Source organism: Halichoeres trimaculatus, unplaced genomic scaffold (assembly GCF_033239565.1).
Source record: "Halichoeres trimaculatus isolate MK-OKI-2021-1 unplaced genomic scaffold, fHalTri1.1 fHalTri1_scaffold_15, whole genome shotgun sequence".
Classification (NCBI taxonomy): Eukaryota; Metazoa; Chordata; class Actinopteri; order Labriformes; family Labridae; genus Halichoeres; species Halichoeres trimaculatus.
Window position 1 is genome coordinate 2,100,855 of NW_027437193.1, and position 55,142 is coordinate 2,155,996.

Below are 55,142 nucleotides of genomic sequence, written 5' to 3' on the forward strand. Positions count from 1 at the left end.
TACATCTGATGGTTGATTGGCAGATCTTGATAGTTGAAAGCACTGCAAGCAGGATTCCCCCTTTTATTTTCTTAATGCTAAGCTAAGCTAACGCAAAATTTTAGCCAAATTAAAACTAGAAAAACAAGGATGTTACTACAGCAAAAAATAGTGTTGACTGCCACTGCATACATTTTCTGTGATTGGAACCATATAGTTACTCTTACCAGTTGGTTAGCTTAGCTTAGCTCAGCAGAGGTCAACAGTTAGCATGTCTTCTGATATATAAACAGATGTAATAATATTGTACATTAAAACTGTTGACTGGTCATCAGACCTTTTTGGTCGCCAAAATTACTGCTAACAGGATACCCCCTTCTTTCTTTTTATGCTAGGCTAAGCTAACCCAAACTTTTGCTTGAATACTAAAAGTGGAGGAAATAGTTTGATTTTTCTTAGACACTATTTCTGTGAGTGAATCCACATGTTTTGCCCAAAAGGGCAGGCTACTGGTACCAGTTGGTTAGCCTAGCTTAGCATAAATCAAAAGTTAGCATGTTGTTGTTTTTGTTTCCTGAAATGCATTCAGGTGTAACACTATTGAAAGTTCAAATTACTTAGCTTGTCACTGGACTTCACTTGATAGTTCAAAGCAGTGTGAGCTTTTTTTTTGTCTTGATGCTAAGCTAAGTTAACCCACACTTTAAACCAAATTGAAACTGTTCAACCACCAACCTAAAAAACTAGTTTGTCTTTCTATAAACAAAATTTTCACCAATGTTTACTACACCTTTACCAAAATGTGATGGTTCAGCTACAAGTTGGTTAGCTTAGCTTAGCACAAGTTACCAGTTAGTAAGGTGATATTTTCTGATATGCATTTAGATGTAACAAGATAGTTTGTTAAAATCTGCTGGTTGGTCAGCAGACTTTGTTTGATAGCCGTAAGCACCACGAACAGGACTCCCCTTTTTTCTTTTAATGCTAAGCTAAGCTAACCCAAACTTTTGGCAATTTAAAACAACAAATGTGTGAGTGAACAATCCCAAAGGAACAGTTTGACTTTAAATAAAACACCTTTTCTCTGATTGATACCATACATTTACCCCAAATGTGATGCTACTGCTCAAAGTTTACTAGCTTAGCTTAGCATAAGTCAACAGTCAGCATGGTGTTATTTAAACGTAATATGTTGTACATTTAAATCAGTTAGACTTTGTTTGGTAGCCCCGAGCACTGTGAGCAGGATCCTCCTTTTCCCCTTAATGCTAAGCTAAGCTAACCAAGTATTTTAGCCAAATATAATAACAAAGTGTTGACTTTTCACAGAACACTTTTTCTGTGAGTAAAATCATGTCTTTGCCAGAATGTGATGGTTCGGTTAACAGTTGTATAGCTTAGCTTAGCAAAAATTATCAGTTAGCATTCCTTTATTAGCATTGCTGTTGTTTTCTGATACAAATTTATGTTCAACAATATTGTATGTTTGAATCACTTAGCTAGTCAGTAGACTCTCTGTTTGCTAGCCCAGAACATTTGAGCACAACCCCCATTTGCCTTAATGCTTATGCTAAGCTAACTTAGCCTTTAACTTTGTAAAAGTCTGGTAAAAAAGCCAAAAACAAAAGACGAGTTGCTTTAATTTTTTAATTTCTCTGATGTTACCACCTTCTTTGAAGTTAGCGTCTTTGGATTCCGTTCAATAGAGCACAGCTAGCCTGTTCCCCCTGCCTTGTGCCTAAATGCTAAGCTAGGCTAAACTCACTCAAACATCTCATTGAAAAGTTGGCAGAAGTGTAAACTGAAAATAAAAACCAAAACCTTCAAATGAAAACTCAAACGCTCAGTACCTGCAGGTGGAACACACGTCAGGGTGTCAGCAGCTGTTTCCTTCCTCGCCTGGAGGGGGCGCAGGCGAGTCCGAAGCTGCTCACACTTCTCTGCGACACGGTGAGCTCTGGAAAAATCCTAACTTGAATAAAGAGGAGACAGAAGTTCAGCTCCAGTCCTCTGGGCGCTCGGACAGACGGACAGATTGAAGGGAAGCAGATTTCTCAGCGATGAAGGCGTTGATGCGTACAGAGGCCGGTGCACTTTTCACAGCGTGCACTTTGAGAAGGAAGCATGTTTGCAGGAGGTTACACTGCCCCCTGTTGGCAGATTAAGACTCAGAGGATTCTTCTATCTACAGGAATGCGTCTCACGCACGAGTCGGAGCGATGTTTGACCCTCGGGTGACGGCGAGGCGTGTTCAGGTGGGGATCAAAGGGTTAAACACACGACTCTGTCACCACTCAGACGGCTGTTTACGATACATCATCAGGAGGGGGCGGGGTCTGTGGGTTTCACAGGAAGTCAGGTCAGATCACAGAGTGTGTACCAAAGTGCAAAGAGTCCACACACACACGCACGCACACACGCACACACACGCACAGCCTCAGAGGGATGTTAGCGTGATGATGTATCGCAGAGAGCGTGTCGCTGTTGGCCTCCGAGGCTCGCTCTGAGGTCATGCATGGAGACGACGAAACACGATGGAGACCGAAGCTTGCAGATCCCACCTGAGGCGCTGTGACCCGAGGCGCCGGCGAGGCAGGGCGAGGCGGGGCAGTGCGGGGTCAGGAGCGATCAGGAGTGATCCATGGGCTCGGTGGCGTTGCTCTGCTCCGCGTCCTGACTCTCCATCTCCTCCGGCTCCTCCGCCTTCCCGTCAGGTTTCCCTCCACCCGTGGCGCCCGCTGCAGCAGGAGGGTCCGACGACGTTGCGACCGTCTTTGTCCCGCCTGTCCTCTCCTGGCTGGCCCCGCCTCCGTCTGTGACGCTCTGCTGCTCTCTGAGGTGGCGCTCCATGGAGGCCTGGATGGAGGACACCATCTCCTGCAGCTTCCTCCTCTGCTGCTCCATCAGGCTCGGGTCCAGGCCGCGCCCGTCCTTCATGGTCACGAAGCCCGGCGCCATGCGGACCAGCTCCCTCGTGGTGTCCTCGGGGATATCTGACAGGTCAGGGGGACCTCGTGACACGCTGGCGCTCAGGTCCACGCCGCTGCTGTGCTGGCGCGTGATAGGCCGGTGCTCAGGAGGGGAGGAGCCACCGGCGCTGCCTAAGGAGTGACCTTTACCCTGGAAGGCTGTGACGTTCTGGAGCTGCTCCTTCTTCCTGACTACGCCGCCGCTGCCCAGGCGCAGCACGCCATGGGAGGGGCTTCCCTCTCTGCTGCCCCTGGAGGCGGCCTCGGAGCGCAGCTGCACCACGGCCTCCTTCACCAGATCCTCCACGTCAGGGCCGACGGGGAAGTGACCGGCGGCGTCCACGCAGAGCTCCAGACGCTCCTCTGCGGCGTTGTATACGAACGTCTTCCCCGTCAGGTGGGGCAGCGTGCAGTGCTTCCCGTCCATCAGACCTGAGGGGGCGAGAGGAAATCAGACGCTGAAACAAACACCGAGGGACGATCAGAGGCGTGCAGGTGATAAAAACAAACGTACCCATGTCCTTCTTCACGATGTTGTAGAAGACGCCGCCCTGCTGGAATAAGTGCGGCAGCTTCTTCGCATACGACCAAACGTCCTCACCTGGAAGAGACGGAGGGTCAGAGGATTCATGGATCAGATCTGGAGAAATCTGAAATTCAGCAACAGATTTTCTCTCCTACAAACTCTAATCTGTGTTTTTCTCAGACTCTTTTTCCTCTTTTTAAATTCATTGTTTTGGTTTGTCCTCTGTGTTTACACCAGCCTCTCCTCCTGCTTCCTGCCGCCGCGCACACAGACAGACGGACAGACGGACAGGCGGGCGGCGCCGCGCTCCGGCCGGATGCTGTGGAGGATTATTGAATATGAGCGGCGCTGACAGTAAGTGCAGCGTCAGAGCCTGCAGAGCCCTCGCACTGAGCAAACCTTCCTGAACATCCGCACTCTGACGCTGACTGTGGGGCTGTTTATCTGCTGCGACCTTTGACCCTGTTGGCAGGTGAGACGGGGAGGGTCCAGAGGCCTGAGTCAGCACATAAACACACATCAACACACACACAGAGTCTGATAGGTCTCTGTAAAGTCCACGTGGACTGAGCGCAGGCTGCTGGTCTCAACAACTCTTCAGCTGACGTCTTTAAATCAACGTTTTTATCAGGATGAGTTCAAAAACACATCAGAGGACACCAGAGCAGATTAAAGTCAGGACACGGAGCAGGAAAGACAAACTAAAAGAGGTCAGAATGGCCTAAAAACAATCCTGAAAAAAATAAAATCCTGATCCTGACAGATTTCGACCACTAGAAACTGAAAAAAACACACACACAACAAGCAGGATCCCCTTTTCTTGTAGTGCTAAGCTAAGCTAACGTAAAATTTTAGCCAAATTAAAAGTAAAAAACAAGGATGTTTGTTACTTCAGCAAAAAAATAGTGTTGACTGTCATTGTCAACCTTTTCTGTGATTCGAACCACATAGTTACTCTTACCAGTTGGTTAGCTTAGCTTAGCTTAGCAGAAGTCAATAGTTAGCATGTTGTTACCTTCTGATATACAAACAGACGTAACAATATTGTACATTAAAACTGTTGGTTGGTCTTCAGACCTTTTTTGGGAGCCAAAATTACTGCTAGCTAAGCTTATGCTAAGCTAAGCTAACCCAAACTTTTTGCCAAATTACTGAAAGTGGAGGAAATAGTTTGATTTTTCTTACACACTATTTCAGTAAGTGAAACCACATGTTTTGCCCAACATGTCAGGCTACTGGTACCAGTAGGTTAGCCTAGCTTAGCATAAATTAAAAGTTAGCATTTTGTTGTTTTTGTTCCCTGAAATGCATTTAGGTGTCACACTATTGTATATTAAAGTTACTTAGCTTGTTACCAGACTTCACTTTACAGTCCAAAGCAGTGTGAGCTTATTTTTGTCTCAATGCTAAGCTAAGTTGACCCACATTTAAAACCAAATTGAAACTAAAAAACAAGGATGTTGCTACAGCAAAAAATAGTGTTAACTGTCATTGCACACCCTTTCTGTGACTGGAACCACATAGTTGCTCAAAAGTTGTTCTACTCTTACAAGTTAGTTAGCTTAGCTTAGCAGAAGTCAACAGTTAGCATGTTGTTACCTTCTGATATATATATCAGATGTAACAATATTGTACATTAAAACTGTTGGTTGGTCAACAGACCTTTTTTTGGTAGCCAAAATTACTGCTAGCAGGATCCCCCCTTTTCTTTTCATGCTAAGCTAAGCTAACCCAAACTTTTTGCAAAATTACTGAAAGTGTAGGATATAGTTTGATTTTTCTTAGACACTATTTCTGTGAGTGAAACCACATGTTTTGCCCAAAATGTCAGGCTACTGGTACCAGTAGGTTAGCCTAGCTTAGCATAAATCAAAAGTTAGCATGTTGTTGTTTTTGTCCCCTGATATGCATTTTGGTGTAACACCATTTTATGTTTGAATTGCTTAGCTTGTCATTGGACTTCACTTGATAGTGCAAAGCAGAGTGAGCTTTTTTTGTCTTGATGCTAAGCTAAGTTAACCCACACTTTAAACCAAATTGAAACTGTTCAACAACAATCCTAAAAGTATAGTTTCGCTTTCTGCAGAACACATTTTCTCCAATGTTTACTACATTTTGACCAAAATGTGATGGTTCAGCTACAAGTTGGTTAGCTTAGCTTAGCATAAATTACCAGCTAGTAAGGTGATGTTTTCTGATATGCATTCAGGTGTAACAGTATTGTTTGTTAAAAAAATGCTGGTTGGTTGCAGACTTTGTTTGATAGCTGTAAGCATATGTTTATTAAACAGCTCCCAGGCTTAGCAGCATGTTTAATAAAGTTAAATGAAAACTTAAAAAAATAAACAGCTAAAGTTTTCTTCAGTAAATAAAGTTTTCAAAAATGTAACTGCAATAAAAGTGGACAGAATTTAGTTTGTGCTGCTTTTTGCAGGCATGTAATGCAGCTGAATTAATTTTCTGTTTGGTTTTACATGACTGAGTTTAATTGTTTTGACCTTCTAGGGCTTCCGTAGAGTTTCTTAAGAGGCAGAAAAAACACATTCCTGTGGGTGTTGATTAGAGGAATGATTTTTGTGTATGTGGAAGTTTAAATAAGCTCATAGGCAGTAAGATAGTCACGATGCTAATTGCGTTAGCCTGTTAATGGGATTTTCCATTGACATTAGCATTATCGGTACCGATATGCCTCAAAATGCCAAATATCGGCCATACTGAGACTGTGATTCTCTATCCACCATACATATGTTAAAAAGAAATTTATTTCTTTAGAGCAAGTCCTAAAAAACTTCGTATTTATAATAAAATACCTTTTTTTAAATTGCCCTACTGGCCTTTATTATAAAAGTTTGATTCTGCCAAGTAAATATAAAAAATATGGGGAAAAAATATGGAAACTATTAAAAGAAAATAGTGAAAAAAAAGGATGTGCCATGAAATTAAATTTGGTGATGTTTCCCTTTTTTTAAATGTGTTTTTTTTTGGCAGGAGTGGGCTTCCGTACATTAATAATGAATGAAGTTAGTAAATAAACCGACACAGAGAAGCTCTTTTCATGTTTCGCTGCTCACTCCACACTTTGAAACCTCTTCTAAAATCCAGCAGACAGCTGGACCAACAGGTCAGAGGAAGAAAACAAAGGATGATGAGTTTTTCCTGCGTCAGTCGGAGCGTCTGAGAGATCAGACGGGATCTCTGTGAGCCGGCTGAGCAGGTAGGTCCCAACATCTGAGGCTCAGAGATTACGCTTCAAGCAGGAACGATGAGAGCAGCGAGACAGGAAGAGGACTGATCTGTGTTTGTTTTTGTTGATGTTTTCAGAGGTTTGAGTTTCAGGAGAGAGTGACGTGAAGCAGGAGAGCGCCAGGTTCAATCTGAGACATCCAGTCTGGGTTTAAATTTCTTTTTCATCAGCTTAAAGATGACTTGTTTTAAAGCAGGGATTCACTCTGAGAGAAATGATCTCAAGGTGAAGTTTGTTAAACCTCCTCTCTAACATTTTAGATTTCTAATGGCGTCTCAGCGTCTGAACTTTGAGCCTGAAAGTTTCTCTGATCAGTAAAATAATCTAAGGATCGATGAGTCAGACGATCGTCAGCTGCAGGTGAAAAGTTTCACACAGAAAGTTTAAAGGGAGGAGCGTGTGGGGTGGGCGTTACTTTTCTTACCCATCAAGGTGGCGAGGAGACAGAGCGAGGACATCTCAAGGTCGATGCTGTCCTGGAGCTCCCGGCTGCTCATCCTGCCGGCGTCCTCGCTCTTCACAGCGTGCAGCGCCGAGTGCGAGCTGGACGCCCGCGGGATGGAGGAGGAGGAGGAGGATGAGGAGGAGGAAGGGCTCTTTTGGTCCTCAGGTCCCCGCAGGATCTCCACCGTCACCCTGTCCCCGTGCTGCAGCGCCACGGGCTCATTCTCCTCGCCGTCCTTGGGAGGGGACAGCTCTTTGGGCGGGAAGCCGTAGCGGATGCACTGCTGCGGCGGCGGCACGCCGAACTGGTTGGCGATGCTCTTCTGCAGCTCGGAGAAGGTGGTGTGAGCCTGCAGGGTCAGCATGGCCTGCCTGCCGTCGCTGGTGGTCACACGGATCTTCTTCTCCTTACTGGACGAGGAGGGGGAGGAGGATTTGGTGGGCGTGGCCGGAGCGGAGGAGGAGGAGGTTTCCGGAGAGCCGCCGGGGGACGACGGGCGAGCGTGCGGCTTCTGCTCCTGCTTCAGTTTGTCCGTGCGTCTCTTCTGGGAGACGAAGGCCTGCTCGCTGATGCTCTGCTGGATGCTGCGCTCCGCCCGGCTCATCGTCAGCTCCTCTTTGTGGAGCGTCTTCGCCTTCTGACCCGTCAGGATGATCTTCGTCGGCGGCTGGGGGTCCACCGCCTGAGGGGTGTCTGCGGCGTCAGTGAGGCGCTGGGCGTGCGCCCCGTCGATGGACACGGGATTGTACTCGTCCGGGTTCTTCTTGGCGGTGTGGTGCAGGATGGTGTTGACCACTTTCTGCACCAGGATCTCGCTGCCGAACTCCCCGGGGAAGTGTTTGGTGACCAGCTTCATGGCCACGTCGTACACGTTGCTGTTCAGAGCCGGGTCGGTCTCGTACTGGAACCAGTACACGGTCTCCCTCACCACCCGGCCCCCCCACTCCAGCGTGATGGGGAAGGCCTCAGGGAGGTTGTCGTACTCCTTCCCCTCCCAGTAGTGCTTAAAGCCACACCCACACTTCCCGCCCTGGGAGCGGGTGTTGGTTCTGTCCCCGTCCAGGTAGACCACGGACCCGTTTCCCCGGATGTGGCGCACCGAGGTGCCGTGGCACCAGTTGCAGGTGTTGAGGGAGCTCAGTTTGTAGTCTGGGAGCAGGACGTCCCTCTGCGGGTCGTAGGAGCAGACCACGTTGTTCAGGGGGAAGCTGTAGTTCTTGTCCGGCCTCAGCTGGCCGTGGGTGGACTTCGCCAGGTTGTAGAGCTTCCCGCCCGGAACCAGCCACTCAGGAGGGACGTGGAGCTCGGAGAGCGCTCCGCAGATCAGGCAGCGGTGCAGCCGGTTCTCCATCACCGACTTCTTCGCCGCCTCCGTCACCTCCTCGGGCTGGATGCCGATCACGCCGGTCCTCCTGTAAACGTACTGATGCACGTCCGCCACCAGCGACGGGTGGATGCTGTGCTTCTCCATGAACACCTCCTCCATGGCGTTGACCAGCCGCATCAGGTACTTGTCCTGCAGGCTGCGGTCCCCGCCGATCACGCAGCTCCCGTCGGACTCCAGCTTGATGTACTTCCTGATGAGCTCCTGAGGGATCCCCCAGGCCTTGGGCAGCAGGCGGGCCGGCAGCTTGGGCAGGACGCTGTTCTTGATCCCCACCAGAGGGATGTAGTGGTTCCTGCTGGAGCTGCTCCAGGCGATGCAGATGGGTTTGTTGAGCTTCCCGTCCTTCCCCCTGCACTGCTCCTCGGCCACCAGCCCGGGCAGGAAGGTGGCCGAGTAGTCCCCGGAGCTGCGCATCCCGCTCAGAGAGTCCAGCAGGATGATGGGTCTGTGGAGGACGTTGGCCAACCCGAAGATGTGGATGTTGCGCAGCCCGAGCGGGACGCCTTCAGGGGGGATGAAGAGGGGGTCGCACTCGTTGATGATGTCCTCCCACTCGGCTGCGTCGATGAAATCCTGAAAGAGGGCCTTGTAGCGGTCCAGGTTCTGCTTGAAGTTCTGTTTGAGGTTTTCTCTCAGGGCGTGCCAGAACAGTTCTCTCCCCACCAGGGCTCTGGACACAGCGTGGACCAGGCAGTGGCCGTCCCCGTCCACATGCACCGGGATGAGACATTCCCTGCTGCTGTTGGCCTTCTTCACCTCCTCCAGGGTGTCATGGAGGTAGATGAGACTCCCGGACCGGTCCTTACCGTAGCCCATGGTGGAGACGTGGTCCGGCTCGATGAGGAAGGCTCTGTCCCCGAGCAGGGAGCAGTCAAAGATCTCCCCCTGGTTCATGTCCCTCAGCAGCTTGGCTTTGCCGGTCTGTTTGTCCATGCCGTAGCGGGTGAGCACCGGGGACAGGAGCTTGCAGTGGTAGTTGGACAGCCCCATGACTTTCACCAGCTCCGTGCCTTTCTTCGGGGCCCCGGTGACGCCGAGCAGGGCGTTCCTGAGCAGGTTATGGAGCACCACATCAGGGTCGGTGACTTCCTCCACGTTCAGCAGGCTCTTCTGCTCGTGCCGCTGCCCACACTCCGTGCACTCGATGCTGATGGAGCCGTACGCTGGGAAGAAGAGCCTCGCCTGACATTTCGGGTCCGGGCAGGTTCCAGACAGAATACGCTTGTCTTTCTTCTTGGAGCTCTGGAGCAGCGACATTTCGGGCGGGAGGAGCGGGCGGTGTGAGCCAGCTTCACTGGATCATGATAAGGTCAGTCCGCTGAGGCTGTCACAAGAGCTCGGACTCGGAAAAACACAATTATTTACAGAATAACACCAGAAAAACACGGAAGCGGCTGTTTTTTTCTTTAGCAACTGACCGTTGCCAAACGTAATGACGTCATGACGTATGAGCATGGTACTTGTAGTTCCGTTGTGACGTTTCTTGTCCTTAATCGCAAACAAAAAGAAAAATAATCAACCTATCCGTTTTAATTCTTAATTAATACACTATTTTAATCTTTTGTTTGATTTAAAAATATAAAAAATCTGCCGAATGATTAAAAACAAAAAAGATGACACAAATTAAGCCACATTTCCCACAATGCAACACGACGCAATGAAGGGGATAGTAACTCTTTCCAGTGATCCGGTCTGTTTGGCTCGGCTCAGCAAAAGGATCCGGATCTTTCAGCGGCCGGATCTATTTTTGTAACTTTCATAACCACGTTTTATTTCATGAATCAGTTTAATTGAGCGTTTCTAGTAAATTAATGTTTGTTAACAAATTTGAATCTACAAATTCCTTTAATACTCTAATTTTAATTCCGTTTTTTTATTTAACCAAACACATGACAGTCAGATACGTGGATGCTTAAATGAATTTACTAACTAAATTAATGAGTTATGTATGGAAGATCTTTGCCACAACGTATGAAGAAATGGGAAATAATGTTATATTGTGAAAAAAATACTTATTTATTTATTTATTTAATTATTTATTTTATTCTATTTTCAGGACAAGAATGCATGCATTGACTTTTTTCAATAGGGCAAGTTTCCTGTTTTTGTTTTTTTTTTTCATTTTAATTTTTTTGTTTTCTTTTTTTTTAACTATTGCATTTTTATATATAAAAAAAAACATTCATTTTATTTATTTATTTTTGGTTTTATTTTGTTTTTTCCTATTTTATTTTGGACGATTTTCCCATATTTTTGGCACACCTTTTTTCTTATTATTTCTTTTTACCTTGCGGAACCATTTATTTAATTGTCGCTATTGGGGAAGACAGTATTTTTTTCAATCTGATGAGTATTCTTTCTTTTTTTTTACTTTTATGGTTGTTTCCTTACTTTGTTTTACCTCGCCATTTTGATTATTCATAATTATCAACTATTTTTCTGTTGGGGGCAGGCCAGATTTTTTTCCCTTTATTTTAAGTGGGGGCAAATTTCCCTTTCTTTTTTATTTTTCGTTTTACCTGGAAGAAAAGAAATATGATGTTTCCTCAATTAATTTTAGTGCACGTTTCCCTTTTAACAAACAAACAAATAAATAAAAACAAAAAATCATGCACATCAATGTTCTGAGACACAATTCATACTGATGATAAAGAGTGTTTTTTTTTTTAACCAAAAAACTAATGAGAGATTATTTTACATCCCTGTACAGAGACATTCAGCTCATGTGTATGACATATTTCATGCGTGTGTTAAATATTATCCATAAATTCTTAGTTTTAAGCAGGAAGGAGCGCTCGCTGGACTCAGACACAGGTTTGAGGTGCTCCTCTGGATAGGCAAGAAAAAAAATGAATCAAGGCCCTTTCTTTATAAGAGTTAATATGTCTTTATTTTAACAGCAGAGTCGTGTTAACATTAAAAACACACTTTTACTGTTTTTGCATCAAGCTTTCATCAACTTTGACTAAATAATCTTCCCCCAGGTTGAAGCAAACTCCCCAAAGGACTCATCCATCATGTAAGGAAGCATCGAGGCAGAAAATACTTTCAGTTCCTATAACTGACCACCAGGTGACAGTCTTTCCCTTAGAGTGTAACAGCCACTCTGACAGCAAACAGGTGAAAGAGCCACGTTATCAGAGCTCTCTGAATAATGTGAGGCAGAGTGAACAAAGGAAAGAAAACCTCAACTTCTGGGCTCAAAGGCTGAAGGTGACGTAGATCTGCTGCTTGTTCTGATTCACACCTGTGTTTTTCTCCATCACTGAGGCAGAGTTGCAGCTGTGGCAGAGGTTTATTGTCACGCTGCGGTCTTATCTGTGTGCAGCAGCAGCAGCAGCAGCAGGGGCTGATGGGAGCTGTGAGGAGCTGGTAGAAAGCACGTGTCCTGCTCTGATCTCTCAGCTCGTCCTTGTTTGTCCTCAGCAGCGTCAGAGCGTCACTTCTCCTCAGGTTGACCAGAGGAAACAGCGCGCCACAAAATGCTTCTCCTCCCAGCTGCTGCCCTGTGCTGTCTGTGTTCAGGTGAGTCTTTCAATCAGCCAATCAGGAGCCAACAAAGTCCACCTTTACCAAACACTGTCTCACTCACCTTCACCTGTCTGTCTCTGTGTCTGCAGCTCTGCTTACCACGGCAGAAGATCTGATTCAGGAGGATTTAACACTGACCAGGAGAGTCGGAGACAACGTCTCCTTCAGCTGTGGACAAACTCATGGATGTTATGTTGATGGTGCGCTGCTCTGGTACCAGAAGAAAGACACAGAAACATTCAGAGCGATTCTTGCTATAGCCATCTCTGATGGCACAGTGCATAAAGTCTTCAATCACCCTCAGGAAGATGATTTCTCAGCTGTGATGAAACAAAACAGCTGTGAGTTACAGATCCAGAGAGTTGAACTCTCTCATTCAGCCACCTACTACTGCTCCTGTGTGAAAGTTGATTCCCACAGTGAGAAATGCTGAGAGCAGCCTGAACAAAAACCAACAGATGAACAGATGTCACTCAGAGAGCAGAAACCACAGACAGAGTCACAAACATGATGAACTGAGAGACTCATTTCTCTACTGCTGACAGCAACACTTAATTCTATTCTATTCTATTCTATTCTATTCTATTCTATTCTATTCTATTCTATTCTGTTATATTAATATTTTTTTGGTTTATTTAATTATTCATTTATTTTTTCATTCATCTTCTTCTGCTTATTCTGTTCATGTTGTTGAGTGTCAAGAGCCTATCGCAGCTGTCTTTGGGTACACCCAAGACTGGTGTCCAGTCAGTGACAGGGCTGACACACAGAAACAGACAACCATTCACTGCATTATTAAAAACAGACACGACTCTTTAGCTACCAGAAATTTGTTGACAAAGACTATGATGTAAAATATTCGTCAATGAACCATTTTATTGATCCAAAACCTAACTAAAAACTGAGTAAAAAACAGACACACTGTCAAAGACTGAAAAAACACACATTTGAGACCACTCAACAAATCAAAGGCAAGATGAAAATGCTGGTGGGGTGGTGGTGGCACTGGGTCAATATCAAAATGCAGCTGTTAACTGCGTCTATAGAAGTAAATCGTGTTTTTCAGCGGGAGGCGGGGTCTGGTGGAGCTTGTCAATCAAATTTCTGCTCATAAACTACTGTGGGTGAGAGCGGTGCGCTCTTTGGATGAGAGCTCAGCATGGATATGAGGAGAAGATGTGAGATGACAGAGACACAGAGAGACGCTGTAAGTCAGAAAAGTTCAGGTAGCTCACGCTCCAACTGAGGATGTGTCGCAGTAGTTCAGAGAGAAAGAGCGGAGCCATAGTGAGAAAAGACGACTTAGGGCGTATTCAGACCTGGACTGTTTGGTCCACTTTAAACGGACCAGGGTTCGTTTCCCACCCTGGTGCGGACTTTTCATGCAGGTGTGAATAGACACAAACGAACCCTGGTGCTGACCAAACAACCGGACCCAGACCCACTTTTTGAGGTGGTCTCAGTCCGCTTCCAAACGAACTCTGGAGAGGTTCGTGGTTCTCCGGTGCAGGTCTGAATACAAACCGAGGTCCATCTGAACTAACTACAGGATACATGCTCCTTTTGGGCCTATAGAGCCACCGTAACCTAACTGTCTTTGGTTCATACCTGATCCTCCGTCTTCTGTTTAGCCACGCTGTTGCTAGCATGTTGTGGGTCAGGACACGCAGAGCATAGCGCCTCCTTGCTGCGATCATTGGTCTTCCTGTTCCTAAATTGTAAACGGTGTTGTTAAGCTGCTTTGAAGGAGCTGCTCTTGAAACTGAAAATGATTTAGCAGCTCTAATAAGAGCACAAACACATGTTAACCTCCATTTCCAGGTCTGTACTCTGTGTGCCGCCCTTTGTCAGTGCTGTCCAATGAGAGCACTGATCCTCACACACCTGGATGTGTTTACAGAATATAGTCCACTTGATAAAAGTACAATCTGAATACGAACCGCACCAAACGATAAAAAATAAAGTCCGCTTTTGGTCCGGACCAAACAAGTGGACCAAAGGACTTTTCTGGTCTGAATACAGCCTTAGAGCATGGAGGGGATCAAAGGATGGAGCGCCTGAGACAAACACAATTTAAAAAGTACCTTTTGTCTTTTTTAAATCAAAAACAGGAAGAGAGACATAAAAGAAGAGGGTGCATTCCTTTTAGGTAGTTTTGGTGTGTACATAGTCAGAGAAAACAGTTTCATTCGGGACTTGAAAGATCATTCAGGATGCTCTGAAAATGGCAATGCATTGTGACAGCTGTGTGCAAGTGTTTTTCTCCAGTGGCTGCGGTCTTTTGTGTAACAGGGGCAGAACTCCCCCGCACGCGATGCTGAGAGCTGGGAATTGTAAACAGCAAATACCCCCCCCCCCCAGCTCTGTCTCTGATTGGTTTAGACCAGGATATGATCTCACCATGAGTGTGAGTTTGGTCACAGGAGAGCACAGAGAGATGATGGGCTTGTGAAAGATTGTTTGCTTCCTAACAGCATCTATAAGTGTTTGTGGCATTCTTAAAGTTTTAGCCGTATACGAGAGCCATGTGCGATATAATTTACATCTAAAACGTCTGAAAAAGAAAGATGATAATTCAGAAGGAAGGCGGCTTTTATTTTTGCGTGGCAGTGCGCTGCAATCCTTTACATGAAGCGTTGACCCTGCAACAAATTGTGTTCTGAGAGCACTTTTTTGTTGTTTTTAAAGATTAAACATGAAGGACTGAATTGAATTCAGGAGAAACATGATGGAGGCTCCAAAGTCACGACCACAGCATCTGTAACAGGTTGCAACATTTTTATTTTCACATAATTACATGCCCACCACTAAAATAATCAAACTATTTTGAAGTGATTGGGTGGCCCAATTGCAATACCTTTGCGGCCCACAAGGGGGCCATGGCCCACAGGTTGAGAATCACTGGTCTACGGTACAAACACAAAAATATGGACTGTAAGAAGAGCAAGGCTGGAGCTCTAGAGAATATATCAAAATAACAGCATCAAAGTCTACGCCACCACATGAACCAAACTTCTTGGTGTCAAGAGGTAAACAGACACAACTCTGTAGTGGAGATCACTGCGTTAATAAAAACAGACACAACTCTGTAGTGGAGATCACTGCATTAATAAAAACAGACATGACTCTGTAGTGGAGATCACTGCATTAATAAAAACAGACATGACTCTGTAGTGGAGATCACTGCATTAATAAAAACAGACATGACTCTGTAGTGGAGATCACTGCATTAATAAAAACAGACATGACTCTGTAGTGGAGATCACTGCATTAACAAAAACAGACATGACTCTGTAGTGGAAGGCACCACATGGTCTCTAAATGACTTGATAAACATTGTCTGTTGGGATAAGTGAATTAGTGTTTTCTTTATTGAATAATGAATTTGAAGAATTTGCAGTGTTTCTTCACATCACTTCACTTCCCATTTTTCTCTCTCCCACTCTCTCTCCTCTATCTGTCTCTCTCTAACCCCAACACAGTCGAGACAGATGTCTGTCTAACATGAGTCTGGTTCTGTCCGAGGTTTCTGCCCGTTAAAGGGAAGTTTTTCCTTGCCATTGTAACTTGCTAAATGCTGCTAAGTCCTGTACTCATGGTGGATTAAGATAAGATAAGACTCCTTATCTTGTCTTGATGTTGGGTTTCTGCTAATAAAATTTTATTAACATTTACGGGTCTAGACCTGTTAATGTTTTTGTAAAGTGTCTTGAAATAACATTTGTTTTGATTTGGCGCTTAACAAATAAAGATTTATTGATTGATTGATTCTTTCTCACAGATTGTCTAACATTAGCGTTGTGTTGTAATTGTAATGCTAACTCATTCCAGTAGATGGCAGTAATTTACCTAAACCTGCCACCACATTGTCTAACAGCGTTAGCTCCATGCATTGTGGGAAACAGTATGTCAGGTAGACTTGTCTGTTACTGAGACATTTTCCTGGATCAGTCAGACATCCAGGGATTTTTAGTTTACTGCAGAGTTTGCAAGTTTTCACATACTGACTACTACAGACTGAATTTTGGCCGAACTAGTAGGAACTGCTTGTTTGGAAAAAAGCCAATGACTGTTGTGATCCTCAGAGTCCATGGCACAGGGAGCTGAACAAAGTTGTGTCTTGTCAACAGATGAACGGTTAACAGAGTGAAATGTTTGATGAAGTGAGCTCAGCTCTGAAAAAGAGGAGAAAAGAAGAGACAGACCTGTTGATGTCAACTTTAGAGAAACACTTCATGGAGCTGAAATCTGATCCTGGTTCATCCTCGGACTCATTCAGCAGCTCACAGGTTTTTGTACCACTCTTTCTCACTGTGGGAGACTGGAAAGGGATTCTACATCTTTGGCTCTGGGACTAAACTGTTTGTAGGAGGTAAGAAATCAAATTTTGCTCTTCTTTATTTATTTTTAGATTTTTATTTTATTTTATTTATTTATTTTAACTTTTTTTTAATTCTTTTGTAATCAACTTTATAGTGAAAGACATTACAGAGTCTGAGGGCAAAAATATATGTAAATTGATCAATCAATCAATCAATCTATAAATAAAACAATAAATCAATCAGTGTTTATTTATAGAGCCCTTTACAGAACCCAAAAGGGCCCAAAGTGCTTTACAGTAGTGTCAGAGGATAAATAAGAACATTATAGATAAAAGCAACATAAAACAATATTGTAGAAACGATAAATATGAACGGAAAGATACATAAAAATGCAAGGGAAGGTGTGCATAAGGGTGCATAAAAGCCATTTGGAAGAGGTAAAACAAGTTAAAAATTAATATGAGCACAATACCTAAAAGCCTTAGTCAGGGTTAAAAGCCATTCTAGAAAAGTGAGTTTTCAGTTTAGATTTAAAAAGACCAAAGTGGTGGTGCGGATGTGCGTACAAAAGAACCCAGCAGAAGTCCATGGATGGATCCATTGGGGATAAGAATGGAGAAAGCACTTATTGTCCATAACCCCATGCTCATCAATGTCCATCATAGAATATACATACGTGAGAAGAAAGGAAAAACAAATGATAACAACAGTAACAGAAAACAAAACAAAACAACAAACAGGTCAGAGCCACAAGGAAAAAAAAGTGTCCATTTATTCAACTGTTTTTCAAGGTAGATCATTACCTTAGTCAGAGTCTCCATAACAGAGTCTTTCACACTATGAATGCGGGCAACTGAATTCTCTAAGAAAGCTATTTCTCAATAAACAAGGAGCCAAGCACAAATAGCTAAACAATAAAGGGGTTTCTTGTGAGTAGCCACTAGCTTTTTTGCTGCTGCCAACAGTGTACATCTTCTGGACACTGTCGGACCAGTATCAGAGTAACAATGACCCAAAGATTAATGAAAAAAAAAAAATGTAACAAAGTCTAAAATATAATAACGTGTCAAAAAACATTAACAAAGGTGCTGAGCCCAAAATGTCATTTAAGGAATTTGATTAAACCCAGAATTAAATGAAATGCTTTATTTGAAAATGTAAAAGACTTTATATATATATATATATATATATATATATATATATATATATATATATATATATATATATATATATATATATATATATTCCCCTTATATATAAGGGAATCTTCAGACAAACAGAAAATCAGAACAAGGCAAACTAAAATTTTAAAAACAGTTAAAGAATTAAATAATTAAATTAAATAATAAAATAATTTCATTAATGATAGTATTTATAATTAATGAATCTAAATAACTGCATCTAAATCGCATATCTGCTAAAGATCCCCAAATAAATAAGTTGAATTCCAGGAAGTTACAAAATTGTAGTGCATGACAAATCAAATGAACACATGAAGAAGAGAAGATTTATGAATTCACAAATTTTTCAATTCAATTGCAACCATTTACTGTATCTTAGAAGTCAATTATGTTTTTCAGTGGCAGAAGTCGGGGTCTGGTGGAGTTATATATATATATATATTAATTAATTAATTAATTAATTTATATTTGTGTGTGAGTGTGTGTGTGTGTATAGCTGCACACAATTGGACAGAAAAACTTTAAGAAAAATCCTGAAATAAGTTTAACTGATTGATCTGTTATTGTTGATTTTGTTGAAGGAGTTCAATCTCTGACAGGTTGTTTTTTTTCTGTGTGAGTAATTAATGTGAATCAGTTCTTTGAAGCTAAACATAATTGTTGAAAGTGTAGAAAGAATGTAAAGAAAGAAAGCCAGCTAATAATATCTGCTAACAGTGTTTGATCTGCAGCTGGAGCCAGTTGATGTGACTTTCTCCTGGACTGAAGAGAAGTTTAGTGATCAGAGTCCCGTTTCCCTCCTCAGATGAGCCCGTGGTGAAGCCCGTGGTGAGCGTGTACCCGGCAGCACCCAGAGCCCAGCTGGAGGGGAAGAGCTCCCTGCTGTGTGTGGCCTCAGACATGTTTCCTCCTCTGGTCCAAATCTCCTGGAAAAGACGCAAGGAGGACGGTGGTCTGGAGCTGCTGCCCCCTGCTGAGGGAGAGCAGCTGGAGCTCAGAGAGTCTGGACGCACCGTCTCCATCCTGAGCCTCCTTCAGAGAGAGACCAGCTCAGAGAAATACCTCTGCTCTGTGCAGCACGAGGGAGGCAGAGTGGAGGCTCCAACACAACAAGGTGAAGAAGGCTTGGTGTCTGATTCAGCTTCATGAGATTAGAGCAGATTACAGATTAGATCAGAGATGAAGGAGCAGCTCTTTATGACTCCTTGTCTTTAACAGAAGTTCCAGCTGCTGCAGCCTCCTGTCCTCCAGAGAGGGAGCCCATTGAGCGCACAGCTCTGCAGCAGAGCCAGCGTAAGAAGCAGACAAAGAGCAACTTTATGAATCCACAGGGAGACACGAGGACAACGCATTCCTCTGAGACACAACATGAAGATGAAGAAACACAGCAGATATCAACACAGTCAATCAAATATGAGACTTTAACACCAAACAGATTAGCAAAGGAAATGGAAGCAGCAGAGGACCATCACACGTCCACTCTGCAGAGTTTAGCTCTGAAATTCAACTGAAAACTTTATTTCAAACATGTAAAAAAAAATTACAATTACTGTGACATGTTTCAAAAACAAAAACATCAACCATCAGCCTAGAGTCAATGAACACTTCTATAACATCTCAGCTATAATATATTCAAAGCTGCTTATTCACAAATATACACAAAATATTATTTATACATAATACTTGACTTCTATACATAAACATCTGTATTCACAAAGCTGCTTACAACAAATATCCACATATTACCCCTTCATTTCTTTGGGTATATTTTTCTATAAATACTGTTGCTTTTCAACAAATATACAAATAATACAACCCCAAAGTATATTTCATTTCTTAACATATATATTTTACTTCTTAGGATTTATATTTCTGTACATATAGCTGCTTATGAACAAATATTCACATAAAAAGACCCCATAAACAATACTAATTTATATACATATATTTCTATTTGTATAGCTGATGATGTAAAAATATACACATATTATCCATATATGAAACTTGATTTTTTTTACATATATATTTCTATAAATATAGTTGTCTATACAAAAATGAAAATATAACATAAGCATTTGTATATGAATAGTTGTTTCTTCACATATATGTTTCATACATAAGGACACTTCTTTACAAATATTCACATATAACCCCTTTATATAATACTATACTATAACAGTTATTTTCACATTATATGATATATTATTACACTATATATTTATAATTTTAGAGTTGATTAAATACAAATATACGCATATTATTACCCAACATGTTTAATACTTGATTTCTGTGTGTGTGTGTGTGTGTGTGTGTGTGTGTGTGTGTGTGTGTGTGTGTGTGTGTGTGTGTGTCAGTCTCCTTCCAGTCTCAGTGCAGGGTGAAGCTGCTCTCTGTGCTGTACTCCCTGCTGATAGTGAAGAGTCTGGTGTACTGCTGTGGACTCTCTCTGCTGAGGATCCTCACAAACTAGCCACCGTCCATCAGCTGCACATGTGCTGACTGACTGTCTTCTGCTGGCCTCTTCTCACCATCAAATCTCATCAGCTCACCTCTGTCAAGCTTGTTGTACTGTGTGAATACATATGTTTTTTATTTTATTTTTTACAGTGTAACTTTCTGAATCAGCTGAAATATTCTCAGAGTTTGTCTTTGATTCACATCTTTGTTTTGATGGATTTCATTTTGGCTTCACAGCAAATAAAATCACACTCAGCTTTATTCAACGTGTGTTTTTGTTTTTGAAGTCTGGTCCAAGTCCCTGGATCTCCTTCAGCTCAGCATCTTGTGGATCCTAAAAAGCTGCGTGCTCTTTGTGTTCAGACTTGGAGCTGACAGTCAGAGAGAAGACAAACAGGTAGTGAGAGTGAGAGCAGTGTGTGAGTGTGTGAAGCAGCAGCAGATATGAATCTGTCCTCGGTGGTTATTAGGACTCCTAAAAAGCTGTTGACAGCAGATCAACACTTCCTTCCTGCAGCACAGAGAGCATCTGTGTGGCTTTCTGCTCCAACCGTTAGCTCAGCCTTTTCTCAGCATCAACACAATGACAGTTACAAGCATCCACTCTGGTTAAAGCATCATTCCAGGAAATCCAGTCTGATTTCAGTGCTCAGAATTCAGCGTCTCACCTTTGACCTGTGTTTGTTGTGCAGAGAGAGACAGAGCTGAAACTGGGCCTGAACTCAGAGCTGAGGAGCTGAAATCAAACAGACTTCTTGTAGTCTGCTCAGACCCCCTTTAAAAGCTCTCACTGATTCTTAGAGGAATCTTCTTTCTACAATCTTACACTCCACTTTCATCCTCCAACTATTGTCTGATGCTCATGTCCTCACATTTCTTCCTTTAGTTTCCCTTTTCTAACGATGACAGAAAGCAAACACAGGCATTATTTCCCCAGTGTTTAGACTTTATTCAGACTGATCAAACCTCTGTGTCATCATTTCTTTCAAACAGCTGGAGCTTTAAAGCAGCTGACTGTGCTGTGTGTTGATGTGGATCAACAACAGTATCATCAGCGTAGAGCTTTACTTTCACACTCACACACTTATTAAAAGGAGCCAGCTTTGAAGCTGCTGCTAAAAACTCACCAGCTGACATTTAGAAAACAGCAACATCTCCATCTTTGCTTCACTCTGAATTTATTTATGCACATAAACACAAGAACAGTTTTCACAACATGGAGGTGAAGTTTATTCACAGCTACTGATAATCAGGCTTTATTTTTTAAATTCATCATCAGTTTGATTTTGATTCTTTTTCACTCTTTTTTTTAAATTTCAGTTTAGCTTTAGTGTCAGTTTGTAACTGTTTTAGTTTTATAGAATTTTTATAACATATTATATCATCTTCACATAATGACATTTTTTCTGTAATACATAATTAATGAATAAAGTATTTTTTTTATAACTTGTCTAAATGCTACACAAATAAAATAATGATAATGGTGATGATTATATAGAGTTTTAGAAAAAAATATAAAATCTAAATTTGATAAAACTATTATTTCAAGTTTTAATACTTCACAAGTAAAATGTGTTTATCCCTTGACTTTTTTTTCCAGTTATGTTTATTTTACAAAATTCAATGAAATTACATGTGGTAAACACATGTACATTTAAATTTTTATTTATCTATAGAGTTTTAGAATATATCATTATAATCTTCATATAATATATTTTTTCAATGATACATACTAAATAATATAACACACATGTATAACTTGTCTAAAGTCTTACAAAATATGAATACGAATTGAAACTATTATTATTATTATTATTATTATTATTATTATTATTATTATTATTATTATTATCATTAGTAGTAGTAGTAGTAGTAGTAGTAGTAGTAGTAGTAGTAGTAAAAGTAGTAGTATTTTCTTTGTGTCGGGAGTGAGAGCCAGTAGAGAGATGAAGATGAATGTGTGATAAAAAGGAAAAACATTTAAAAACATCTTTAAATCCATAAGGAGCTGTAGAGGGTACAGGTCAGTGTGTAATCTGGATTATTCAGAGTTCTTACAGAATGAAACATGTAAACTGACTCAGTTTAAAAAAAAAAATCATTTTCTATCATTTCTTTTGATTTTACTCACTTTTGTAAAAACACTAAACACATTCAATAACTTGTTTTTTTCAGGAAGCCTGGATTTTGATATTTCAGCTCTAATAAAATGTTTTGAATAACCCAGTCTTAGTTATTTGGGTAGTTCTCTTTAACCACTATAACTTTGCTCATGACCAGAGTCGAACTGCTCAGAGCTGAAAACAAACTTTGTGCAAAAAGATGAATTTTGAAAAAAGCTGAAAAATCTTTCTTTCATTTTATTTGTTTATTTGACAGGGAGGATACATATCACATTGCCACAATGGGAAAATGTGAACATAAATAAGACGTCTAGCTTCAGCTAATTTGCAGTCCTTGTCCCTGGTCAGGATTCTGATCAATTATTGTGAAGCCAAAAAAGAAAGAACGATGTTCATAAAACACACACACTGGAAATTCTTTATTCAGAAAACACTGCAAAATAAACAATAAAAAACATCTGTATTCACACAATGCAACAAGCTTGACAGAGGTGAGCTGATGAGGTTTGATGGTGAGAAGAGGCCAGCAGAAGACAGTCAGTCAGCACATGTGCAGCTGATGGACGGTGGCTAGTTTGTGAGGATCCTCAGCAGAGAGAGTCCACAGCAGTACACCAGACTCTTCACTATCAGCAGGGAGTACAGCACAGAGAGCAGCTTCACCCTGCACTGAGACTGGAAGGAGACTGACACACACACACACACACACACACACACACACACACACACACACACACACAGTAGTATAAGTTAAAATTCATTTGCTGTGAAATGGTTTTACTGTGGTTAAAAATTCAACTCTCTAAATTCCGAAAATTCCAAAAATTCAAAGGTAAATTTTTTTTTCACTTTGAAAAATTTTAAATGACTCAAAGTTGTTTTTTAAACCATGAACTCATTCCAAATTGGTTAATTGGTTGTTGATGTGTTGTTTTAGTTTACTGTGTTTCAATAATCCAGCGGTGCCACTTTGTAAATACAGAGGCTCTAAAACTGAACCCTGTGGTACACCACAGCTCATACTGGGAGTTGAAGAAGAGTGATGACCTGTAGCAGCTGAGTGGGTTTGTTCTAAAGGGTAATAGATGCTGATCTTACAGTCGGTCTGCTGCAGAGCTGGCAGAGCTGGCAGGCCTGTGGGTTCCGTCTTTGGAGGTCTGGGGGGTGGAGGAGCCGGAGCCTCTGTGGGCTCCATCTCTGGAGGACCACTGGTTGACTTAGCTGGTGTAAGAGACAAGGTTTTTACTTCACCTTGCTCAGTTCCTCCCTCGTGTTTCACAGAGCAGACGTATTTCTTTAAGCTCTCTTCTCTCTGTCCGAGCTTCAGAACAGACGCGGTGCATCCAGACTTTCTGTGCATCTCACTGTCAGCAGGGGGCAGCAGCTCCAGACCACCGTCCTCCTTGCGTCTTTTCCAGGAGATCTGGACCAGAAGAGGAAACATGTCTGAGGCCACACACAGCAGGGAGCTCTTCCCCTCCAGCTGGGCTCTGGGTGCTGCCGGGTACACGCTCACCACGGGCTTCACCACGGGCTCATCTGAGGAGGGAAACGGGACTCTGATCACTAAACTTCTCTTCAGTCCAGGAGAAAGTCACATCAACTGGCTCCAGCTGCAGATCAAACACTGTTAGCAGATATTATTAGCTGGCTTTCTTTCTTTACATTCTTTCTACACTTTCAACAATTATGTTTGGCTTCAAAGAACTGATTCACATCAATTACTCACACAGAAAAAAACAACCTGTTAGAGATTGAACTCCTTCAACAAAATCAACAAAAACAGATCAATCAGTTCAACTTGTAAAAGGATTTTGTCAAAACTTTTTCCATCTTTCTGTGTGTGTGTGTGTGTGTGTGTGTGTGTGTGTGTGTATCTTGATTTGAAATGCACTACATGTTGTAACTTTCCAGAGTTCAACCTATTTATTTGGGGACCTTGTACAAGCCCATAACGTAATAACGATCCATAATGTAATAAATTTAGCCTTTTTAAAATGTAATAGGACCATGACGTAATAACTGACCAATAACACAATCAAAATCCTGAACCTATAATGTAATAACTTTCGCTGGATTTTGTCAATAATTAGATTCATAATTATTTAAAAAATCATATTATAACATATTATGTATATTAATATAATTATAACTTTTGACCAATAACACAATAACTTATTACGTTTTTGGCCGGTCATTATGTTATGGGCCTGATGCAAAAAAAAAAAAAAAAAAAAAAAAAAAACATTGAAAATTTCATAATTGAGCCGATAACATAATAACCAGCCAAGAGTGTAATACGTTTGCCCTTTTTGACAATGTTATAGGCTGACCGTAACAGTGTATAGCATATCAGTTAGTGCCTCAAAAAAAGTACTAATTTTTGTCATGAAAAATGCAGTCTTAATTAAAACTCTGTCTCAATTGTTACTTAAATTTACTTTATTTGTTGTGGCTTGTGTTCTTCCAAATAAAATTAAGCAATAAATAACAAAATTGAGTTCTGGTCTCAACAGCTTTAGATCCTGAACTTAACATTAGAACAATGGAATTGAACATATTTAACCCGAGCACAAAAATAATGAGGATTACTGTTCCCTTTACTTACATTTAAACATAAAAAAACAATGTCTAATTCAAATTACTTTCTATATTGAAAAAATACATCAACTTGTTTTGGCAAATATCTCTTAAAGACCACTGCTGCGTCCAGCAGCTCTTTACAGTAAAAAGAGGGAGAGTTGTAACTATATGTTTTTTCATAATTATGAATCTAATTATGAATTTAATTATTGACAAAATCCAGCGAAAGTTTTTACATTAAAGGTTCAGGATTTTGATAACGTTATTGGTCAGGTATTACGTTATGGGCCTATTACATTTTAAAAAGGCTAAATTTATTACATTATTGGTCATTTTTACATCATGGGCTTCTACAGACCTTAAGCAGATATGAGTTTAAAATGCAATCATTTAGATTAATAATTTCAATTCCTGTAATAAATTATTTATTTATTTATTTATTTTTAATCGCCAACGGCAGAAGTATTAATGATTTTAACTGGTTTAATGGATTTTAATTGATTTATAAATTATAAATGAGCAGGGGATAAAACATTAAGATTTTTACCTTCTTTTCTTCTTGCAACATTGCTTTTCTTTTGTTCTTTGTTTGCGAAATTGCAGTTTTCTTCGTTCTGATTTTCTATTTGTCTGAAGATTTGTTTTTATTTTTTTTTTTTTATTATTTTTTTTTTTTTACATTTTCAAAATAAACCATTTGATTTCATCCTGGGTTTTATTAAAATTTCTTAAATTGCATTTTTGGCTCAACACTTTTTATAATTTTTGACAAGTTCTTACATTTTAGACTTCATTACGTTTTTTGGTTTGTTTGAATAAAAAATCATTTGATTGAGTTTTGTTTGACTTGATTTCATTCAGAGATGATGTAGAGCCAACAGCTGCTTTAGCAAACAGAATCAGAATTGATGTTATATGGAATTAATTCAGATGCAAAGAAATGAGAGTGTGTAAAGATTTCAATAGTCTAACCATGTCCATCTTTCTGTGTATCACATAGATAAATATACAGTAGATATGAATTCTAACGAGTCTTTTCATTGTACACTTGGGATGATTGGAGCATAAATCCTGCTTTTTTAATCCTATGTTCTCTGGTTTTAAAGGAAGAAGAGATTATTCTAACTCACTGACAGTAAAGTCTATTTGTAGAGGAAAGTTGATTTCTAACATTTGAATGATCAGATCTTTTCTAACAGATCAAATCAAAAAGAAATCAAGTTCAGATGTGCAGAGAGCTTTAAACTTCTTCCATGAATGATGAACGTTAGATATTACAAAAGCTGTGCGTCTGAAAGAATGATCCAAATCAAAAACAGGAAGATATGAGACACATGAATGAGCAGAAATTCATTTCACTAAATAAAGAGCAGAATTTGATTTCTTACCTCCAACAAACAGTTTAGTCCCAGAGCCAAAGATGAAGTGGTGCCATCCAGTCCCCCACAGTGAGAAAGAGTGTTACAAAAACCTGTGAGCTGCTGAATGAGTCCGAGGATGAACCAGGATCAGATTTCAGCTCCATGAAGTGTTTCTCTAAAGTTGACATCAACAGGTCTGTCTCTTCTTTTCTCCTCTTTTTCAGAGCTGAGCTCACTTCATCAAACATTTCACTCTGTTAACAGTTCATCTGTTGACAAGACACAACTTTGTTCAGCTCCCCGTGCCATGGACTCTGAGGATCACAACAGACAATGTTTATCAAGTCATTTAGAGCCCATGTGGTGCCTTCCACTACAGAGTCATGTCTGTTTTTAATCTGTGATGGACTCTGAGCTGATTTTGGAGCTGTAGATCTGTAAATCTGCAGCATGTGAATTTAAATGTAAATAATGTTTCTAAATAACCAGAATGTGTCTGTTATGCATCTGAGCTAGTGGACCACAAAAGCAGGAGACAAAAAGCAAAGCAAAGTATCAGTTAAGTATTCTTTAATAAATCCAGGAATGAAAAAACAAGATGGAGCCAAAAAGGGCAGCAAGAGGCAGACTGGCGGGCAGGAAACAAAATGGTCGAAGGTGCAGCAGGAAAAGCACTGCAAAGAACAAAGGCAAAAAAGGTAATTAGCACTGCAACCAAAGCTCAAAACAAAAGACTAGAAAAGTCCTGGGACTTAAAAACCTGCAGAAAATCACAAACAGTTATTGACGAAGCACTACCGAATGAAACTGAATTATCTGTCAGTGTAGTGAAGTCTTGACCTGGGGCCTCATTTATAAAACTTGTTTACGCACAAAGCGTGGCCTGAAAGTGGCGTAAGCCACTTTTCATGCAAAGCTTGTGGTTTATAAAAAAAAACTTGGCGGGAAAATGTGCGCACCGGAACGTCAATTTTGACCCTTGCGTACGAAGATTTTGGAGACAGGGTAAGTGGCGGGGCACATGTTTAGGTAGTGACTTGGAGCCCGATTCATCTCATATATTCACTGTCATCATATATCAGACTTATAGACCTGGGTAATCAAAAACACCAAGTCTGCAGTCTTTAAGTATGTTCCTTAAGTTAGCCATACTGTGTGCACAATGTGCATGTATCATACTTTCATGTTCAAATGATATCGAGTGGTGGAAAGTGCTGATTAATTAGTATTAGAACAAGGTGTTAAGCATTTGATGTAGTTACTGAATAAGCATATAAATAGTGCCGTGACACTCGTGCGTAATGTGCCACAATGGATGCGCTGGCACTGCTGGAAGATCACACAAATGGTAGGATCAGGATGGAGAGAGTCTTAAGGGACCTCAAAGATTTCCTGGCCCATCATGATGACTGGCTAATAAGCCGATTCAGATTCCCTCAAGCAGTGCTCTTGGATCTATGTGCTGAACTGGGCCCAAGGTTAGAAAGATCCACCCGCCGGAACCGCGCCATCTCGATGCCTATTCAGCTGCTGATCACTCTGGGGTTTCTGGCAAACCGGCTCCTTTCAGCGGGGAACTAGCTGACAGGTATGTGTTTGATATTATTAAAAATATATAATCGGCCTCCTCAAAAGTCGGTGGAGGTGTTTGGATGCTCGGGGGGCAGACTGCTCTATCACTCTAAGAAAGTTTGTAAAATTATTAGAGCTTGTGGAGTTCTGCACAACGTGGCACTGAGAAATGGCATTCCCCTCCCACCTGGCCTCCCTCCCCCACACCATGAGGACCCTGAACCACAACCACCTCCCTGACATGAGGAGTGTCAACAAGGAGCAAGGCTTCAGGTGTCATGCGGCATTTGCAATAAGACGGCAAGTAAGTTTCATTTTTTTAACAAGATCTTTAATAGAGCTGGCAATGTCAGACATGGCATCACCCATGTTGTTCATTACTGTGCGAATCATTTGGAGCTCGTCTCGGACTTCATTGACCGCCCTGACTGTGTCCCTTTGTGTTTTCAGGACCGGACAGGACACGGCCACTTCCAGATGCACCGTGCGCTTGGGACGCACTGGAGCTGGGGACAGCCAGGCCTTCACCCAGGCCTTTACCCAGGCCTTCAGCCATTCTGCACGCCGTACCCGCCTTGCCTGTCATGCCCACTGAGCCCTCTATGCCTGCCGTGCCCGGAACCTCCTCCTCGCCCACCGGTTCCAACTGTAATGTGGCTGAGGAGGACACAACACATGAGTTACCTTTTCACAAGTTCTTTTTGACATCCGCCACGGATCGCTCTGTGGCACTCACTTAATTCACAGCGGAGACAACGTGCTGCCACTCACTTAACTTTCTTTTATTAGTGATCCCACTACTGTGACCAACAAATAAAATAAATTTTCTTGCCTCCACCTCATCCACAAGTACCTCTATTTCTGTCACCAAGAAGTTCCTCTTCCTCGTCTTTTCTGCCATGGTTAAGCGTAAAATGCCATTGATCGGCAGTTCTATTTATATGCAAATCCATTCATAAGTTCATGTGCATTGGCCATTGATGGTAAAATGTGGGTGTGTAGAGGGCTGTGAGTGAGATCAACTCACCTGCGCAATCTTCCACGTAGACTGTGATTTATAAAGGGTAAAGTGCTTGCAGGTGTGCGTAAGCAAGGTGTTATAAATCTGATTATTTTTTTGCGTACACCATTTCCAGCTTTTGTGCACAAGTACAATTTTAGTGAGAATTCTACGCACTCTTTTATAAATGAGGCCCCAGAGCTTTGTAGAGAAGGTTGATTATGGTGATGAGAGACAGGTGTGTCTCAGCTGCTGCCTCAGATGGAAGAGAGGGAAAAACCTGCTGGCCACACCTCCTGCTGCAGAACACTGGGGAGTGGGGGGGAGGGGAGGAAAAGGAGAGAATCAAGACAGGAAGAAACAACCAAAATCCAAGACCATAACAGTGTCAGAATGTACACCCAAGAATTCCTTGCTGCACTCATGATCACGAAAATATCATGTCCTGACTGTATCTGGACTTGTATTTTATTGAAAGAGAACTAATAAAATAAATAAATAACAACAGGAAGTAAAAAGACAAACAGCAGCCTGTGCAGGACCCTCTCAGTGATCTCTAAATGGTCCAAAACCTTGAGAATGAAGAGGTGGAGTGTATTTAGAGTTTTCCTGATCTCAGTCTCAGTCTGAGCTCTGAGGCTTTAGTCCACCTCACTGACTGTTTCCATCTCCAGACATACTGACACAATCTAGATACAGTCAAATGAAGGGGCTTAGAAACCATGGGGAGAGATGTATTACTGATAAATGTCAGTTGGTGAAAACAATGATACTAATAAATAAAACAAATCAGAAATTATGAAAAATGACTTCCTATACACGTTATTAGTCTACTTCACTGTAAAATCTAAATTCAAAGTTATTTCAAACCAACTGACCCAAAAATAGACAAGTTTAAAAGATTGTTTCCAGATTATCAAGTTTAGAAGTGAAATATTTCAAATACACTTTGTGATGATGTTTCACAATAAATGAATTAATTCATCAGTTCACTGTCAGAACTTGTAGGAAGGTGAACTTTTTTATTCTTGTCATGCATTTGTGGTTTCACCACTTGACATTTTAATGGGACTGGTCCTTTAATTTGTTAAAATGGTAGAAATGTCAGATAAAATACTCTGACACCAACAGAAATACAAACTACACATTTAAACAAACATCACACATGTTGTTTGAACAAGTTTAAAGCTGATTTTTGAAACCAGCCTTTATTTGTCCCTGTCCCCATGTTCATTTACCAACAATAAAAACACTCGTCCTCATTCTGATAAATGATGTTAACCATGAGGACTCAGCTCAAACCTGAAGAGGAGGACCTGGACTGGAGGTTTGGAGACTCCACTACAACACTGGTCCAAATATTACTGTTCAGGAGATTTCTCTGTGTCTCTGTTTATAATAGAATAGAATGAAGTGTTGCTGTCAGCAGTAGAGAAATGAGTCTCTCAGTTCATCATGTTTGTGACTCTGTCTGTGGTTTCTGCTCTCTGAGTGACATCTGTTCATCTGTTGGTTTTTGTTCAGGCTGCTCTCAGCATTTCTCATTGTGGGGACTCCATCTACCACAAGCACAGTAGTAGGTGGCTGAATGAGAGAGTTTAACCCTCTGGATCTGTAACTCACAGCCGTTCCCTTTATTCACAGCTGAGAAATCATCTTTCTGAGGGTGACCGTATCTCCTGAATATGTTACAAGCAGAAGTTTTTATAGAAAGTATCACTTTGAATGTTTCTGTGTCTTTCTTCTGGTACCAGTATACATAGTCATAACTACATCTGTTAGTTTGTCCACAGCTGAAGGAGACGTTGTCTCCGACTCTCCTGGTCAGTGTTAAATCCTCCTGAATCAGATCTTCTGCCGTGGTAAGCAGAGCTGCAGACACAGAGACAGACAGGTGAAGGTGAGTGAGACAGTGTATGGTAAAGGTGGACTTTGTTGGCTCCTGATTGGCTGATTGAAAGACTCACCTGAACACAGACAGCACAGGGCAGCAGCTGGGAGGAGAAGCATTTTGTGGCGCGTTGTTTCCTCTGGTCAACCTGAGGAGAAGTGACGCTCTGACGCTGCTGAGGACAAACAAGGACGAGCTGAGAGATCAGAGCAGGACACGTGCTTTCTACCAGCTCCTCACAGCTCCCATCAGCCCCTGCTGCTGCTGCTGCTGTGGTGAAATATGAAGCTTTTCCTGTGCACTGAAGCTGCCGTGTGGTTTTCAGGGTTTGAGGTTTTAAAGAAGACGAGTCAGAAAACAGACAGCATAGAGTGAGAGAAAAAGGGTTCTGATCTGTGTTTGTCTTCATTTAGAAATAATCTTCAAACTTTTCCTGACACCAAGGAAAAACAAAGAGCAGACTGTTTGAGAAAAACTGAATATTTATTCATCTTTAGGAGAAAGCTGGCTCAACTATTTCACCAAACAGAGCTGAAAAGAAATACACTCTGAAAAAAGGAGGACGTCCCCACAAAGGAGGGAAACAGGGACACAGTCCCCATCAGGGGAGCGCGTCCACAGATCAGGGTCCCTGTAAGGCCGCTAAACAAACACATGAACACACACACAGGGACTGAGCGCCAGGGGACAGAGGAGGGGGGTACACAGGGGGGGATCTCCTCAAAGGACTAAGTCTTCTCTTTGGATCACCACTGAAAAACACATGGACTGAGAAGAACCAGGACCAGAGAGGGACTGTGGCGCCCCCTAGAGCTGATAAATAACAACCATGTTCCTGTTTGACAGTTTCCTTCTCTGATAGTTGAGTTTTCCCCTAATCAGGGCCATGGTCTGTAGACCTGTCTGAGGGGGACCATGGTCTGTCTACTTCTCTAAGATTTCATTTTTATCTTTTTAAAAGTTATTATTATTTCTGTAGCAGCAGTGGAGGAGGAATGTGAGAGCGGTAAACAGTGGTGCTGATGCAGCGTGTTGTTTCAGACACTAGAGGGCAGCAGTGTAGAGGTTTTATTCTTCCTCCTCTCCTGAAGCATGAAGTGCTCCAAAGTTTCCTGGTGAAGGTCTGTGTTGACCCTGGACTTCAGAAAACCCAGTGGACCAGCAGCAGCAGATGACGTTCTCCAAACCCTCAGTGTTTGGCTCTAATGACGTAGATCTGCTGCTTGTTCTGATTCACACCTGTGTTTTTCTCCATCTCTGAGGCAGAGTTGCAGCTGTGGCAGAGGTTTATTGTCACGCTGCGGTCTTATCTGTGTGCAGCAGCAGCAGCAGCAGGGGCTGATGGGAGCTGTGAGGAGCTGGTAGAAAGCACGTGTCCTGCTCTGATCTCTCAGCTCGTCCTTGTTTGTCCTCAGCAGCGTCAGAGCGTCACTTCTCCTCAGGTTGACCAGAGGAAACAGCGCGCCACAAAATGCTTCTCCTCCCAGCTGCTGCCCTGTGCTGTCTGTGTTCAGGTGAGTCTTTCAATCAGCCAATCAGGAACCAACAAAGTCCACCTTTACCAAACACTGTCTCACTCACCTTCACCTGTCTGTCTCTGTGTCTGCAGCTCTGCTTACCACGGCAGAAGATCTGATTCAGGAGGATTTAACACTGACCAGGAGAGTCGGAGACAACGTCTCCTTCAGCTGTCGACAAACTGATGGATGTGGTAGCTATGTTTTCTGGTACCAGAAGAAAGACACAGAAACATTCAGAGTGATTCTTAATATAAAAAGGTCTGATGGTGTTGTTCATAAAAACTACTACAAACATCCTCAGAAAGATGATTTCTCAGCTGTAAAAAAACAGAACACTTATGAGTTACAGATCCAGAGAGTTAAACTCTCTCATTCAGCCACCTACTACTGCTCCTGTTTTAATGATCACCACATTGAGAAATGCTGAGAGCAGCCTGAACAAAAACCAACAGATGAACAGATGTCACTCAGAGAGCAGAAACCACAGACAGAGTCACAAACATGATGAACTGAGAGACTCATTTCTCTACTGCTGACAGCAACACTTCATTCTATTCTATTATAAACAGAGACACAGAGAAATCTCCTGAACAGTGATATTCAGAGCAGTGTTGAAGTGGAGTCACCAAACCTCCAGTCCAGGTCCTCCTCTTCAGGTCTGAGCTGAGTCCTCATGGTTAACATCATTTATCAGAATGTGGATGAGTGTTTTTGTTGTTGGTAAATGAACATGGGGACAGGGACAATTAAAGACTGGTTTCAAAAATCAGCTTTAAACTTTTTCAGACAACATGTGTGATGTTGGTGACAGGGTACTGTCTTTCTGTATTTCTACCATTTGCAGCAGTGCTTTTCATGCTTTACACAGAGGGACAGACGTCAAACTGTTGCTGAATCAATCAATAATGGCGTGGTCTCACACTGATCAATAACAAAACAGCAGTTTGTTACTGTATGAAAATGATGAGATTATTTATTTCAAAGGTTTTCTTTAACTGTCCTGAGTGGGCCAGTCAGAGTCATGCAGTCAGCTGACCAGGAGCCTTTCAGTGGGACAAACGGGCAAGGGGACCATTCCTAATGTGGAGCCCTGGGCCCTGTTCTAGGAAGCAGGATCACTCCTCAGCGAGGCGAGTCTCCATGGCAACATACGCTGAACGGCTAACCTGCTCCGGAGCAGGTTCCAGATTGAACTCGCGGACTATAAAAACCCCGCCCACTGACCAATGAGCCCTGACGAAAAAATGGCTTCTCCGTTCTTAGAGGATCCCATGGACAGAGCTCGCATTGTCCGAGGAGCACTCAGGAGCGCGAGAGTTTTCAGGGACCGCGCCGACCCACTCTCTTTTTGGGGTGACCACCTTTATGAAAGTTACCGGTTTTCCAGGGAGGGGTTGGTAGTACATCTGCCAGCTTTTAGAGCCGTACATGGCTCGCGACACTTGTAGAAGTTGTGCATTAACGGCCCCGCAGAGTGTGTGTATCGCCCTTCGCTTTTATGCATTGGGTACATATCTAGGCTATATACTGTTGGTGATGCTGAGAACCTTAGCAAAGCTACGACGTGTGGCTCATGTGGGCTACATATCACACAAACAATGTAAACACAATAGGAATGAACAAATGAATAAATTTATCTAAGAAATAAATTAGGTATGTTGCATGTTACAGTAAAAGTGCATGGTGAACAGTGCTATTTCAGGATGATAATGGCACAGTGATGACGGTGCTGCTTTTAACGTTAATTACATGTTTCACCTCGTCATATTTCCTCATGATCACCTCCTGCTCCTCTTGTATGAAGTATGCGGTCCTTCTCTCTCCGGCCTGCTCTGACGCTCCAGACTGCTCCATGTTCGCGATTGGTCAGATGCAGCGGGCTCCGCCTTATTACGTGCATGCGCTCATTGCCTTGCTGGATCCACTTATGAGGTTGATAACCAGTGTCGTAAAACCGTGTAGCGAGATCACCGGCTACCGCGCTCAGGTCAGCGAGGTAGCTCCAAGGCTATCTCGCTAGGCTGAACTTGCTTCATAGAACAGGGCTGAGGTCTCACAATGAAGCAAAAAGCACAAAAATGGAGGCTGGTGCTGCGATGGCTAAAGACATTATTTGCAGTGAGTTAGGTAAAAAGTGATGACAGATCTGGATGAAGTTTTGGATGAAGTTAGCGGACACCATGAGCTGTCTGTGCAGTTGTTGTCTATTGTCCGGTCTCTCTCTGATTGGCTGTTGCTGTCCTCAGTGAGAATGAATGAATGGCATAATCATCCCTATAAATATGACACATGTTTAAAAATGATCGGGGCTGCTCCAACGAGTCTGTGTGATGATTGTGGGGCTTACGATCGATCTGTCACCCACTCACACTAGAAGATAGCCAGGCTTAAAGAATTCTTCGGTTCACATTCTGCTCATTTAGACACATTGTTTACATTTAAACTTATATGTGTCAGGATTTGATAATCAGTGGTTGTGAGTTGGACCTAAGAGCTGTCAGAGACAGAGAGCAGTTTACGGGTTTATATTGCACAAGATGTATGCTGATCCAAAGTCCAGACATCCAAAATCCACAGGGGAGTGAAACAGAGAGAGCTTGCAGTGTGGAAGAGGCAGAGCAGCAGGGCAGGAGCTCGAAGGAGGCACTGGAGGGGACGCAGAGACATGCAGGGTAAATCACAGGTAAAATCACCAAGATTCATCTCAAAAAGCTCAAAAGATACTAAGTTGTAGGTCGAAGTACCACAGGGTCTACGGGAATTCACTGACACTGATCTCTTCCTAACCCAGAGTATAAAAGCACCACCTGATGAGCTGATGAACCACAGGTGTGCCAGTGAGCCAGAGACAGCAGCAGGTAGGGGAGGGGGGGAGCAGCAAGGCCCCGCCCACGAGCCAGAGGGAGGGAGAGAGACGCTCCACATGCTGCAGATCTACTGCTCCAAAATAACAGGAACAACCAACCAGAGAATAAACACAAAGGCTAGGTTAATGCTAACATGCTAACTAGCTGATCAGAGTCCATCACGGATTAAGACCAGACATGCCTCTGTAGTGGAGATCACTGCATTAATAAAAACAGACATGACTCTGTAGTGGAAGGCACCACATGGGCTCTAAATGACTTGATAAACATTGTCTGTTGTGATCCTCAGAGTCCATGGCACGGGGAGCTGAACAAAGTTGTGTCTTGTCAACAGATGGACGGTTAACAGAGTGAAATGTTTGATGAAGTGAGCTCAGCTCTGAAAAAGAGGAGAAAAGAAGAGACAGACCTGTTGATGTCAACTTTAGAAAAACACTTCATGGAGCTGAAATCTGATCCTGGTTCATCCTCGGACTCATTCAGCAGCTCACAGGTTTTTGTAACACTCTTTCTCACTGTGGGTACATCATCTTTGGCTCTGGGACTAAACTGTTTGTAGGAGGTAAGAAATTCAATTCTGCTCTTTATTTAGTGAAATGAATTTCTGCTCCTTCATGTGTCTCATATCTTCCTGTTTTTGATTTGGATCATTCTTTCAGACGCACAGCTTTTGTAATATCTAACGTTCATCATTCATGGAAGAAGTTTAAAGCTCTCTGCACATCTGAACTTGATTTCTTTTTGATTTGATCTGTTAGAAAAGATCTGATCATTCAAATGTTAGAAATCAACTTTCCTCTACAAATAGACTTTACTGTCAGTGAGTTAGAATAATCTCTTCTTCCTTTAAAACCAGAGAACATAGGATTAAAAAAGCAGGATTTATGCTCCAATCATCCCAAATGTAGAATGAAAAGACTCATTAGTATTCATATTTACTGTATATTTATCTATGTGATACGCAGAAAGATGGACATGGCTAGACTATTGAAATCTTTACACACTCTCCTTTCTTTGCATTTGAATTCATTCCATATAATTTAATCCTGACTCTGTTTGATAAAGCAGCTGTTGGCTCTACATCATCTCTAAATGAAATCAAGTCATATAAAACTTAATCAGATGATTTGTTGTTCTTGTCTGGCTCAAACAGAGTTTGAACTTTAGATGATAAGGCGGTCTCGATTTACATTTTTCATTTACAGATTGAACTCTTCTTTAATAAGAGCTTGTTAGAGCCTGAAATGTAGCACTGGCCTTAAAATGTAATAAAATAGTTGTAATAAAGCCTGAAATGTCCTTTAAACTTGTCGATAATGTAACAAAAGTGCTGAGCCCGAAATGTATTAAAATAAAATGAAATGAACCCAAAATGAAATAGTTTATTATGAAAATCGGTATAAATAATAAAAAAGGATCTAGACACAAACAGAAAATAAGAATATAAAAAACTTTGCATTTAAGCCACCAATCCAAAACAAAAAAGAAAAAAAAGAAAGAAAACAGACATAAAAGACAGTTGAATCACCAACTTTTTGTCCATTTCAAAACAGGAGCGGTGACGTATATGAAAAATGTTTTTGTTCCATTCATAATTCATTACCTAAAATCCAGTCAACCAGTAAACCCATAAGTGTGTGTGTTTGTTTGTGTGTGTGTGTGTGTGTGTGTGTGTGTGTGTGTGTATATATATATATATATATATATATATATATATATATATATATATATATATATATATATATATATATATATATATTAGACATACGTATTCTTCACAAACTGAGTTAATTTATTTGACTGTGGTACTGGCCAATTATTCAAAAGAAAGATGTATATTGTGCATCCCTTATAAAACTGTCAAATTAGTGAGCGAATGAAATGGACTTATAAAGTATTAAATTAACTAAATGGTCAAACTAATTTAAAAAATGGATGTGTTACAAATATTATTAAAATCTTGATTAATCAAGTAAAAAATAAGAAATAAAAAGGAGCATGTTTCGGTAAAAAGTGTAATGTCTGTAAAGATAAAACAAAAAGTGGTTTTAGTTCATTTTGAAAAAAAGGAATATTTATTGTAGTTAAATTTGAAAAATTAAATAAAATAAATTGTAATAATAGTTTAAATTAAAAACAAATTATTGTTCTGTGTCAGGAAGTAGAGTAAAGTAGAAAGTCTGTGGTTATTAAAAGGCAGTAAACTGACACTGAATGAAAACACAGTAATGATGATGGATATAAAAACTGAGTAATACTACTATAAAGATATTTGTAACCTACATCAACCCTTTTACAGTGTAGTTATTAATCTTAATCACACTCTTGTCCATATGCCTGCAAATATGTATCATAAACCTAGATAAATAATGAAACGCCCAACAAATATACGCAATGCATAAATTTACAGATTCATACAATAGGATAGAAAAACTTTCAGAAAAATCCTGAAACAAGTTGAACCTATCCGTTATTGTTGATGATTTTGTTGAAGGAGTTCAATCTCTGACAGGTTGTTTTTTTCTGTGTGAGTAATTGATGTGAATCAGTTCTTTGAAGCTAGACATAATTGTTGAAAGTGTATAAAGAATGTAAAGAAAGAAAGCCAGCTAATAATATCTGCTAACAGTGTTTGATCTGCAGCTGGAGACAGTTGATGTGACTTTCTCCTGGACTGAAGAGAAGTTTAGTGATCAGAGTCCCGTTTCCCTCCTCAGATGAGCCCGTGGTGAAGCCCGTGGTGAGCGTGTACCCGGCAGCACCCAGAGCCCAGCTGGAGGGGAAGAGCTCCCTGCTGTGTGTGGCCTCAGACATGTTTCCTCCTCTGGTCCAGATCTCCTGGAAAAGACGCAAGGAGGATGGTGGTCTGGAGCTGCTGCCCCCTGCTGAGGGAGAGCAGCTGGAGCTCAGAGAGTCTGGACGCACCGTCTCCATCCTGAGCCTCCTTCAGAGAGAGACCAGCTCAGAGAAATACCTCTGCTCTGTGCAGCACGAGGGAGGCAGAGCGGAGGCTCCAACACAACAAGGTGAAGAAGGCTTGGTGTCTGATTCAGCTTCATGAGATTAGAGCAGATTACAGATGAGATCAGAGATGAAGGAGCAGCTCTTTATGACTCCTTGTCTTTAACAGAAGTTCCAGCTGCTGCAGCCTCCTGTCCTCCAGAGAGGGAGCCCATTGAGCGCACAGCTCTGCAGCAGAGCCAGCGTAAGAAGCAGACAAAGAGCAACTTTATGAATCCACAGGGAGACACGAGGACAACGCATTCCTCTGAGACACAACATGAAGATGAAGAAACACAGCAGATATGAACACAGTCAATCAAATATGAGACTTTAACACCAAACAGATTAGCAAAGGAAATGGAAGCAGCAGAGGACCATCACATGTCCACTCTGCAGAGTTTAGCTCTGAAGTTCAACTGAAAACTTTATTTCAAACATGTAAAAAAATTACAATTACTGTAACATGTTTCAAAAACAAAAACAACACTCACCAGCCTAGAGTCAATGAACACTTCTATAACATCTTAGCTATAATATATTAAAACCTGCTGATTCACAAAAATACACAAAATATTATTTATACATAATACTTGACTTCTATACATAAACATCTGTATTCACGAAGCTGCTTACAACAAATATACACATATTACCCCTTCATTTCTTTAGGTATATTTGTCTATAAATACTGTTGCTTTTCAACAAATATACAAATAATATAACCCCAATGTATATTTCATTTCTTTACATATATATTTTATTTTTAGCGTTTATATTTCTGTACATAAAGCTGCTTATGAACAAATATTCACACAAAATGACCCCATAAACAATACTAATTTACATAAACATATATTTCTATTTGTATAGCTGATGATGTAAAAATATACACATATTATCCATGAAACTTGATTTTTTTACATATATATTTCTATAAATATAGTTGTCTATACAAAAATGAAAATATAACATAAGCATTTGTATATGAATAGTTGTTTCTTCACATATATGTTTCATACATAAAGACACTTCTTTACAAATATTCACATATAACCCCTTTATATAATACTACACTATAACAGTTATTTTCACATTATATGATATATTATTACACCATATATTTATAATTTTAGAGTTGATTAAATACAAATATACACATATTATTACCCAACATGTTTAATACTTGATTTCTGTGTGTGTGTGTGTGTGTGTGTGTGTGTGTGTGTGTGTGTGTGTGTGTGTGTGTGTGTGTGTGTGTGTGTGTGTCAGTCTCCTTCCAGTCTCAGTGCAGGGTGAAGCTGCTCTCTGTGCTGTACTCCCTGCTGATAGTGAAGAGTCTGGTGTACTGCTGTGGACTCTCTCTGCTGAGGATCCTCACAAACTAGCCACCGTCCATCAGCTGCACATGTGCTGACTGACTGTCTTCTGCTGGCCTCTTCTCACCATCAAATCTCATCAGCTCACCTCTGTCAAGCTTGTTTGTATTGTGTGAATACAGATGTTTTTTATTTCACGTTTTTTTTTACAGTGTAACTTTCTGAATCAGCTGAAATATTTTCAGAGTTTGTCTTTGATTCACATCTTTGTTTTGATGCATTTCATTTTGGCTTCACAGCAAATAAAACCACACTCAGCTTTATTTAAGGTGTGTTTTTGTTTTTGAAGTCTGGTCCAAGTCCCTGGATCTCCTTCAGCTCAGCATCTTGTGGATCCTAAAAAGCTGCGTGCTCTTTGTGTTCAGACTTGGAGCTGACAGTCAGAGAGAAGACAAACAGGTAGTGAGAGTGAGAGCAGTGTGTGAGTGTGTGAAGCAGCAGCAGATATGAATCTGTCCTCGGTGGTTATTAGGACTCCTAAAAAGCTGTTGACAGCAGATCAACACTTCCTTCCTGCAGCACAGAGAGCATCTGTGTGGCTTTCTGCTCCAACCGTTAGCTCAGCCTTTTCTCAGCATCAACACAATGACAGTTACAAGCATCCACTCTGGTTAAAGCATCATTCCAGGAAATCCAGTCTGATTTCAGTGCTCAGAATTCAGCGTCTCACCTTTGACCTGTGTTTGTTGTGCAGAGAGAGAAAGAGCTGAAACTGGGCCTGAACTCAGAGCTGAGGAGCTGAAATCAAACAGACTTCTTGTAGTCTGCTCAGACCCCCTTTAAAAGCTCTCACTGATTCTTAGAGGAATCTTCTTTCTACAATTTCTCACTCCACTTTCATCCTCCAACTATTGTCTGATGCTCATGTCCTCACATTTCTTCCTTTAGTTTCCCTTTTCTAATGCTGACAGAAAGCAAACACACACATTATTTCCCCAGTGTTTAGACTTTATTCAGACTGATCAAACCTCTGTGTCATCATTTCTTTCAAACAGCTGGAGCTTTAAAGCAGCTGACTGTGCTGTGTGTTGATGTGGATCAACAACAGTATCATCAGCGTAGAGCTTTACTTTCACACTCACACACTTATTAAAAGGAGCCAGCTTTGAAGCTGCTGCTAAAAACTCACCAGCTGACATTTAGAAAACAGCAACATCTCCATCTTTGCTCCTCTCTGAATTTATTTATACACATAAACACAAGAACAGTTTTCACAACATGGAGGTGAAGTTTATTCACAGCTACTGATAATCAGGCTTTATTTTTTAAATTCATCATCAGTTTGATTTTCATTCATTTTTCACTTTTTTTAAAATTTCATTTTAGCTTCAGTGTCAGTTTGTAACTGATTTAGTTTTGTAGAATTTTTATATTATATTATATCATCTACACATAATGATATTAATTCTTTAATACATAATTAATGAATAAAGTGTTTTTTTATAACTTGTCTAAATGCTACACAAATAAAATGATGATGTGATGATTATATAGAGTTTTATATATATATATATATATATATATATATATATATATATATATATATATATATATATATATATATATATATATATATATATATATATATATATTTATATAAACAAAATTTAATACAACTATTATTATTCATGTTTACATACTTCACAAATAAAACGTGTTGCTGACTTAACTTTTTTTTTTTCCAGTTACGTGTATTATACAAAATTCATTGAAATTACATGTGGTAAACAAAGTTACATCTAAAGTTTTATTTATTTGTAGAGTTTTAGAATATACCATTATAATCTTCATATAATGTGTTTTTTAATAATACATACAAAATTATATACCATACATGTATAACTTGTCTAAAGTCTTACAAAAATAAATAAGAATTGAAAGTATTATTATTATTAGTAGTAGTAGTAGTAGTTGTACTTGAAGTAGTAGTATTTTGTTTGTTTCCGAGGTACGAGCCAGAGAGTGATGAAGATGAATGTGTGATAAAAAGTGAAAACATCATATCTTTAAAAACATCTTTGAATCCATAAGGAGCTGTAGAGGGTACAGGTCAGTGTGTAATCTGGATTATTCAGAGCTCTTACAGAATGAAACATGTAAACTGACTCAGAGTAAAAGTAAAAACATTTTCTATCATTTCTTTTGATTTTACTCACTTTTGTAAGAACACTAAACAATTTCAGAAACTTGTTTTTCTCATGAAGCCTGGTTTTTGATATTTCAGCTGTGATCAAACGTTTTGATAAATCCAGTCGTAGTTATTTGGATAGTTCTCTTTAACCACTATAACTTTGCTCATGACCAGAGTCAAACTGCTCAGAGCTGAAAACAAACTTTGTCCAAAAAAAGATGAATTAAAAAAAAAAAGCTGAAAAAGTTTTGATCATTTATTGAAAAGCCAGAATCAGATCAATAAAAAGCAAGATTTTAATAAAACACACACTGGAAATTCAGAGCTTTCAGAAAATTACACTGTAAAAATAAAATAATAAAAACATCTGTATTCACACAGTACAACAAGCTTGACAGAGGTGAGCTGATGAGGTTTGATGGTGAGAAGAGGCCAGCAGAAGACAGTCAGTCAGCACATGTGCAGCTGATGGACGGTGGCTAGTTTGTGAGGATCCTCAGCAGAGAGAGTCCACAGCAGTACACCAGACTCTTCACTATCAGCAGGGAGTACAGCACAGAGAGCAGCTTCACCCTGCACTGAGACTGGAAGGAGACTGACACACACACACACACACACACACACACACACACACAGTAGTATAAGTTAAAATTTATTTGCTGTGAAATGGTTTTACCGTGGTTAAAAATTCAACTCTCTAAATTCCGAAAATTCCAAAAATTCAAAGGTAAATTTTTTTTTCACTTTGAAAAATTTAAAATGACTCAAAGTTGTTTTTTAAACCATGAACTCATTCAAAATTGGTTAATTGGTTGTTGAAGTTTTATTTTAGTTTACTGTGTTTCAATAATCCAGCGGTGCCACTTTGTAAATACAGAGGCTCTAAAACTGAACCCTGTGGTACACCACAGCTCATACTGGGAGTTGAAGAAGAGTGATGACCTGTAGCAGCTGAGTGGGTTTGTTCTAAAGGGTAATAGATGCTGATCTTACAGTCGGTCTGCTGCAGAGCTGGCAGGCCTGTGGGCTCTGTCTCTGGAGGTCTAGGGATTGGAGGAGCTGGAGCCTTTGTGGGCTCCATCTCTGGAGGACCACTGGTTGACTTAGCTGGTGTTAGAAACAGGGTGTTTATTTCTTCTTGCTCAGTTCCTCCTTCGTGTTTCACAGAGCAGACGTATTTTTTTGAGCTTTCTTCTCTCTGTTGGAGCTTCAGAACAGACACGGTGCATCCAGACTTTCTGAACATCTCACTGTCGGCAGGGGGCAGCAGCTCCAGACGGCCGTTAGTCTGTCGTCTTTTCCAGGAGATCTGGACCAGAGGAGGAAACATGTCTGAGGCCACACACAGCAGGGAGCTCTTCCCCTCCAGCTGGGCTCTGGGTGCTGCCGGGTACACGCTCACCACGGGCTTCACCACGGGCTCATCTGAGGAGGGAAACGGGACTCTGATCACTAAACTTCTCTTCAGTCCAGGAGAAAGTCACATCAACTGGCTCCAGCTGCAGATCAAACACTGTTAGCAGATATTATTAGCTGGCTTTCTTTCTTTACATTCTTTCTACACTTTCAACAATTATGTTTAGCTTCAAAGAACTGATTCACATCAATTACTCACACAGAAAAAAACAACCTGTCAGAGATTGAACTCCTTCAACAAAATCAACAATAACAGATCAATCAGTTCAACTCATTTCAGGATTTTGTTGAAACTCTTTCCTTCCCACTGTGCGTATCTGTAAATTTGTGCGTTGAGTACGGTGTCAAATATTTACTTTGATTAAGGATATATATTTGCTGACATATATTAATGTAGACAAGGGTTTATATATTTATATATATATACGTGTGTGTGTGTGTGTGTGTGTGTGTGTGTGTGTGTGTGTGTGTGTGTGTATCTTGATTCGAAATGCACTACATGTTGTAACTTGCCAGAGTTCAACTTATTTATTTGGGGACCTTGTACAAGCCCATAACGTAATAATGATCCATAATGTAATAAATTTAGCCTTTTTAAAATGTAATTGGCATGACGTAATAACAGACCAATAACGTAATCAAAGTCCTGAACCTATAACGTAATAACTTTCGCTGGATTTCGTCAATAACTAGATTCATAATTATTGAAAAAAATATATTATAACATATTATGTATATAAATATAATTATAACTTTTGACCAATAACGCAATAACTTATTGCGTTTTTGGCCAGTCATTACGTTATGGGCCTGATGCAAAAAAAAAAGAATTGCAAATTTTATAATTGAGCCGATAACATAATAACCAGCCAAGAGTGTAATACGTTTGCCCTTTTTGACAATGTTATAGGCTGACCGTAACAGTGTATAGCATATCAGTTAGTGCCTCAAAAAAAGTATTAATTTTTGTCATGAAAAATGCAGTCTTAATTAAAACTCTGTCTCAATTGTTACTTAAATTTACTTTATTTGTTGTGGCTTGTGTTCTTCCAAATAAAATTAAGCAATAAATAACAAAATTGAGTTCTGGTCTCAACAGCTTTAGATCCTGAACTTAACATTAGAACAATGGAATTGAACATATTTAACCTCAGCACAAAAATAATGAGGATTACTGTTCCCTTTACTTACATTTAAACATAAAAAAAAAAGTCTAATTCAAATTACTTTCTATATTGAAAAATACATCAACTTGTCTTTGGCAAACATCTCTTTAAGACCACTGCTGCGTCCAGCTGCTCTTTACAGTAAAAAGAGGGAGAGTTATAACCATATGTTTTTTCATAATTATGAATCTAATTATTGATAAAATCCAGGGAAAGTTATTATGTTATAGGTTCAGGATTTCTATAACGTTATTGGTCAGTTATTACGTTATGGGCCTATTACATTTTAAAAAGGCTAAATTTATTACATTATGGGTCGTTTTTTACATTATGGGCTTCTACAGACCTTAAGCAGATATGAGATTAAAATGCAATCTTTTAGATTAAAAATTTCAAATCCTGTAATAAATTAAATTATTTTTTTTTAATCGCCAACAGCAGAAGTATAAATGATTTTAACTGGTTTAATGGATTTTAATTGATTTGTAAATTATGAACAGGGAGGGGATAACACATTAAGATTTTTACCTTCTTTTCTTCTTTCAACGCTGCTTTCCTTTTGTTCTTTGTTTGCAAAATTGCAGTTTTCTTTGTTCTGATTTTCTATTTGTCTGAAGATTCCTTTTTAAATATTTTTTTTTTACATTTTCAAAATAAACCATTTGATTTCATCCTGGGTTTTATTAAAATTTCTTAAATTACATTTTTGGCTCAACACTTTTTAAATTTTTTGACAAGTTCTTACATTTTAGAATTTATTAAGTTTTTTTGTTTGTTTGTTTTATTATTATTATTACACTTTGGGTCATTGCTACGTTTCAGGCTCTAAAAAGCTCTTATTAAAGGGAAATCAAATTCCCCTTAAATAATGATAAATGTAGGTAAAGACAGCCTTAAGTTCAAACTCTGAGCCACACAAGAATAAAAATCATCTGATTGAGTTTATTTGACTTGATTTCATTTAGAGATGATATAGAGCCAACAGCTGCTTTATCAAACAGAATCAGGATTGAATTATATGGAATGAATTCAAATGTAAATTGGGATGGGATGATTGGAGCATAAATCCTGCTTTTTTAATCCTATGTTCTCTGGTTTTAAAGGAAGAAGAGATTATTCTAACTCACTGACAGTAAAGTCTATTTGTAGAGGAAAGTTGATTTCTAATGATGAACGTTAGATATTACAAAAGCTGTGTGTCTGAAAGACTGATCCAAATCAAAAACAGGAAGATATGAGACACATGAAGGAGCAGAAATTCATTTCACTAAATAAAGAGAAGAATTTGATTTCTTACCTCCAACAAACAGTTTAGTCCCAGAGCCAAAGATGATGTACCCACAGTGAGAAAGAGTGGTACAAAAACCTGTGAGCTGCTGAATGAGTCCGAGGATGAACCAGGATCAGATTTCAGCTCCATGAAGTGTTTCTCTAAAGTTGACATCAACAGGTCTGTCTCTTCTTTTCTCCTCTTTTTCAGAGCTGAGCTCACTTCATCAAACATTTCACTCTGTTAACCGTTCATCTGTTGACAAGACACAACTTTGTTCAGCTCCCCGTGCCATGGACTCTGAGGATCACAACAGTCATTGGCTGTTTGCAAAACAAGCAGTTCCTCCTATTTTGGCCAAAATTCAGTCCGTAGTAGTCAGTATGTGAAAACTTGCAAATTCTGCAGTAAACTAAAAATCCCTAGATGTCTGACTGATCCAGGAAAATTTCTCAGTATGCAACAGACAAATCTACCTGACATACTGTTTCCCACAATACACAGCGCTAACGCTGTAAGTCAATTTTGTGGTAGGTTTTGGTGAATTACCACCATCTACTGGAATGAGTTGGCATTATAATTACAACACAACATTAACGTTAGACAATCTGTGAGATAGAAGTGAAGTGATGTGAAGAAATACTGTAAATCTTGTCACTTCCAGTCGTAAAAGAGGAGTTTACTTCTTCAAATTCATTAGCCAATAATAAAAACACTAATTCACCCATCCCAACAGACAATGTTTATCAAGTCATTTAGAGCCCATGTGGTGCCTTCCACTACAGAGTCATGTCTGTTTTTATTAATGCAGTGATCTCCACTACAGAGTCATGTCTGTTTATATTAATGCAGTGATCTCCACTATAGAGTCATGTCTGTTTTTATTAATGCAGTGATCTCCACTACAGAGTCATGTCTGTTTATATTAATGCAGTGATCTCCACTACAGAGTCTCAGTGGGGGACTCTGTAGGGGCTGTTTAAATGACAACGGGTTTAGGCTATTACACAGGTATTATACCCGTATAAAGGCTTTAAGCGAGGTGTATGTTTGTTTTGGAATGAAATGGAAATCGATCAAATCAAATTTTATTTTATCGGTTCAACTTTTTTTTTTTTTTTCAATTTATTTATTTTGAATTTGCAATAGTACAGAACTTCTCAATTACGCACAAGTTGTTGGCACAACACAATGAATGAATATTTAAGGAAGTCAAATGCTATTGAAACAAAGGAAAAAACAAAAGAAGTGAATGACCTTTGAAAAGTAGTGAGCAGAAGTATAGCGTGTTAACTCTCACATCTTTATATATATAAACAAATATATGTTCATATACATACACACATACACATGCATTCATGCATACATACATACATAGTTACATAAAAACACATGCACATTCACCTTTATTCACCCACATATACATATATACATATACACATTCAAGTTGTCTTCTCTGCCTCTTGTTGGCATGCATTATTATTTAAATATTAATAACAATCATTAATGATCATTATCCACTGTACCCTCCATGTTATGACTCCTCAGAGTCAGTTGTAATTGAACCCAAAAGCAGAATGAAGCAGAGAAGCAGTTTTGAGGTTATTTATTGAACACAGTTGAGGGAAGCTATCCAGGATCCAGGGGGATGAGAGTGTTCGGTGAGAGTCCAAGAAGGTGAGTGAATCCCAGAGGTGACAGTGTCCGGTGGTGCTGGTGAGAGCTGGTGTGAGCGTGGCAGTGTGGTTGAGACCGGGCAGCTTGTAGGAGGCTCGTGGAGGCACTGGAGGAAAAACAAGGAGAATAAAGGTAAGTTCTTGACAACTTTCAAAAGCTCCAACTAGAAATCTCAAATACTTAAGTACACAGCCGATGTACCGCGCGTAGTGCTGGAATACTCTGGCCGCGAACTCCTCACTCCACAGAGCTTAAGAGCAGTCCCACTGATGAGTGTGATGAGTGTCAGGTGCGCAGGTGAATCAGCCACAGGTGCAGGAGAGAGAGAGGGAAAGCAGAGCACTGCCTCTGCTCTGCAGGGGAGACTGGAGGAAGCTCCAACAAAGCACAGAGATCACCACACTCCAAGTAACATATTTTAGTACTGTTTTTGAACTGGTTGATATTTGGTTTGCTTGAGTTTCTCACAGGGATTGTTCCAAAACTTCACACCAGACACTTTTTAAGGTTGTTAGTAACATTTTTTCTGGACACAATGTCTTGAGGTAAGGTATTTATCAGTACAGTTACTGACTTCTACTGTTTGAAACGTGTCAACAAGCAAATGTTAATGGTTCGTACCATAGTTTAATAGCTGGCTATATAAAGCGTTGCTGAGACGTGTCTGTAATATGTAACGTTAGTGAATCCTGGTCATGTCCAATCAGAGCTAACGTAACCTCACTCTTCATTTTATTGATAGAGTCTCAAGTTTGAACAGATCACTGAAGAATAACTGCTGACTGTGGGTTGGAGTCAACATTAGCACAAACAGTTTAGGATATAATATAATAGAATAGAATAGAATGAAGTGTTGCTGTCAGCAGTAGAGAAATGAGTCTCTCAGTTCATCATGTTTGTGACTCTGTCTGTGGTTTCTGCTCTCTGAGTGACATCTGTTCATCTGTTGGTTTTTGTTCAGGCTGCTCTCAGCTTTTCTCACTGTGGGGATCCTTTCCAACAGGAGCAGTAGTAGGTGGCTGAATGAGAGAGTTTAACTCTCTGGATCTGTAACTCACATCCGTTCCCTTTATTCACAGCTGAGAAATCATCTTTCTGAGGATGACCGTAGCCTTTACCAATATTACCATTGGACTTGTCGATATAAAGAATCATTTTAAATGTTTCCTTTTCTTTCTTCTGGTACCAGAATACATAGTCAAGACTACATCCATGAGTTTGTCCACAGCTGAAGGAGACTTTGTCTCCGACTCTCCTGGTCAGTGTTAAATCCTCCTGAATCAGATCTTCTGCCATGGTAAGCAAAGCTGCAGACACAGAGACAGACAGGTGAAGGTGAGTGAGACAGTGTTTGGTAAAGGTGGACTTTGTTGGCTCCTGATTGGCTGATTGAAAGACTCACCTGAACACAGACAGCACAGGGCAGCAGCTGGGAGGAGAAGCATTTTGTGGCGCCCTGTTTCCTCTGGTCAACCTGAGGAGAAGTGACGCTCTGACGCTGCTGAGGACAAACAAGGACGAGCTGAGAGATCAGAGCAGGACACGTGCTTTCTACCAGCTCCTCACAGCTCCCATCAGCCCCTGCTGCTGCTGCTGCTGCTGCTGCTGCTGCTGCTGCTGCTGCTGCTGCTGCTGCGGTGAAATATGAAGCTTTTCCTGTGCACTGAAGCTGCCGTGTGGTTTTCAGGTTTGAGGTTTTAAAGAAGACAAGTCAGAAAAAAGACAGCATAGAGTGAGAGAAAAAGGTTTCTGATCTGTGTTTGTCTTCATTTAGAAATAATCTTCAAACTTTTCCTGACACCAAGGAAAAACAAAGAGCAGACTGTTTGAGAAAAACTGAATATTTATTCATCTTTAGGAGAAAGCTGGCTCAACTATTTCACCAAACGGAGCTGAAAAGAAAAACACTCTGAAAAAAGGAGGACGTCCCCACAAAGGAGGGAAACAGGGACACAGTCCCCATCAGGGGAGCGCGTCCACAGATCAAGGTCCCTGTAAGGCCGCTAAACAAACACATAGACACACGGACATACACACACACACACACACACACACACACACACACACACACACACGCACACACACACACACACACACACACACACACACACACACACGAGAAACCTGTACTGTGTCAGAGGGCTACCCCAACATTAACGTGAACTTAAATCTGCTCAATGAGACGTCCAAAGTGCCGGATGTTGCCCACAGGTCGTGTTTTGCTCATGTCTGCTGTAAAAGGCTGTTAATCCTTCATTATTAAAGTAACACACTGGAATCAGACACAGAAGGGATTGCGTATGGCTTTTACACCTTCAATGACCTCGGTGCTTTGCATCCTGGGAAAAGCAGTAGTGACAATAAAAGTAGAGTTAAAAAGAAGTTCTGCTCTGCATTTTTAAAGACAAACACACCTTGGTCCTCAAGACAGTGGGGAGCAAGTGCTCATGGGAAACAGAGTCTTTTTCACCAACTCTCAAGGTGGTTTCTTCTCAGCTCCTTTGATCCAGTACATTTCTCAGCCTATCAATCAGTTTACTGTGATGTTCTGTTTCTAATGCAGCGGTTAGGACCAGAAGGACCAGAAGGACCAGGACAGAGCTGTCACCAGCATCTCTGACCAAAGGAGGTCACTGCATACTTTAAGAAGAGCTGTTTCAGAGCTAAGGAGGGATCAAAAACCAGACTGGAACTCTTTCAATAACTGGTTCTCTGTTAAATGTGCTATTAACTGATCAAAAACAACTTTTTCTAGGAGCTTAGCCAAAAAACGGGAGTTTAGAAACAGGTCTGTAATTTGACTTTTTGATCACACTCAGACACCTTGTTACCTTGGAGGAGTGAGGGTCCATGAGTGTTTAACATCAATCAATCTTTATTTGTATAGCACCAAATCAAAACAAACATTATTTCATGACACTCTCCAAAAACATGAACAGGTCTAGACTTGTTAATGCTAATAAAATTTTATTAACGAAATCCCAACATCAAGACAAGATAAGGAATTTGATCTCATCTGAACCCACCATGAGTACAGGACTTTGCAGCAGGCCGTCCACATCACTGATCCCCAGGAACCTTTGAGACAAACTCAGATCCTCCCAGAGAGGTGTATGGTCAGTAACTATAACAGGACAATAAGACTAGAAGTTAGACTGACAGATAGAGAGGGAAACAGGAGCCCTGTGTCAGTTCCCCCCAGCAGTCTAAACCTATAGCAGCATGACTAAGAGCTGGTTCAGACCTGATCCAGCTCTAACTGTAAGCTTTATCAAAAAGGAAACTTGTAAGTCTGCTCTTAAAGGTTGAGACCGTGTCTGCTCCCCGGACCTCAACCGGTAAATTATTCCAAAGAAGAGGAGCCTGATTACTAAAGGCTCAACCTCCCAGACTACTTTAAGAGACCCTAGGTACAACGAGCAGACCTGCATGTTGAGAACGCAAAGACCTAGACGGATTATACGGAACGATTAAGTCTTTAAGATATGATGGCCCGATGCCATTAAGCGCTTTGTAAGTCAGAAGAAGAATTTTAAACTCTATCCTAGATTTTATAGGTAACCAGTGTGGAGACGCTAACACTGGAGAGATGTGCTCTCTCCTCCCAGTCCAAGTCAGTACCCGAGCTGCAGCATTCTGAAAATAGAATAGAATAGAATAGAATAGAATAGAATAGAATAGAATAGAATAGAATAGAAAGAAGTGTTGCTGTCAGCTGTAGAGAAATGAGTCTCTCAGTTCATCATGTTTGTGACTCAATCTGTGGTTTCTGCTCTCTGAGTGACATCTGTTCATCTGTTGGTTTTTGTTCAGGCTGCTCTCAGCATTTCTCAATGTGGGAACCAGATTTCCAACAGGAGCAGTAGTAGGTGGCTGAATGAGAGAGTTTAACTCTCTGGATCGTCAACTCAGAAGTGTTCTGGTTTTTTACACCTGAGAAATCATCTTTCTGAGGATGACTGTAGCTGTTTTTATCAACAACACCATCAGACCTTTTTATATCAAGAATTACTCTGAATGTTTCTGTGTCTTTCTTCTGGTACCAGAAAACATAGGTACCACATCCATCAGTTTGTCCACAGGTGAAGGAGACTTTGTCTCCGACTCTCCTGGTCAGTGTTAAATCCTCCTGAATCAGATCTTCTGCCGTGGTAAGCAGAGCTGCAGACACAGAGACAGACAGGTGAAGGTGAGTGAGACAGTGCTTGGTAAAGGTGGACTTTGTTGGCTCCTGATTGGCTGATTGAAAGACTCACCTGAACACAGACAGCACAGGGCAGCAGCTGGGAGGAGAAGCATTTTGTGGCGCGCTGTTTCCTCTGGTCAACCTGAGGAGAAGTGACGCTCTGACGCTGCTGAGGACAAACAAGGACGAGCTGAGAGATCAGAGCAGGACACGTGCTTTCTACCAGCTCCTCACAGCTCCCATCAGCCCCTGCTGCTGCTGCTGCTGCTGCTGCACACAGATAAGACCGCAGCGTGACAATAAACCTCTGCCACAGCTGCAACTCTGCCTCAGTGATGGAGAAAAACACAGGTGTGAATCAGAACAAGCAGCAGATCTACGTCATTAGAGCCAAACACTGAGGGTTTGGAGAACGTCATCTGCTGCTGCTGGTCCACTGGGTTTTCTGAAGTCCAGGGTCAACGCAGACCTTCACCAGGAAACTTTGGAGCACTTCATGCTTCAGGAGAGGAGGAAGAATAAAACCTCTACACTGCTGCCCTCTAGTGTCTGAAACAACACACTGCATCAGCACCACTGTTTACAGCTCTCACATTCCTCCTCCACTGCTGCCACAGAAATAACAATAATAATAAAAAAGATAAAAATGAAACTTTAGAGAAGTAGACAGACCATGGTCAGACAGGTCTCCAGACCAAGGCCCTGATTAGGGGAAACCTCAACTAACAGAGAAGGAAACTGTTTAACAGGAACATGGTTGTTGTTTATTAGCTCTAGGGGGCGCCACAGTCCTTCTCTGGTCCTGGTTCTTCTCAGTCCATGAATTTGTCAGTAGTGATCCAAAGAGAAGACTTAGTCCTTTAAGGAGATCCTCCCTGTGTACCCCCCTCCTCTGTCCCCTGGCGCTCAGTCCCTGTGTGTGTGTTCATGTGTTTGTTTAGCAGCCTTACAGGGACCCTGATCTGTGGACGCGCTCCCCTGATGGGGACTGTGTCCCTGTTTCCCTCCTTTGTGGGGACGTCCTCCTTTTTTCAGAGTGTTTTTCTTTTCAGCTCTGTTTGGTGAAATAGTTGAGCCAGCTTTCTCCTAAAAATGAATAAATATTCAGTTTTTCTCAAACAGTTTGCTCTTTGTTTTTCCTTGGTGTCAGGACAAGTTTGAAGATTATTTCTAAATGAAGACAAACATAGATCAGAACCCTTTTTCTCTCACTCTATGCTGTCTGTTTTCTGACTCATCTTCTTTAAAACCTCAAACCATGACAACCACACAGCAGCTTCAGTGCACAGGAAAAGCTTTATATTTCACCACAGCAGCAGCAGCAGCAGGGGCTGATGGGAGCTGTGAGGAGCTGGTAGAAAGCACGTGTCCTGCTCTGATCTCTCAGCTCGTCCTTGTTTGTCCTCAGCAGCGTCAGAGCGTCACTTCTCCTCAGGTTGACCAGAGGAAACAGCGCGCCACAAAATGCTTCTCCTCCCAGCTGCTGCCCTGTGCTGTCTGTGTTCAGGTGAGTCTTTCAATCAGCCAATCAGGAGCCAACAAAGTCCACCTTTACCAAACACTGTCTCACTCACCTTCACCTGTCTGTCTCTGTGTCTGCAGCTCTGCTTACCACGGCAGAAGATCTGATTCAGGAGGATTTAACACTGACCAGGAGAGTCGGAGACAACGTCTCCTTCAGCTGTGGACAAACTCGTGGATGTGCTGGTGGCTGGGTATTCTGGTACCAGAAGAAAGACACAGAAACATTCAGAGTGATTCTTCATTTTGACACGTCTGATAGTGACATAGGTAGAGGCTACGGTCATCCTCAGAAAGATGATTTCTCAGCTGTGAATAAAGGAAACGGCTGTGAGTTACAGATCCAGAGAGTTAAACTCTCTCATTCAGCCACCTACTACTGCTCCTGTTATAAAAATTCCCACAGTGAGAAAAGCTGAGAGCAGCCTGAACAAAAACCAACAGATGAACAGATGTCACTCAGAGAGTAGAAACCACAGACAGAGTCACAAACATGATGAACTGAGAGACTCATTTCTTTACTGCTGACAGCAACACTTCATTCTATTCTATTCTATTCTATTCTATTCTATTATAAACAGAGACACAGAGAAATCTCCTGAACAGTGATATTCAGAGCAGTGTTGTAGTGGAGTCTCCAAACCTCCAGTCCAGGTCCTCCTCTTCAGGTCTGAGCTGAGTCCTCATGGTTAACATCATTTATCAGAATGAGGACCAGTGTTTTTGTTGTTGGTAAATGAACATGGGGACAGAGACAAATAAAGGTTGGTTTCAAAAATCAGCTTTAAACTTGTTCAAACAACAAGATGTTTGTTTAAATGTGTAGTTTGTATTTCTGTTGGTGTTAGAGTATTTTATATGACATTTCTACCATTTTAACCAATTAAAGGAGCAGTCCTGTTAAACTGTCAAATGGTGTCAGATGCAGTATAAACAGCCAAAGCGTTTGTTTTATTTGAACTGTAAATGTATCTGAAGCGTCCAGCTCAAACAGGTAAACACAGGCTGTTGGCAGGTCAGGAAGATCTGGGAGGACAAAGACTTCTTCTACTGCTGTGAAACTCAGACGCTCTAATGAGCTGCAGTATTCTCATCCTCCAGACACAACACCTACAGTGGGACCCATAGAGCAGACTGCAGTCTGGTCTGTGTGACTTGTTCAAAACAGAGAGTAAAGGAGACTCTCTACATCACGTTATCAGGCGCTAAACACCAGGAGCTGTCAGGCTGTCCAAACCGGAGATGCAGAGCCTCCGTCAGCGCGTAGTGCTGTCAGGCACAGAGATTTTTCCTCATCAGCATTCATCATGTATGAACTTAGTGATGTTTTCCCATAAAAGTATCTGTTCACACGGAGCCTCATGCAGTGAACAGAAGTCACAGATGAGCATTTACCCCCCAGTGTTTCATTTCACCACATGACATCAATAAACACAATAAAACCATGTGTCGACTGTTAAAATTTGCGCCCATTTATTTTCCTCAGTCGACGAGTCGATTATGACGACTAATCGTGGCAGCCCTGAGGCCTATATCACAAAGCGCGGTCAACTTATCAGTGGTAACTCACATCTATCCAGGATTGAGTAACCGTAACAATGGCAATCAGGATGATCGATAGCACGACACAAGTTATCAACACAGTAACTCAACCCAGGATTGACTCATCAAGATCCGTGAACGCGCACATAAAAGAGGAGGGCTCAGAGGCAGCTGACCAATCACAATCATGAGCGACTAAGAAAGCTCCGTACTTCACCGCTGAAGAGCAGCGGCTGATAATGCAGTAATACAAGGAGGAGAGAAGCAATAACTGGGTAAGGGGGAACACGGTAGCAGCGGCCAACTGCAGGCAAAATGCATGGCAACGCATAGCGGACTGTGTAAATGCCTGAGTTACTCATCAGTGGCTCAGTATGATAGTGATCACACTTCTAAATCTCATAAAATAATAAATGCTACTGTGCAAATGACTTGCGTGTTTTCCAATCATCATGTCATTCTCCCAGATGTAATCCTTCTGGAGTCAGAAGAACATGGAGCAGATACAAAACAAGAACATCATCATGTCTGATAAGTCTGTTTCAAGCAGTGGCGATTGCTCTAAGACTGCAAGGGAAGCTCAGCTCCCCCTAAAATGTTCCTAAAAAAGTGTTGATATGTTCTGCTGTGTGTACATTTCATTGACAAAATCTGAGCTAGAATTCCTTCATCTTTAGTTCAGAATCAGCTCCTATCACAGGTAACTGGCTCCACCTCCTTCTCATTCATCCTGGGGACGCTGTGAATTAATCCTGAAGTTGCGTGAGGGCAGCAGCCACTTGATGCACAACACAGGAGGCCGTAAACTTGCTCAGCCGCTCCTCATCCCTGACAGAGTACATATAGCTGCCCGTGGCAAAGAATCGCAGGGAGATGCACAATGTCTGTGGGACAGT

At 41.1% G+C, this 55,142-nt stretch overlaps 3 protein-coding genes and 3 pseudogenes across 3 annotated transcripts; 3 read left to right on the forward strand and 3 right to left on the reverse strand.

Moving 5' to 3' along the window:
• Positions 1-260: 260 nt before the first annotated feature.
• vcpip1 (valosin containing protein (p97)/p47 complex interacting protein 1) lies at positions 261-9,981 on the reverse strand. Its single transcript, XM_074689029.1, has 3 exons — positions 7,143-9,981; positions 3,463-3,549; positions 261-3,380 (listed from the first exon to the last, which is right to left on the reverse strand). The coding sequence occupies exons 1-3, from the start codon at positions 9,805-9,807 to the stop codon at positions 2,608-2,610; spliced, it is 3,525 nt and encodes a 1,174-aa protein (XP_074545130.1). The 5' UTR covers positions 9,808-9,981; the 3' UTR covers positions 261-2,607.
• A 1,980-nt stretch (positions 9,982-11,961) lies between these two features.
• On the forward strand, positions 11,962-20,087 carry LOC141804694 (immunoglobulin lambda-1 light chain-like; annotated as a pseudogene).
• A 2,647-nt stretch (positions 20,088-22,734) lies between these two features.
• Positions 22,735-30,690, reverse strand: LOC141804728 (immunoglobulin lambda-1 light chain-like). Its single transcript, XM_074689333.1, has 5 exons — positions 30,648-30,690; positions 30,234-30,552; positions 26,136-26,176; positions 23,263-23,703; positions 22,735-22,850 (listed from the first exon to the last, which is right to left on the reverse strand). The coding sequence occupies exons 1-5, from the start codon at positions 30,688-30,690 to the stop codon at positions 22,735-22,737; spliced, it is 960 nt and encodes a 319-aa protein (XP_074545434.1).
• A 1,281-nt stretch (positions 30,691-31,971) lies between these two features.
• LOC141804661 (immunoglobulin lambda-1 light chain-like) lies at positions 31,972-39,379 on the forward strand (annotated as a pseudogene).
• Positions 39,380-41,947: 2,568 nt separating this feature from the next.
• On the reverse strand, positions 41,948-48,442 carry LOC141804670 (immunoglobulin lambda-1 light chain-like). Its single transcript, XM_074689255.1, has 5 exons — positions 48,400-48,442; positions 47,986-48,304; positions 45,348-45,388; positions 42,481-42,893; positions 41,948-42,052 (listed from the first exon to the last, which is right to left on the reverse strand). The coding sequence occupies exons 1-5, from the start codon at positions 48,440-48,442 to the stop codon at positions 41,948-41,950; spliced, it is 921 nt and encodes a 306-aa protein (XP_074545356.1).
• A 4,134-nt stretch (positions 48,443-52,576) lies between these two features.
• The window catches only part of LOC141804686 (immunoglobulin lambda-1 light chain-like), an 8,021-nt pseudogene continuing 5,455 nt past the window's right edge, over positions 52,577-55,142 (forward strand).

Bases quoted from the DNA above. Each gene is read 5' to 3' on its own strand.
- vcpip1 (XM_074689029.1), bottom strand. From the start codon at position 9,807: ATGTCGCTGCTCCAGAGCTCCAAGAAGAAAGACAAGCGTATTCTGTCT. The intron at 3,550-7,142 runs GTAAGAAAAGTA...CGTCTCTTCCAG, and splicing joins TCTCCTCGCCACCTTGATGG to GTGAGGACGTTTGGTCGTAT. The intron at 3,381-3,462 runs GTACGTTTGTTT...TCGCCCCCTCAG, and splicing joins CATCGTGAAGAAGGACATGG to GTCTGATGGACGGGAAGCAC.
- LOC141804670 (XM_074689255.1), bottom strand. From the start codon at position 48,442: ATGCTTCTCCTCCCAGCTGCTGCCCTGTGCTGTCTGTGTTCAG. The intron at 45,389-47,985 runs CCCACAGTGAGA...TTCTCACTGTGG, and splicing joins TGCTCCTGTTGGAAAGGATC to GTACATCATCTTTGGCTCTG. The intron at 42,053-42,480 runs GCTCTGCAGCAG...GTCTCCTTCCAG, and splicing joins CAGAGCCCACAGGCCTGCCA to TCTCAGTGCAGGGTGAAGCT.
- LOC141804728 (XM_074689333.1), bottom strand. From the start codon at position 30,690: ATGCTTCTCCTCCCAGCTGCTGCCCTGTGCTGTCTGTGTTCAG. The intron at 30,553-30,647 runs GTGAGTCTTTCA...CTGTGTCTGCAG, and splicing joins CCTGTGCTGTCTGTGTTCAG to CTCTGCTTACCACGGCAGAA. The intron at 22,851-23,262 runs GTAAGATCAGCA...TGTGTGTGTCAG, and splicing joins AGCTCTGCAGCAGACCGACT to TCTCCTTCCAGTCTCAGTGC.